Source organism: Dipodomys spectabilis, unplaced genomic scaffold, assembly GCF_019054845.1.
Source record: "Dipodomys spectabilis isolate Male_0828 unplaced genomic scaffold, ASM1905484v1 ptg000276l, whole genome shotgun sequence".
In the NCBI taxonomy this organism is placed as follows: Eukaryota; Metazoa; Chordata; class Mammalia; order Rodentia; family Heteromyidae; genus Dipodomys; species Dipodomys spectabilis.
In genome coordinates, this window is record NW_024870953.1 from 4,583,458 (window position 1) to 4,655,546 (window position 72,089).

The 72,089-nt window shown below is 38.7% G+C and overlaps 1 pseudogene; it reads right to left on the bottom strand.

Moving 5' to 3' along the window:
* Positions 1–20,225: 20,225 nt before the first annotated feature.
* LOC122126363 lies at positions 20,226–21,811 on the bottom strand (annotated as a pseudogene).
* Between the last annotated feature and the right edge of the window lie 50,278 nt (positions 21,812–72,089).

A 72,089-nucleotide genomic window follows, 5' to 3' on the forward strand; every position in this document is an offset into this window, starting at 1 on the left:
AGTTGAGTGTGGCTCAAGTGGTAGAGCACCAGGATTGAGCAAATAAGCTAAAGTGTAGTAATGTGTAGTTCCTAAAGGATAGTTCCCAAGTCCTGATTTTAAGTACCAGTACCAACACACAAGCACACACAAGCACACAAGCACACACACACACACACATACACACACACACACATACACACACACACACACACACACACACACACACACACACACACACACACACATGTTTTCTTTGTCCCCAAAGAACTATGGTTCTCTTTATGTGCCCCTGAAATCCACTTTGCTTTATTTTTCATTCGGTTGGTGATGTTTCCACAGGGAGAGCAAAGAAATGGCTGTTACCTGAGTCTTGGCTGTCTGTGCTTTTGCTGGGATGACCGAGGTCTGCCTTATTGAGCATTGAGTCCCAGAGAAAACTCCATGAAGCACATGGAGGGAAATATATGAGAAGACATTCATTCAGGTAATTCTTCAGTCTATCTTTCTCCTGCCAAGGGTTTTTCTCTCTCTGTAGGGTGAGTTCCTTTTTTTTTCCACGTAAAGCTGAACATTGTATAGCTTTCTGTGAGTGCCCACATGCAAATAAGGCTTTTGTAAAATATCAGCCATTGAAAACTTGCTCTTTTTTTTCCTCTCACCATTAGTGAGTTTCTTGGCAGCCTTCATTGTTCTGAGAAAAATGGAATGATCTAGAAATTGTCATGGGATGTTTATAGATGTAAGTCAGAATTTATAGTTCTTTTGCTCTAGTGAATTGAGCAACATCTATGTGAATTTATAGACAGCCTTTAGGGAACTTATTTATATGGTATAGATGAAGTTTTGGATATGATATCTCTATGGAAGTCCAAAGATATCTTTAAGTACTTTGTCCAAATTAAACAGAAATTGAAAACACTTTAAAGTTTTTTTGTTTTAATCAGAGTCTTCTATTAATTTGGGTTGTAGGATTTTTAAGTGCTGGAATCGATTAATTTTCATTTGTAGGAAAAGTGGCAGAAAGGAATATACCTGAAGATACAGTATAAGTTTTCCCTTTTGATGAGTTACGAAGTTTAAGTTTGATTTCAGATAAAGTATTGTGAGAAGTATCAATACACAAATCTAGTTTCTGAGATTAATTAGATTAAATTAGTAGGAAAGGTACTTTGTTTGCAGTAACAATTACAATATGCTATATTGAAAAGTGTGTGACCAACATGTTTGTGTAGTTGTGTAGTTAGATATCATTAAGGTGGTGTTATAGATTTTAATAAATTTCTTCAAGCACAAGAAAAAGTGTGAGAGATGTTAGAGTTTTACACAGAGCAGAGAAAATACCAAATGGTCTTCAATAATTGCTCTCATTTTTCCATTCTTTTTTGTGTATGTGCTGGTATTGGAGTTTCAACTTAGGGTCTTGTGTTTTACTTAGCTTTTCCCTTAAGGCTGGTGCCATACTACTTAATCCATACTACCATTTCCAGTATTTTTGCTTTTAATTGGCAATATGAATATCACAGATATTGCTGCTTGCTGCTTGAGATCTCTTCGAATCTGGATCCTCAGATCTCTGCCTCCTATGTAGCTGGGATTACAGGTGTGAGGCACCAGTACTCTGAGAAATGCATTCATTTAGTCATGATATGTGGCAAATCACCACAAATGTATTTGTTTTTCCATTAAATACCAACAATAGTAGGACATAAGTTTGTAGCTTGGGTGTAGTTTGTCTCTAGCAGCTGCTCACTTTCTACCATGGGCCACCAGGCTATAGTCTCTCATGGAATGTATGGATCTCTTCCAAGCTTAAGGGATGCCTTGTATGCTTTAGGTTCTGTGGTATTCTGAGAGATGCATTCATTTAGTCATGATATGCGGCAAATTACCACAAATGAATTTGTTTGTCCATTAAATACCAACAATAGTAGGACATAAGTTTGGTAGCTTGGGTGTAGTTTGTCTCTAGCAGCTGCTCACTTTCTACCAGGGGCCACCAGGCTATAGTCTCTCATGGAATGTAGGGATCTCTTCCAAGCTTAAGGGATGCCTGGTATGCTTTAGGTTCTGTGGTTGTGAGTCTGTGTTTCTGGTCCCCTATCATACAACCACTTTTGTCAGCTCCTAGACACCTCCATACTTTATTGACAAACATATTCTCCTTACTGTTTGATTCACTCTGTTGGCGTCACTGACTTCTAGAAAGGCCTTATTTTGCACTCACTCCTTGGAAGTAACTCACACCCAAATCCTGTGGGAACTAATTACATTTGTAGAATCTCTTTAATTTTGTTGTCTAGCAGGGCATATTGTGGGGTTAGATCCTTCCCAGACTGGAAGATAAAAGATATCCCAAGGTTCTGACTTGTTGTGTATCACCTGATACACATAAAAACCTATTTATTAGCTGGGCAGCGGTGGCTCATTCCTGTTATCCTAGCTACTCTGGAGGATGAGATCTGAGGCTCCCGGTTCAAAGCCAGCCATGGCAAGAAAGGCTGAGAGACTATTATCTCCCATAAACCACTTAGAAAACTGGAAATGGCACTGTGGCTCAAGTGGTGGAGCACTCGCCTTGAGCTGAAGAGCTGATGGACAGTGCCCAGGCCCAGAGTTGAAGCCCCACGGCTTAAAACCTACGTAGAAAAAGCTATTTAGTATTCTAAGTGTCCTCAATTTCAGACACTGCTAATGTTGAGTTATTCTTTGATTTTTAGCCAATGAATTGTGAAATTTAAGAAAAGGAAAGATAGTTCCTTTGGTGGAGTGGAAAACAATTCAGCAGTTATAGGGAATGAAAGGCAGTTAGGAGTAAAACTGAGGATAGATTCAAGAGCAGTGGCAGTGACTTTAGAGATGGGACAGAGGTAAACATGACAGATATATTTTAAAAAGAGATTATGTGGCTGAGAATGTGGTTTAGTGGTAGAGTGTTTGTCCAGCATGCATGAATCTCTGGGTTTAATTACTCAGTACCACATAAAAAGAAAAAGCCATAAGTGGCACTGTGGCTCAAGTCATAGGGTGCTAGCCTTGTGCAAAGAAGAAGCTCAGTGACAGTGCCCAGGCCCTGAGTTCCTGCCCCAGGATTGTCAAAAAATAAAAAGAGAGAATATGTTAATAATGGATGAGAGAGGGATGCAGAGAACAAATTCATCACTGAATTTTTCCTCTATTTCAAAATCAAGACATCATTGCAGAGACAATAATGGAGCATAAAGATGGTCCAGAGAGAACATATCTTATGAAGAAATACAAGAATTTTACTGCAACTGTCCTGTACAGATAATCCATTAGACATAATTGTGACTTTAAATAGCACAAGAGCTCATTGTAATAGCACAAGTGTTATCTGTAGATTTTGTATGGGTGCTGGTCCTTAACCTTGATAAGAGCCTAGGTGCTATTCCTATTTTTTCCTCGAGAATATTACTCTATTACTTAAGCCACAGCTCTTCTTCTGATATATTTCGTGATTTAGTGGACATAAACCTGCCATGGACTTTTCTTGACTCACCTGGCTTAACAGTGTTATCTCAAAATCTCAGCATTCTGAAGAGCTAGGATTACAGTTGTGAGCCACTAGCACTCAGAGAACAATTTCTTTTTCAGTGAAAGGAATTAGAATGCAGAATCATCAGGAAGATTCACCCTCAGTACAAAATAAATCATCAAGACCAGTTCACGAATACACACACACACACAAGCACACAAACAAACACACATAAGCTTCTCATGGGTCTGTATCTCTTTCCCCGAAGGAATAGTATATTCTAAGGGTTAAATTGTGGTGTCACAGGCTCTAATCCCAGATATTGAGAGTTAGAGGTATAGAAGGATGGGGTAATGAGGGTGGCTTGAGTGAAGTTGGCACAAGACTATATGAAAAGCCAACTGAAAAAGAAAAAAAAATGGTTGGGGGAATGCAGGCACAAATGGTAACGTATTTGCCTAGTAAGTGTAAGGCTTTCAGTTTATTCCTCAGTTCCATGAAAAAGACAAAAAGAATAGCATCTCAGTCCATTTTGTCATGGTTTAACAAAATCATTGAAGCTGTATACTTCATACGGAAAAAAGGTCTATTTCAATCACAATAATAGTGGATGCAATGTCTAAATAGCATGCTAGCACATGGGCTATGACCCCCTAGGTGCATCATATCACAGAGGATCTTGGCATCATGGCATGTGCTAGAATGACGATGATGTTAGTCCCTTCAGAGTTGATGAGATGACATTAATCTATTTATGACTGCAACCTCTCTTAAAGGTTCCACCTCCTGACACTGCTACATTGAGAAGTTAAGCTTCAGTGTGAGCTTTGATGGTGACAGACGATCAACAGGCTTCTGACAGAGGCAGGTGCGACCATTGGAAACCGAAGTCATTCATAAACTAGGCACCGTGGACAACTGCTTCAATCTCTTTGATTCTGATATTTTCTGTATTTGGGGCCATGTCACAGCTAGGATCCATCGAGTTCATGTCTGTTCCATGTGCCAGCTTGTTATGCTGAGTGTGATATAAGCTGTTAAACAATAGGGAGAACAAGGACGGAGATGGACACAAAAATGGAGGTTTGGCATTCTTCATGACACTTAATTAACATTAATAGATTTTATAGGTAAGTCATTAGAAAGCTCTGTCATTATACAATACTTAGATAGAGTAATGTAATACCTACTGTATGACATGGAAAGATACCTTGTAGAGCAGCCTGTTTACACATAATACAGACAATCCTATGAACACAAAGGATGGGGAAAAAATAAGTTCTGGCCTAAAAAATTAATTGTCAACTTCAGAGTCAAAGCACACACCCTAAAAACATTACTGGAAGGAATAGGAGAAACCATAGTTCTCCTTGGCACAGGCTGAAATTTTCTTAATAGAGACCCAGAAACAGAACAAATCAAAGAAAGGTTGCACAAATGGGGATTGCATAAAAGTGCAGAGCTTGTGCATGGCATAGGACATAGCTGGCAAAATCAATAGAAATCCCGTGGATTAGGAGAAAATCTTCACTAGCCATACAACAAACAAGGGTCCCATATCTAAAACATGCTTGGAACTCAAAAAATTAAATACCCCTACAACAAATCCTCAAATAAACAACTGCCTGATAAATAAGTGGGCTAAAGACTTAAAGAGAAAATTCTCTGAAGCGGAAATAACAATGGCCAATAGCCACATGAAGAAATGTTCAACTTCTCTAGCCATAAAAGAAATGCAAATCAACACAACATTGAGATTCCACCTTTCCCCTGTTAGAATAGCTATAAATAAGAAATATAATAATAGATGCTGGAAGGGATGTGGCCAAAAGGGAACTCTACTGCATTGTTGGTGGGAGTATAAATTTGTTCAACCACTTTCAAAAACAGTACGGAGGTTCCTCAAAAGATTACACATAGAGCTCCCCTATGACCCAGCCATCCCACTTTCGGTCATTTACCCAACTGATCACAAATAAGGCCATACTAAGGCTACCAGCACAGCTATGTTTATTGCAACATTATTTATCATAGCTAAGATATGGAACCAACCCAGATGCCTTTCAGTAGAGGAATGGATCAAGAAAATGTCATATATATATATATATATATATATATATATATATATATATATATATATATATATATATATATATATATATAAATTCTATGCCTCCATCAGAAAAAATGACATCGCCCAATTTGTTAGGAAATGGAAAGTCTTGAGATAAAAATATATTAAGTGAAGTAAGGCATGTCCAATGAAACATAGGTCCCATGGTTTCCCTTATTTGCAATAAGTAGTACATGTCTAGGACAAGCAGAAAAGGTCAAAATCTATGTACATATGACCAGATAAGATGAAGTTAAGTGAAATAAACCTCAAGATAGGGACGCAAATAGTTTTTCCTTTCTTGCTATGGTTTCTAACCTATTTATAAGGTACCATGGGATTTTTGGTTGCTTTGTATATTCCTCCCCTATGGTATAAACCCTGTTTTCACTATATTTGATTCTGGTAACCTGCATCTTGTACCTATACTTCTCTAATTCGGGGACGGTAAGGGAAAACACAAAATAGTTAATTACGGATACAGGTTGACCCATTGTAAAAATTTGATGTACAAGACACTACCTTGAAAATGATCTTTACAACTTTGGGGGGGGGGTAGTTGTTTAGGTGGGAGGGAAGGTATGGTAGGGGGGGAAAAAAAGGAGGAGGCAACAATGCTTGATAAGATATGTACTCATTACCTTGCTCATGTAACTGAAACACCTCTGTACAGTATTTTTACAATAAAACACATAGAAAATTAATTTTATATATGGTAATGGGTCAGTACTAGGACTTGAATTTATGGGCCTTCCACTTACTTTCACACTTCCACCTGGGATCTGTATCTGTGTTTAAGTTTTTATTAATCTTTTTGTAAACGATAAATCTAGTAACACTGTCCCCTAATGTTTGTATGAAATAAGTTTTGGGAATTTTACAAGGACTTAAGTCTTTTATGTTACATTCATCATTCTACTATCTTTCAGTTTCTAATATTCCTTGGAATTAAAGACAGGCTCTCTGTTGCATTTATTAGGAAATATTTTGCCTGGCTCCAGTCTATAATCCTAGCACCTAAGGAGGCTCAGATGAGGAGAATATTGGCTTGAAGCAAAAGCAGAGAATTCCATGAAACTACATCTCCAAAATTATGTATATTTATGCATATATAATTATATATAACATATTTAATATGTAATATATTTGTGAAATATATACATATGTACATACAATATATCTGCAGAAGATGGGCACACTGAAACAATTGAAGTCACTGATTTAATTTCACTGCTGTCATTCTACTTTAATGATTTCATTGAATGTCCTGTCCAATATAGATTTGTACATATCAAGCAGGCTGTACCCCATCACATATGAGTGCAAGAATAATAGGGTTTAGCTTATTACATAGTAGCTCATCGGGACAGAGGAAATATTCCTCAACTTGGTTGAGCCAATCTTTATTGTTTGTTCCATACTCTGCCTCTCCTTTGGGTCTGCATTTTTCAGTTTCAAGATGATATTTTGTTCTTTTGGAGACAAGTGAATGGAGAAATGTATGTGATCTCCAAGACAATTACCTCTATCTGGCTAAAATTCATATATTCAAATGGGAAATGTGCCATCCTCATAGAATACAAATGAGAACTCCCAAACACCAGATGTCTACATTGCAACCATTGTAATTTCCATGTAGGAATATTTTATAGGGACAAAATTAAGGTACCAATATGTCCTTCAGCAACTACTCTTGGGAAATCCTCATGCTCATGCTAAAGTCATTGACCTTCACATTGCCTTTGTCATCCAACACGATGTTATTGGGTTTAATGTCTCAGTGTCCATTTATATATTCATTAAAGTAATGCACAGTACTCACAATCTGAACAATCTCCTGACTTCATTCTTGAATAGGTGTTATGATTTTCACATATATGTCAGGAGGTTTCTAGATGGCCAGTTCCACTGCCAGGTATTGGTGCTCATCCTTTTCCCTCACCTGGTATGACCTAATCATGGGTGAGTGATGGAAAAACGTAATAATATCCATTTAATTTTTTTATTTTTTTGTGGGTCTTAGGGCTTGTAGTCTGGGCCTAGGCACTGTGGCTGATCTCCTCAGCTTAAGTCTAGTGCTCTACCACTTGAGCGACAACACCACTTCCAGCTTTTTCTGTTCTTGTGGAGCTAAGGAATTGAACCCAGGACCTCCTGGATGCGAGGCAAACATCTACCACTGATCCACAATCCCGGCCTGTCCATCTCATATTTGATCTGACAATTGTTGAACTCTCCTTTTAGGATTATTTTCATTACCACCTTAGTGTCCATTAGGTGGTGCTAGGCCAACTTTACATATCCATAGCTACCATAGTCAATGATCTCCTCCTTCACACTGCATTGTTCAGGGAAAATCTCCTGCCGTAGCCAATAATCTACTTCATACTGTCTTGTTCAGTGAAAATCTCCTTTTCCTAAGAGCTTGAGGATAATTCACTGTGTTCCCCCATCTTTTGCTAGGATGGCAAGAAGTAAATCTACCTAAATTTATCTAAGCAAATAACAACCCCAGAGCAATAACCAAAAGGAAATACTCAAACCCAAACAAAACATAGCCCCCCTCCAAATAAAAAAAAAAATACCACACACTCAAAATTGTCAATGAGTCCAGCAGGTCACCAGGAAATCCCAGCACTTTAATGAACTGCAGAGACCACTCACAATGGCTGCAATGGACCAATCACAGGTTGGCATGAACCCACTGGCTCTTTTAGTCTTGAGCCTGTAGGACTGTTGCCAAGGTTTCTACAGGTATGCGAGGTGCACAGAATGATGCCATTGCTACAGCCATGGCAGTGTTGCAGGAACTACAAGGGCATCAGCCAATGCCTTCTGTCCTTGGTGGCTGCCAGGTCCTAGTGTTTGATCCCAAAATTTTGTCCTTCAGTACTATCCATGTCCTCATGTGTGATCCTGTTAGAACGCTGGCCATGTGCAGGAGCCAAACATACACCAGTGACTTCCATTCAACATATGTGGAGGTCTTGGAACTTGCTCCAACAATTTAAAAACAAAGTGAATTCTTATGCATTTTTAGGTGCAGAGGGTACATGACAAAGGGTCCAATTGGAAATTTTCACTAAAGTGGATCCAAATTTTTTTTAACTTGACAATAAAGAGAAAATTCAAAGAAGTAGTTAAGGCATATGAGGTGTCCGTATTTGTTGAATTATAACCCCCTTACACAACTGCTTAAAATAACATTAAAGTCTTTATTTGTTATGGACTTTATGTATTGTTGGAAATATACAATAGATCATTTTTGGTCTTTAAAAATCGTAATATCAGGGCTGGGCACTGGTGGCTCACGTCTGCAATCCTAGCTACTCAGGAGGCTGACACCTGAAGATCACGGTTCAAAGCCAGAACATGCAGAAAAGTCCGTGAGACTCTTTTCTTCAATAACCCACCAAAAAACCGGAAGTGGCACTGTGGATCAAGTGGTAGAGTGTTCGCCTTGAGCTGTAGAGCTGAGGGATAGCTCCTAAGCCCAGAGTTCAAGCCCCATGACCAACAAAAAAATAAATAAATAAAAAGTTATAATATCAATATGCACTTTGGTGTTTTCTTAATGGAATCCAAGATTAGCCCCATAGCTCTTGAGAGGAACTAAAACAATAACACACGTTTGAATAATAACATATAACAATAACATGCGTTTGAAAGAAGGCAGGAAGGATCAGCCTACTGCAAAGTGACTATTGCCAGGATGAATCCCCTATAGAAATACTTTTTTTCCTTTTCAGTATTTACTAATAAAATCCATCCTTGTATTAATGGCAATACATTACTACTTTAATATAAATTAAGCACGTTCTCTATTCAACTCAGTAAATTTTGACAACTATTTAATTATGTAATCCTGAGTCCCTTATAAAATCAATAAGTTGGCACTTTTGTCATTTACCTTAAAATGCAACGTAACTAAGACCAAGAAATTTTATAGTTAGATGGGTCATGAAAGCAGCTGTTTTCTCATTTAAAAATTAAATCCAGTAGGATACTTCATGGAATCCAAAATCTGAACAGCTGCTCTAACTTTTGGATTTTAAAGACCTCATCAATTTACTCAAGATATTCAAGGTCTTTTTCTTTAAATCTAGAATGATTGATGTTAAAAGAATAGTGGTATCACTTCAGAATCATCTGATACTGTAGCAAAATGCCTTATGCCATACAGCTCCATGAAACGGGTTATTAACATCTATAAGGGTGAGAGAAAAGAGAGCATCATCCTTTCCAAAGACAGATTCTTAACAGATGGTTTACATCTGCATTCTTGAAATCCATAAGGCAGTGTGCTGATATGCTCAAAATGAAGAACAAAGGTTGGAGTAGGGGACTGATGTAATAGAACCCCTGCCTATAATATTGGAGGTAATCAGCTTGAACTCTCCTACGGCCAAATCCATCAGTATTCCTTTAGAGAAAGAGTTATAGCTGTGTATTTCAATTTCATTGTGATGTTATAAAAAATTCCTTAAGCCGTAAGAAAGCCCCCATTTGACCACAGGTGTGCATTGTAGGAAAAAAGATAAATCAATAAAAGCAAATTCAAATAGTCTGAAACACTTACAAAAGTTCTGGACATCATTTTCTCTTGGGCTGCTGCTGTGCAGGCCCAATATTTGATCTGAAGTGAAACTTGGAATTACAAAAGTTAAAACCCAAAGTCTAGTAACCTCTAAATGGCATGTGTAACTCCTTAGTTCTCATACCTGACACTGTGACTTAGTGGGAAAGGCAGAGAGCAGATTCCCAGCTATTGCAGACTTCTTCCATAGTGAACAATGAGCTACCAACTTCAGTCATGTGGTTCCAGCACAGACTTGGTTCAGGACTTTGAACCTGAGTGTAGAAGTTTGACTCTCCATAGTGTGAATTGGAAATTTGGCCTCTTAGTAAGATAGGTTTGGAGGACCTTGGGTAACTGTGGGCTAGTCTATTTTTAATAGCTTCTCCTTTGTGCACATTTGGTTTAGATGCAGAGATACATAACTAACTAGTAGGAGTGGTCACCCTAGGGTAGAGCAAGACAGCCACAGGAGAGGGACAGAGATCAAACTCATGCCGTCTGCCATTTTATGCTGCTTGAATTGACATGTTCTGCATGAATTTTAGTAATTCAAGAATAAAAACTATGGGTTGGGAAAGTGGCTCAGTGGTAGAGTGCTTGCCTTGCATGCATAAGGCCCTGGATTCCATTCCTCAGCACCATATAAGCAGAAAAGTGCCCGAGAGTGGATCTGTGGCTCAAGTGGTAGAGCTCTAGCCTTGAGGTGAAGAGCTGAGGGACATCGTCCAGGCACGGAGTTCAAGCCCACGACTTCCCCCTCCAAAAAAAGAATAAAAATTAACATTACATATAGATTTTTTAATTGCCTCTTTGCTTCTGACAAAAATTAAAAGTAAAAATGAATTTAAATGGAAAGGCAGTATGGTAAGAGCAGGGAAAAGTAATGGAGCAATGATCGTGGACAGCTCCTGAAGTCCAATCAGGAGGCTTTATTTACAAACAATGGGAAATAAAATGAAACTATGTAACAACAGAGGGCCTGCCTGCCTTTTCTCAGCAACAATGCAGCCCTGTCTGCTTTCCTTAGCAACAGCCCTGCCTGTCTTTCCTCATTTATGCCAGAGCCAAAGGGCTCAGTATACCATGACTAAGGGAGGATGTTAGAGCTGTCTTTGTAAGATGAAAATGAACAAGCCCTGGATCCCTGGATATGTCTGGAAACCTAGAAAGCCTCTGGAGCCTTAAACTTTTAGGCCTTTAGATACCAGTCTTCCACAGAAATTAAACATTTAGAAAGAAAGCCAAGATGTGCTCTGAAGTATGTAGATTCCCTTACTCAAAGAAAATAAAGACCTCCCAATGACACAATCCTCCCTGCAAACAACAGCCCTTCCTAGTGAGGCTCAGGGATTAGAAGGCACATTAATCTTTTCTACCTGCCAGAAACCAGCCCACACCCTGAGGGCACCATGACAGCAAGAAAGGAGGGCTCATCCCTGTCACAAACCAAGGATGAAGCTCAGAGGAACACACATAATCTCATAATGTACTCAGACTTCCTAAAATTCCAACACCTTCCAGAAGGTGTTGGATCAAAAAGATCAAGCTGTCATGCCCAGCTCTAAAGCCCAAACTCCCCACCCAGTGTGAGCCCAATTGAGTGACATACAAGCCAAGTATGGCTCTCTGATAAATTTCCTAAAACCATTAGACTCCATGCCAGCATGATGTTACATGTCTTCTGGTGACAAAGCTTCAGGATCTTTCAAGAGAGAAGCTGTCATGACCTTAACTCCACCTGCCATGGGCAGTTCAGCAAGCTTTACTCTTTTGCTCCCTCAGCGACTGTTTAATTTTGGGATAATCTCACCAACACAGTCTCCTAATACCACTGTCCCCAAGGGGAGACCCTCCATCCAACCAAACAGTCAAACAAACTGGAGGTGTTCTCTTTGGGCAGGACAGACCAGCCTTTCTATGAGCCTATTTCCAGGGGCTCCCCTTCCCCCCAGATGCCTTGGAAGGGGCATCTGCTCCCTCCAGCAGCAGGCCTGCCATTCCTCCCAGACCTGCACTGACCATAGCAGCTTCTAGACAGCTGGACACTGCATGTCCAAGTTAGGAGAGGTGCTGTCTCCAAGTTCTATGATTCAGGAGATGCTAGGCAGTTTTTTTGTGCTGGCAGGTGTGCCAGGTTGAGGACTCTGCAAAGCCAACCAGCAAGGTTTCACCTACCAGCCTGCCCAGTGTGCAGCTGGCCAAGCCTGGTGTCTGCTTGGGCTCATGTTTCCCTAGATCTGCAGAGTTAGGGAACCTTCAGATTCCCCCTGCCAGAGCCAGCATTGAATTGCCCACAAAGAGCGCCAACTGCTCATGGTCCATCTACTGCTGTCTTTAGCAGTTTCCCCCCACTAGCATGGGACTCTCTGGTGCAACCATTCGTAGTGAGATATGTCTGGGTAGCAAACACGCATCACTTTTCATTTGTAAGCCAGCAGACTACTAATACAGGCTCATCATCTGCCCCGTGCCAACCTGGACAGCCCTGTCCCTCCCAGCTTCATTGCCCACCCTGTGTTTAGGGGCCCCCGAGCTCAGGTTCTGCTCCCGAACCTGCCCATATATTCTGAAAAGAGCCCAGAGAAATACTTGGCCTTTTTTGTGCCCCAGAAGTCAGGCCACAGTGAGGCTTATTCAACCCCTGCCTTGCTCCAAGCATATCCTCCAACAGAAGAACACCCCCAGGCTCCACTGCAGACTTCTGATAGGTAAAACAAGAGGCTGTGCTTGTGCTGTCCACAGTCACTAGCCAGCAGTCCTGTCAAAGGGGCATCTGCTAAGGCCTCCCAAGTGGATACAGGGGCTCTGACATCAAGACAGAGGCAGGCAGGTGCATCCATGCAGGTTGACTTTGGAACAGCTCCTCTTCCAGGTGCAGACCTCGTGGCCTTTGAATCAGATCATGACATTGCAAAAGATCACAGCACACACTAGAAGAACCCTATAAGCAATGACCCTGTGCTCAAAAACCTGACAGAGGCAGGAAATCAGAGAGAGAGAGAGAGAGAGAGAGAAAGAGAGAGAGAGAGAGAGAGGCTAGCTGTGCTTTGATGCTGTTTCAATATCCTTGCCAAGAAAAGCATATTTTTATCTAGAAATAAAGAGGAAAACTTCGAACTCTAATATAGATTAATTAAACTTCCTACCATAAACAATCACAAAAGTGGAAGCTGTGTGATAATAAATATATGTATATAAATGTATATGTAATATAAATATGTAGGTATATATATGTATATTCAAATACACAATTTGAATATATATGTATAATGTATATATGTTTAAAGTACAGAGGGAAAAAAGTAATACATAGTATTTGAACGAATAATAACCAATACCTTCCCAATTTTGATTGAAAGCATGAACCCTTCTATGCAGGAATCTAGCAGCTCAAAAAGTCAATTAACATAATTACCCAGGTCCACACTAAGACACGTTTTAATTAAATAAAGACAGAAAACCTCCCAAAGCACAGACACAACTCATCACACCCAAGTGATCTTCAATGTTATTATGAAAACTTTCTCATGAGAAAATAGGTTAACTATTGGACAGCAAGGGAAACAATTTAAGGTGCTAAAAGGACATATTGAAAACCCACCTTTCTAACAAATATACTTCTTCCAAATGTAAGAGATGAGCTAAGTACCTACCGATGGCTAAGGCCTATAATCCTAACTACTCAGGAAGGTGAATTGTGAGGATTGTGGCTCAAATCCAGCCTGGAACTTGTCTCTCAGGAGGAAGTTGTAGGACACAGGTGTCCTTGAGAAGGAGGGAGGCCTTGTGCAGGGCCATTGCTGGAATAAGACATAGGATAAGGTGGCCATCAAGAATGGAGGCTATTAGCTAGTGTCTCCACTGAAGCAATTTATAATATGCAGTAGTCCCCTAGAAAATCAGAGGATTTTGACTACTGTCCTAGTGGTTTCAGAAATGCCATGATAAATACCAGAGCAACTTCAAACCCACCTGGAGTCCTTAGTAACAGTCTTTGAAGCCTAAGAGCTAGAGTGTCAATTTTGGCAGGCTGTGATTGGTCCACTATTTCTCGGACCTCACTGGTCCAGAGTCTGATTGGTCCATTTCCTCCATGATATCACTATGCCTGGTTGTGATTGCTCCAAGGTGTGAGGCCATGCAGGATATATAGGAAGCCACCATGTTCCAACCTATGTCAGTTAACAGGTCTGGGAGATCTTGCTTGATGACCCGCTGGACTGACTCAAAGCTGATTGTTTTGGTTGTGGGGACTGGTTGTCATTTGGATTTTGGTATTTCTTTTTACTTTTTCTGGGTTTTCCAATATTTTATTTAGTTTATTTTAGGTAGGGTTGCTACCTGCCATAATAGCAGAAGGATGGAAGAACACAAAAATCAAGCTCAAGCTCCTTGAAGGAAGAGATCAACGAACAATACCAGATGAAAGAGCTCATCCACAAAGGTACCTATGGACAAGTGAAGCTGGCACATCCCCAACTCACAGACAAGGATGTGGCATTTAAAATACTCTAGAAGTGAGAGTCCTCCTCATTGGATAAAGAATGAGGTGAACATTTTTAAGACGGTATGGCACAAACACATCATTAGGTTGTACTAAGTGATGGAGAAGGAAGAGTATGTATGTCTCATCATGGAACTGGCCATTAGGGGATACCTCTTGGGGTGGATCTGAAAATCCTGCCATCAATATGAGGATTAAACCAGGAGGCTCATCATACAAATTGTAAGTGTTGTTCACCACCTATACCAAAACAGAATCACACGCGACCTTAAGTCCAACAGCATCCTATTGGACACCAAAGGCAATATCAAGGTCAGTGGTTTGAGTCTGAGCATCTGGCTCACCCCAGGGCAATTCCTAACAAATGTATGTGATGCTGTGCTATTCTATCCCCCTGAAATATTCCTCGAAGGAAGAAATGATGCCAGGTGCAAGGGAGACTGAGATCTGAGGATCAGGGTTCAAAGCCAGCCCAGGATGGCTCTACCATCTGAGCAGATTCATACTGATACCAAAGACTAATTTGAGGAGGAGACTGCAGAGGACAGAGTTGGCTAGCAAAATAGCTACCACTCTTCTCAGAACAAGCTGCTGAATTTGGGCCTAGGAACAGAGTAGTTCCAGCCAACAGTGGAGAGCCCTAAGAGATATCAAAGATAACCTCACTTGAAAGCCAGGAGGCTGTTATTTGGATGGGAGAGATTTGTAGGGGGTCTACTAAAAAAAGATTTGTAAGTGGGACCCAAGAATGGAGATCAAAATATTGTTTGCCTAGCAACGCCCTCAGTCCATCCCAGAAGACAGGTGCACCAACTGTCTTAGGATGGATTCCAGACAAGGGGCACCTTGTACTGCACTGATAAACTGACATTGTAGTTATTAAAGCATATAATTTTTGTGCATTATATCAGTTCCTTGCACATGCAAAACGATTTGAATTATACTTAAACTACACCTTAGTCTTTAAAAATGTAGTTTGATTTATTTTATTCTATGTTATTCAAGATGAGTCTCATTATGTAGCCAAGACTGTTCTTAACTTCATAATTCTACTGCCTAGGAACAGGTGTGTACCTCCATGTCATCCATCATACTATAATATGCACCTTTTCTTAAGTGTTAATATTTTATTTATCCCTTGGCAGTACTGGGGTTTTGATTCAGAGGCTGCTTGGCAAGCAAGTGCTCTACTCCTGCCCCAGTCCTTGCTCTTCATTTTACTTTAGATGAGCTCTTATTGTGTTATTTCGCTTGGGTCTTTATCAGACTGTGATTGTAATGTATTTTTCTGCTGGGAAGCTGACATCTAACTCAGATAGTTCAAACCCTTTTTGTCTTTTTATAGTTTTAGTAAATATATTTTTTCTTATAATAAAGATGGTACACAGAGTCATTACAATTATATTTCATTTTAAAATTCAAAACCTTATTTTAAAAGAGTTAACATGCATATAATCACTAAAATTTATCTCTAGAAAAAATGACTACCAGAATAAATGTTTTTGGAGGCTGGGTCAGTGGCATTTGGTATTGTTCTCACTTCAGCTCTAGACAATGCTACATAGTTCAAGACCTGCATGACCTAAATAAAACCAAGTAAAAAGTAAAAACAAAATGATCCTTCAGTGCACAGCTGTGGAAGATTTGAAATACTTTTGTATATTTTATTGACCATTTGTACATTTCTGTGGTGATGAAAGTGATATAGCAATTATGTTAGAATTTGACACATTCTTCTAACATAGCATAGCATTACCACATGACCCAGCAATTCCGTTGCTCATTGTATACCCAAAAAAACTGAAAACAAAAACCAATAGCTCACATGCCAACGATAACATCAGCAATGTTTACAATAGTCAGGAGTTGTAAACACCTGGAGTGTCTATCAGATGAATAGGTTTATAAAACGTGAGGTATGCATAAATGATGACTCATCCACAAAAGGCTGCAATTAATATATATCTGTCATCGATGGACACAAAAATAATCTATTATGTGAAATATATTGACTAAACCATTTCATAAGAGAAAAATGGAAGATTAAAAGTTTCTGGGGCAGGTCATTGGGGGTGATTAATACTCAATGATTGTGTGGATTCCATCAGTATTGAAAAGAAAGTTCACGAACAGAGGTAATGGTTACAAAGTAGTGTGGATATAATTAATATCACTGAATTGTATTCCTTCCTAGCAATCATAAGGCCCTGTTTTCAACCCCCTGCACATCCAAAAAAAAGAAATGCTAAATCTTCCTTCTGTTACCTGCCTTGAGTGGTCGGTGCTCTTCTACTGTTATGATTGTATTCCTCAGAGGATCTCTGGTGGATCTCTGATGTTTATTCATACTTTTACATATGATCCATCATTTGAATATTGAGTTTGAGTTTTAAAGGATTTGTGAATTAACATGAGGGTAGTGGCTGTAGTTTAACTCGAGGCTAAAGAAGGAAGATCCCTATTCAGACAAGGCTGCATAGAAAGGTCATTTCCAACTCACCATACTAGTGCTGAAACTGGAGGGACAATTGCTTGTAAGCAATTACAAGTGAGAGAAAAGTAAGAGATAAGTTTCTGATAACATTAGATTTTGGTCATGTCAGTTTAGATTTAATATTTGCATGAATTTTAAAAATTTTCCTTTCCCCTTACTTTCAGTATGTTATTTTGAAATTTTGTAGTGTGTTCTTGCTTGCTGCATTTAAAAGAAACATAGTTTTCCTTTGCATCATATTAACATTTGTTGTATTACATTGTGTTACTTATTTTTGAAAGTTTTTATGTTTTTTTTTTCTCAATCTAGAGACTGGCCACTGCCTCAGAGATTTTGCTCAGTTCTGCCAACTGAGTCACAGCACAACTTCCAGCTTCTTTCTTTTTGAAAATCTCAGGCAAAGCCCAGCACAACTAAGGAAGTTGAAATCTGATGCTCTTGGTTTGAAGCCAGTCTGAGCAGCAAAGTCTGAGGTTCTTTTATTTTCCATTGGTTGTGGGGCCTGAACTCTAGGCCTAGGGGTTGTCCCTCAGCATTCCAGCTTAAGGTTAGTGCTCTATCAATTGAGCTGCAACACCATTTCCGGCTTTTTTTGTATATGTGGTTCTGAGGAAACAAATCCAGGGTCTCATGCATGCAAGGCAAGCACTCAACCACTGAGCCAACTTCCCAGCTGGAGTCTGAGATTATTATCTCCAATTAATCACCAAAAAGCTGGAATGGTAGGACTCTAGCCTTGAGTAAAACAGGGCAAGTTCAATTCCTCGTACTGGTAATTACATGCACAAGTCTCATGGACATTTGGTAGGTCTGGCTTTGAACTGCAGCCCTTGGATTTCAGCCTCCTGGGTAGCTAGGATTTACAGGCATAAGCAACCAGCCTCTGTCTAATTTTAATATTTTTAACCAGCTCTTCCCTTCAACCTCAATGCTTTTTTATTGCGGTCAGTAGACCTAATCTCTGGGCCTCATTGCTGTTTCTTACCTATTTTTACGGAGGGTAGGGTTTGAACTCTTGGCCTGAGTGCTGTCTTTGAGCTCTTCAGCTTAAGATGAATGCTCGAGTTCTTCACCCACAGTGTCACTTAAGGTTTTCTGGTGGTTAATTGGACATAAGAGTATCATGAACTTTCCTTCCCAGGAAGGCTTTGAACCGTGATCTTCATACCTCAGCCTCCTGAGTAGCTAGGTTTACAAGACAGAACCACAAGTGTCCTTGTGTTTCTTAGCTTTTTGGCTCAAGGGTGATGTTTTACAACTTCCACAGCTCAGCTTTTAGCTTTTTTTCTGGCTTATGGACATAAGATTCTAATGTACTTTTCTGTGTAGTCTGGCTACAAACTGATCCTCAGATTTCAGATTCCTGAGGTGCTCCAATTATACACATGAACCACAAAACCATTGCTCATTTTAAAATGTTAATATGTTCTTTTTTCCATTTAAATTTTTTTTTGCATTTTTAAAAATTTTTTATTGTATATGTGCTAGTCATGGGGCTACAAATCAGAGATTGGATACAATCCCAGAGCTTTTCCTTCAAGACTAGTGGCTTACCAAATGAGCCAAAGGAAAGCTTGTAGATATACTTGTTTTGTCTTGGTGCTTGAAATAAGGCCCTAGGTGCTGTCCTAAAAAGTGATTGCCCCGTTTGCCATTTAAGTCACAGCTCAACTCCATTTTTTTTTTAATTCTTGGTAGTTAATAGGAGATGAGCCTTATGCAAAGCCCCGAATGAATCAGTTGCCTGAAATCTGAGGATCATGGTTCAAAGCCACCCAGGGCAGGAAAGTCCATGAGACTTTTAGCTCCAATTAATCAATGAAAAGTTGGGAGTGGTGGAGCTCTATCCTTGAACAAAACAGTCGCAAGCCATAGGGTAGCACATAGATGCACACAGAGAGAAAGCCTCATGGACTTTCTTGTATGGGCTAACTTTGACCCAAGCTCCTCAGATTTCATCCTCTCTTCATCCTCTCTCCGTTTAAAATGTTATTGGTCCTGCGGCTTCGCCTCTGACTCTGGGATCTATATCTTAGCTTTCACAATCAATGCTGGTGTTTTTAACACCTCTGCCACAGCTCAAGGTTTTGTGCTGTGTAACTGGAGATAAGAGTCTCAAGCAGGTTCCTCCCCTGGCTGACTTGACACTGCAATCCTCAGATGTCAGCCTCTTGTGTAGTAAGGATTACACACATGACCAGCAACATTGGGTCATTTTAAAACTTTAATATGTGCTTGCTTCCACCTCCTTTTATTTTTATTATTTTTTTCATTTTTGCTTGTCCTGGGAGTAGAAATTGGATTTCAGATGCTCTCTCAGTGCATACATGGGACTTACCATAACATTTGGCTTTTGTGGGGAAGTTAATTGGAGAGAAGAGCTATGCCAGATTCAGGAGGCTGAAAATTGAAGAAAGTCCTTAATGCTCTCTTCTCTAATTAACCACTAAAGTCTAACTTGGACTTCCTATCACTGTACAATCACTCACGACTGACCTGGTCATCTACAGACACTTTCTTGTAAATGTCATCCTTTGAAAACATGTACAATTCTATTTGTTCCTCATCTTAAGATCTAAACCTACATAGCGCTGATCTCAATTAGTCATGGAATACCAAATACGATAGGAAGACAAACCTGAGAGAGACACATGCAATACAAAAGCAGAGCTTGCTCAGTTCCTCAGCACTCAAAGAGGGGAGGATGTGGAAGGGGGGAGAACTTCATGAGCCTTTCTACTCTTTATTTTAGCAGTGGGTTGTGGGAAATGTGTGGTTTCATTTCAACATGAAAATATCTCAATGCATGGCGATCTTGCCTGATGGGTTTATATTTTCTGCATAAATGTTATGGAAACTCATACATAACTCTCTTTTCATCCTGCAGTAAAGGTCAAAGTAGCAGCAAATGGAGATGAAAACAGATGATCTCCAGAGTCACAACTTAAGAAGGTTTCAGAGGATGGGGATTTTCCCTTGACTCTTTTTCCACTTTCTTCTGATAGCTCGTAACTGTAGGGGTAATGTTGACAGTTTTAGGAATTTTTGTTTTTCTCCAGATTCAAGTCTTATCTCTGCTTAGTTTGCTTCTCTATGCAGTATTTGACTTGCTCAGCTCCTGCCTGATTGCATCAACGAACTCCTCTTTCAGCTTGGTTAGTTCTTTTCTCATCTCATCTAAAATATCCTGCTTCAGTCTGTCACAGTCAAGGCTTTCTGTCTGGACCCGGTCGGCACTGGGCTGGGACAAGGGTGTGGCTCATAGGACCTGTTGTCAAAAACAATCTGATTTTTCCTTGGAGAATCTCATCTGGAGATGACGGGTGACTTGCCGCCATTCATTGTATTTGTTCTTTCCCAAGGTTTCCTGGTTGGTTCAGGTGTACTTGTTGATGAGACCTTAGAAGTTACAGGTTCTGATTCTTCATTTTTTGCTTCTATTGTTGATCCCTTTTCAGCCATTCTCCTCCTCCTGGCCATCAGGAGACTCATTTCCTCCATTAAGCTGCTACCTGCCAAGGGAACGGGTCCATTTCCACCACCCATGTCTGTTTTAGCTGACACGGAGTTCACATCTGTGAACACCGGGCAAAGAGGCATCTTCCACCCGTGACAATTTCCTAAGCTTGGCTCCAGCAATCGCAACTGCAAGTCCAATTAAAGGACGATTGTCTTCTGAAAAGGATCCTGAAAAAATATCTGGATGCAGGAAGGGAGGGGCAGGAGGTGGTACAGGAGAGGGGCTTGATTAGGAAGAGGGCGTGGGGGAGGAGGGCTAATGGATAGCAGTGGGGGTGAAGGAGGAGGTTCTGGGGGAGGAGAGAATACAGAGGCCTGGGCTGGACCTGGTGGGAGTGTTGGAGGAGATGGAGGTGCAGGTGGTCCCAAGATAACACCCTGCGGGGCTGGAGCCTCCGACAGCAGAGACTTCCTGAAAGCCTGGCTCAGAAGCAGAGGGGTCTCCCAGCTCAGAGTTTACAGGGGTCTCCACAAAGGCAGAGGTGGCAGTACTCGGCACTCTGCTCTCTTGATCCCATTCCACTTGCTCCAGCTGCTCCATCTGTTCCCGCTCCAGCTGCTCCACCTCTCTCTTTCCAACCTCTCTCCAGCCTCTCTCTCTCTACCTTTCTCTCTCTGGTCTTTCCCTCTCCATTCTTTCTCTCTCCAGCCTGTCCCTCTCCAGCTCCTTCTGACGTTTCTGTTCTTGCAGTTGTCTTCTTTGGATGTCCAACTCTTCTTGGAATGGGCCATTTTGAACTTGATCAGGCAGTTGTGAATTTTATCTAGGCAATTTTGGTCCTGCCTCCTGTGAATTCAGCACTTCTAAGGCATGCATCATTGCACTTGCGAAGACATTAGCATCCTCTTTGCTGCCATAGTTAAGACTATATACCTGCCTGGCATCTCGCCACTGGTGGAAGGTCTGTGTTGCTTGATTATACTTTAATCCTTTGGGGATGGCACAGCTGATCACCAACTGATGATCCTGGATCTTCCTGCCCAGCACTCTGAATGTGTTGTTGCATGTATGGTGATAGATATGAACTCTGCTGAACCCAGTTGAACCACAGCTGGCACCCACTTTTATTGGCATCATCACAAACCAATGCAGCAGCTCTTCCCTGACAGATACTCTGTTCACTCATTGAGCCGGCGGGACTGATGGATGCGGCACAGGATTGGGCTCCTCTGGAACGGCAGGGTTGGCTCATTCAGTGCTTCTCTGCTACACTGGCAGCCAGCTACTCCATCACCTGCTGTTGCGCCGGCCAGGCCTGGGTTGCAGGGTAGGTGGGCCGCTTTGGCTGCCTGCTGCTGCCGCTGCTGCTGCACAGGCCTCTGAGGACCGCGAGGACCAAGAGGACTGCAGCTGTCCCAGCCGTGGGAGGAGAGTGGGGCGTGCCACGAGGCGCTAGTGCGGGATGTGTGGAACACTCAGGCTCTGCCCTCGCCCCCGCCCTCCCCTACCTCTGTCGCTCTCCCCCTCTCTTCCCCCGTATAAGTAAACTTTTATATCTTACAAAAATAACCTTTAGCTGGGGACTGGTGGCTCATGCCTGTAATCCTACTCAAGAGGCTGGCATCGAGGATCACAGTTTGAAGCCAACATAGGTAGAAAAGTCTGTGAAATTCTTATCTCCACTACACTACCAAATATACTAGAAGTGTGGCTATGACTCAAGTAGTAAAGTGCTAGCCTTCATCAAATGATCTCATTGCCCAGGCCACGAGTTCAAGCCCCTGGACTGGTACAAAAAGAAAAGTTTCATTAGTTTACATTATACTAGGATTATGGTGTGAGACACCAGTGCTGGGATTAAGAAACAACTTTTGTAGTAGCTACCACTTTTGATCTTTTCCCTAGGAGTTTTTATGATTGTTTTTATCCATGCCTTATATTTACATTCCACTAATGGGATTATTTTTTTGGTTGGAGGCACATTTCAATAATTCAATAACATATCAAAAACACATTTTTCGTTATTTTAAATAGAGAAGGGAAACATATGATGAGTCTGAGCCCAGCAGAGAATGAATGATGGTTTGATTGCAGATATGTGGAATGTATTCCAGGATGTGGGAACCTACCAATTTGGGTGCTTCAGTTATCAGGTCTTCCTGAAGCTTCACAATAAACTTCTATGATGTCATAGCTACCTTTGCTATCACAACCGACAGGTGTCAGGCACTGATCTCACCCTTAGGTGGACTTAGATACACAGGGAGGAAAACATAATATTTAGAAGAAATGACGATTTACCATAAGACCACAGCTTGATGAGCTTTCCTGATTGAACTTTGAGATTTCATGAGCAGAACAGGCTCATCTCCACACAAGACTACTAAGCACTGAGGACCAGGCACTATTGTAGGCAACTAGAGAGACATATGTGAATACAGATGTGAATGGCCTGCCTCCATGTACATGTCATGCTGTTGGAGAAAACCATAAATCAAAATGATAATGTCAATAAATCAGAAGGATGGTCATGTGGGGAGACAGCTTCACTTTGAGGATTGGAGGAAAAGACATGATATAATAGTAGGAGGCATCATCCACGCAATTATTGCTTTTCCAGGTTGGCTCCAATCTCAATCACAGATCTCATCCTCCTGAGTTGCACACTATAGGTGTCAGGCACCTGCAGTGGGCTCTTTGATATAAATATAACAAATGTGTGTTAAGTTTCTTGGAAGTTTTTTGTGAGAAAGGTTAAAAATTAAACATATTATGCACCCTAAACTTTCTTTTCACTATCTTCTAATTATTTCAGTATGAGCAGTCTTACTCACTTTTTGGAAAAGTCAAGACATTTTTTTTTCATTGTTCAAATCCTGGGGAGGGAATAAAAATGACAGCTTCTTTGCCAAAGTACTAGAATGTACTAGTCATTTTAACTGACCAGTTTTGCCAAATAATATGTCTTGCCCTTCATGGATTTTTCATCTTCAATAATGTTAGATGAATAAAACTATAAATAGGAGAAAAGCAACCACATAGTAGCAAATTTATCACAATGAAAACAGTTGCCACAAGCATTAAAAATTTGAATAAAAACTTGGAGATTCTTCCTCTTCATACAGTTGTTTTTTTTTCTTTTTTTCTTCTTGTTTTGTTTGTTTGTTTTGGTTGGTTGTTGGCCTTGACCTTTTGGTCTGGGGGCAGTCCCTCAGCTATTCAGCTCAAGGAGAGTGCTCTACCACTTGAACCACAGCACCACTTCTGGTTTTCTGGTGGTTTTTTGGAAGTAGGTCTCACAGAGTTTCCTGACCAGACTGGCTTTGAACTGCAATCCTCAGATCTCAGCTTCCTCAGTAGTAGGATTGCAGATGTTAGCCACCAGCAACTGGTCAAAATAGTATTTTTTTCAATTTGGCTAGCTTGAATGATTGCCAAGGAAATAAATAGACCGTAAAATTGTTAATTTGTGCTAAAATTTGCAATAGTTTTACCTTGACGAGTAGTGAAATATTTAGAATTACATATTTTGAGAAAATGTAGCTGATTAGCTTTTATTGATTTAAAATACTAATATACATCTCTTTTTTATTTAAAATATTAAAATATATCTCTCTTTGTAGACACTGAATTCTGAGTTCAAAACTTGTACTTGTTGGCAGTCACTCTGAGAGTTAATTCTGTCAGCTCATTTTTAAATCAATCATAGATTAAATAACTTGAAGCTTACAAGGTGTCTTTTGGTAAGAATAAGTGAAATAAGCCTAAACTCCTGCCTTTCGAGTAACAGAAGAAATCCTAACGTCTAGAATGTATAGACTCAAAATATGAAACACACAAAGAACATTAAGGGAAAAGAACAAATAATCTTATCAATAAATAGGTAAGTGAATTGACTAGATAGGTCCCAAATTAAATATAGATGTCTACAGAATACACGAAAAATATTCAATGTCTTTAGCAATCAAGGAAATGCAAATCAAATATATGTTGAAGTTCCATCTCTGCCTAATGAGAATGCCTATTATCAAAGAATACAAAAATACTGGCAAAGAGGTGGGGAAAGACACGCTACACAGTGTTGGCAAGTAAGTGAATCAATGTAGCCACAACAGAAATCAGTGTGGAAATTCCACCCAGGAAATCCTACATATACACCTGAAGAAATTTAAGTCAGCGTCATAGTAGAGCTGTGTGCACACATATTTTTTTACAGCAGGATTCAAAATAGTCATGTTTTAGAATAAGCCACCAGTGGCAGGAAAGTATGTACAACTGTTATCTCCAATTAACAATAAAAACAAATCTGTGAATAGAGCTGTAGATCAAGTGGCAGAATACCAGCCTTGATGGATAAAAAGCCAAGCAAGAGATGAAGACCCTAGGGTCTAGCCTCAGGACTGCCAAATGTGCATGTACGCATGCATTGCCCCCCTCCCCCGCACAATGCTGCCTATATATTTTAGCCAAGCTTCTTATTCCCCTATGATTCATGCACCTATGACAGAGCTAAAATAATGGGAAAGTGATATTTAAAATGGAAAACTTATACTGAATACCCAGGTATATTTCTCATTTTTTTTTGTAGTCACTGGGCTTGATCTCACAACCTGAGTGCTTTCCTTGAGCTTTTTCACTGAAGGTTGGCTCTCTACAACTTGGAGCTACAGTTCAACTTCCGGTTTTGTGATGGTTCATTGTAGATAAAGAGTCTTAAGGACTCAGTCCTCCACACACTTTCTAACAGCAATTCTCAGATTTCAGCTTCCTGAATTGATAGAATTACAGGCTTGATCCACCAACACTGGGCTTGAACCTGAGGATTTTCACCATTACTCATTGGAAGAATTCAACTCTTTTTCCTCCGGAATGCTTGCCATGCATATTTCTCTCTGGATAGCAATTGAGCAAAGAGAGAGGTTCCAGTAGCTCACACCTATACATCCTATCTACAGAAAAGTCTGATATCTGAGGATAGTCGTTCAAAGCCAGCCCAGACAGCAAAATCTGGTAGACTTTTCATCCCAATTAACCACAAAAAAGCTGTATGCTGAGCTGTGCCTTAATCAGTAGAGCTCTATGTTGATCAAATACCTCAGGGATAGACCTCAGGCACTGAGTTCAAACCCCAAGATCAGTGAACACGGTTACACACATGATGTGCATACACACACATACACACACACACACACACACACACACAATTTTATAAAAGAGTTCTCAAACCTAACAAGGTGCCATTCTAATCCCTTAATGTCATGCTTTGCTTGGGCAGCAATCCATGCTGGTAAACAGCATCTACAGGGATTAAGAAGCTCAGAGCCAATCTGGACCCACCCAGACCGGAAGCAGGAGTGAAATAACACAAGCATGAGGGCCCCACTCACTCACACTGGAAGGAGGAGTGAGGTGACACAGGCATGCGGCCCCCACTCATCCAGAGGGGACATAGGAGTAAGGTGACACAGACAATGGCAACTACCCAGCCAGACCAGAAGCAGGAGTGTTGTGGTGAAAGCCCACAGCCCCCACTCACCCAGACCAGAAGCAGGAGTGAGGTGTGCAGTCAAATGGCCTTACCCACCCAGACCAGAAGTGGGAGTGAAGTGACACAGGCATATGGTCAGACTTATCCTTCCAGGAAGCAGAAGTGAGGTGACGGTAGCATGCCACACCAAAGGAGCCTCACGAACCATGGTGGCCCCCTGAGAAGGAAGGTAAGGTTCTATGTCAATCCAGCCTTCTTTCCTGGCCTTTTATGAAGGGCTGCTGGGTTCAATGGTGCACTCAGTAGGTCATAGGGCTCAAGCTATGGACACTGCTGTCCTCTCCCAACTGGTACTGCACCTGCTTCAGCTTTGGCAGCAAACTTAATAAGTTCTAATTCACAGAATGTATACCATGAACCATTAGTGTCTTCAGGTACCATGTGACACTTGCTAGTCACTTAATATTACAGTTGCCAATGTCTTAAGTGCTTTCTGAAGAGCGGGAGAAGGGGTCATATATCCAACTGTTCAAAAATGCCTTTGGATGACACTGTATTGGCCCAACAATGAGTCGACACAGCTGGTATCCAGGTATTTTGGGAAATTCTTTTTGGCCATGCTTTCTGTTTGGCCTTGGAGAGTCTTAGGCTTTTCTTTGTTGACACAGAAGATGGGAAAGTAATTGCTAAGGCTTATATAGTCAGGAGCCATTTCCTTCCTGCCCTTCTGAGATGGCATCTCACTACATAGCCAAGACAGCCTTGAACTTAATGTGTTTCTGCCTCAGCCTCCCAAGTGATGGAATTACAGGCTTACACCACCATGCCCAACTATCTGTCATGGGCCATTTGAAATAGAAAAATCATGACATGTGTTCTATATCTACTAACACTCTCGTGCAAAGATCAAATAACTTACAGCCTGGTTGTTAAGAATATAGACTCAAATTCAACTGAATTTCAAATAAAATTCTGGTTTCTTACCTGCTTTTGGTTAAAGAGGAAGACACTATATCACTGAGCTTTATTCACTTGTATAAAAATGTGAATGGAGCCAAGAACAGGTGGCTCATGCCTACAATCTTACTCAGGAGGCTGAGATGGAAGGATTGTGTTTCAAAGCCAGCCCAGGCAGAAAAGGCCATATGAGATTCTTAGTTCCAATTAATCCCTCAAAAACCATAAGTGGGCTGAGAAGGTGGCTCAGTAGAAGTGTGCTTTCCTTGCATGCATGAGGCCCTCGGTTGGAATCCTCAGAATCACATAAGAAGAAAAAGCCTGAAGTACACTATGGCTCAAATGGTAGAATGCTAGCCTTAACCTGAAGAGATGAGACACAGCACCCAGTCCCAGAGTTCAGGCCCCATGACTAGCAAGAATAACAACAACAAAAAAATAAAACAAAAATGGAGCTGTGGCTCAAGTGGTGGAGTGCTAGAAAATGGATCAGGGAGAGCCCCCAGGCCCTGAGTTCAAACTCCATGACCAACTAAACAAAAACAAAAACAGAAATGGAGCTGTGGTTCAAGAAGTAGAGTTCTAGAAAGTGAATCAGGAACAGGACCTGAGTTCAAGCACCACAATATACAATTGGATACTGGTATTTCCCATCTCCTAAGGTTGTCATGATTATTCAATGAACAGAATTTTTTGAGCATTTCCTATTGAAAAGAGGGGTTTTTAATGACCAGCAAGTGATTTATGATGCTGCAGAGCATGCAATGGATACCCTCTACTTCAGTGGAGAATTGAATGTTAATTTTGTGAGTCCAGAAGCCAAACTGATGAGCCAGATACTTTTTTGGAAAATGGTTTCATATGGTAGACACAGTTTCCCACATGTCAGTTTGCTGTTCTGCTTCTAGTCAGAAGATCTCTAAGACTCAGGAAAGGATTCAAGCTCTCTGTTAAACCATGCTGTAGCCATTTTATTTTTATTAAAGGAATAAGTAATCTAGATATTGGTGGCTCATGCCTATTATCCTCGCTGCTTAGGAACCTGAGATCTGAGGATCATGATTTCAGACCAGCCCACGCAACAAAGTCCATGAGACTTGTCTCCAATTAAGCAGTGATAAACCCAGAAGAAGAGGTATGGGTTAATAGAGTATCTTTCCTAAGAAAAAGCTCTATTTAAGCTGTCCCTTATGTTGGGACATTGCCACCTACAATACTTCCGGACCATGCCTTCCTTTAGTGTGTTGGCCTATGGCTTGGCTTTCACTCCTGTGGATATAGGCTGTTTGTCCATCCACCTTGGGGGTGGAATGATCCATTTATTGAAAATATTGCCCAGAAAAAACAACTATGATATAAACAATGTTTGACAAGTTGTTAAGTCCAAAGTTACAGTGGTAAGGATGATTATTGTTTAGCTTTTTTTATTAAATAGTTAATTACTTTTTAAAGTTTATCTGCTTATTTAATGCTATGTAGGAAACCAAAAGTTAATATTTGGGTTTTTTGGTGAAATTTGAAACTAGGCAAGTAAAAGTACTCATTGTCCCCAAATTCAACATTTAAAAATATTAAAACATTGTTCATATGTTTTAGTCACCAGAAATTTGAGACAGGCATGGTAGCTCACACTTGGATTGCTAGATGCAGAGAGGATTATTAGGATTTGAGGCTAGCCTAGGCAAACATTCACTTTATTGGATCTCAATCAATATCTGAACCAAAATCATTGTGCTTTTAATTTCATCTACTCAGAAAGGGTAAAGAGAAGGATTGTGATCCATTCTGGCCTGCTCATAAACAGAAAACCCTGCCATAAAAATGGCTAAAGCAGAGCTGGCCACAGGTGGTTCATGCCTGTATTTTTATTTACTCAGGAGGCTGAGGTCTGAAGATCACAGCTCAAAGCCAGTCTAGGCAGTAAAGTTTGTGAGACTCCTGCCTCCAATATACCAATAGAAAACCAGAAGTGGAATTGTGGCTCAAACAGTAGTGCACTCGCCTTTAGCTGAAGAGTGAAGGTACAGTGTCCTGGCCCAGAGTTCAAGCCACATGACTAACAAAACAGAAGTAACCAAAGCAAAAAGCGCAGGTGTATGGTTCACCTTGTAGAGCACCTACCTAAAATGCATGAAGCCCTGAGTTTAATTGCTAGGATAGAAAGGAGGAAAGGATGTGAAGGAATGGAATGAAGAAAAGAAAGAAGGGAGGAGTTATGATATAATCAAATACTAGACTGATCTGAAGTATTAAAGGGATTACAAGTAGTTTATATAAAAATATACTGATTGTTTACTAAAAGGCAAATTTTAATATGTGGAATTCAGGTTAAAATACATGTACAACTTTTGTTTTTCTGTAAAACGATACTTATGTGCTCCTTTAGTTTAAAAGTAGTAAATGAGTTTAAAACAATACAAGAGTGGTTAGAATGAATAATTATTTCTTATCACTTTCTCTGCTACATCCACTACTTATAAAATCAAAACAATGTTGATCATTTTAATTATTAATTCATTCGTATAATCTTTCATCTTTAGTGTATAGTATATTGCAAACATCATTTAAATGTTTGAACTCTTTTTGTTGTTTGTTTGTCTTTTGTGGGTCATGGTTCCTAAACTCTTGGGCTGGGCACTATCCCTCAGCTCTTCAGCTCAAGGCTAGCACTCTACCACTTGAGCCACAGTGCCACTTCTGGCTTTTTCTGCTCATGTGGTACTGAGGAATTAAACCCAGAGGCTCGTACATGCAAGTCAAGAACTCTACCACTGAGCCACCTTCCCAGCACTGAACTCTTTTTTTTTTCCTTCAGATATGGGGCTTGAATACAGGGCATGGGTGCTGTGCCAGAGCTCCTTTGATCAAGGTTAGGAGTATAGCATACCAGTTTAAAACACTGTGCCATTTCTTGTTTTTTAGGGATTAATTCGTAATAGGAGTCTCATGGGAACTTTTTTGCCCAGGCTGGCTTTGAACCACCATCCTCATTTCTCAGCCTCCTGAGAAGGTAGGATTACAGGCGTGAGCCACCTGCACACAGCTGCTCATTTTTTTCTTTTAACAGTTATACAAGTTTAGTTACACTCCGAATAAGTGCAAACTGAGATGCAAATTGGCTTTAAATAAACCACGAATTGAGGATGTTGAGATCACAAGTGATTGCAAATTCGTTTTTACTTATTTTTTTTATGTGGTGCTTGAACTCAGGGCCTGGTTGCAGTCCCTGCTCTTTTGTGCTCAAGGCTATCACTCTACCAGTTTGAATCTCAGTGCTCCTTCTGGTTTCTTGGTAACCAGTTAATGAGATCATAGTCTCACAGACTATCTTACACAGGTTGTCTTTAAACCTCGATTATCAGATCTCAGCCACCTGAGTTGCTAAGATTAGAGGCATGAGCCACTGGCACCAGCTTGTTAAAAAAAGAACGACAACTCATAAGCCAGGTACCTTGGCTCATGGCTGTAACCCAGAGGATGAGATCTGAAGATAATGATTTGAATCTAATGATGGTAAAACGTCTCTGTGATTCTTTTATCTCCAATAAACTGCACAAGAAAATCCAGAAGTGAAGATTTGGCTCAAGTGGTAGAGTGCACTCGAGCAAAAATAAAGCTCAGGAACAGCACTTAGATCCCGAGTTCAAGCTCCATTTCTGGCACACACACACACACACACATACACACACACACACACACACACACACACATACACACAAAACAAAAAGTAAATAGAAAATGTGAAGAAATCAAGGGAAAAAATTGAATATTGTAAGGACTTTTGGGTTTAGAGGTATGACTCAGTTGGTAGGAAAAAAGCTAATGATTGAAACTATCAGGTACCAAGGACTTACAAAAACATGATTATCTGCTCTTTATTTCCCTTTTCTCGTATGTTCTCATTTGGGAGCTCTCTTCTTTTTGAAAAAATATTGTTGTTTTAGCGGTGATATAAAGCAAGGTTATCTTTCTGCATGTCAGGTAGCTAGTATATTTCCTTCCTTTTACATAGTCTAATCTGTTCCCCCATTCTGTTCCATTCCCTCCCTCCCATGTCGATCCGCAAGTTGCATGGTTCACTTTCATCAATGTCCAGTAGAGCCAGTGAGCTCCGCGGCTGCAATTTTTCATCCACTTTCCACTGATTCTGTGCCCTTCTCCCATCTTCCATCAGATATGCATGCATATATAGTGTATATTGGGTAAAGAATACAGAGTCATCAGAAAATGAAAAGAGAAATTAAGAAAAGTTCCTTGTTTCTTTATCTTTACAATTCAATTTAGTATATATATATATATATATATATATATATATGCATATGCATATATATATATATATATTGTTTTATATACATAAGAAGAGGTGCTTGTGTATTATAACTTGGTGATTTTCTACAAAGGCTTTCCCCTACTGTACTTACTGTACATGATGCCTAGAATCCTGTACAGTTTTCATATCCCATTGTGTTTTAAATCTAACTTCCACATAATCAGGAAGAAAATGTGCCATTTGTCTCTTTGATCTTGGCTTAACTTTATTAACATGATTTATTCTAGTTCCTTCCATTTCCCTGCAAATGACATTATTTTATTCTTTCTAATGTCTCTGTCTGTAAAAATTCATTGTATATAGATAGCATAATTATTGGATACATTCATTTATTGTGGGACATCTGGGTGTGTACATATCTTGTCAGTGTGAATTGAGCAGCAAGGAACATGGTTGTGCAAGTGTCCTTGCCATATTCTGGTTCATGATGCTCAGGGTAGATGCCTACAAGTGGTATGGCTGTAGGGAGGGTATTAGGGAAGGTCTGTGTTGTGATTTTTGAGCAACTTTCAGACTGCTTTCCAGAGTTGCTGTATTAGTATACATTCCCACCAGCTGTGCAGTAGGATTCCTCTTTTCTCCACTTCCCCATCAGCATTTGTTGTCAGAATTCAGAATATTTGGGTAAGATTGTATCTCAGGATTGCTCTGATTTACATTTTCTTTATGGCGAGGGATGAGGAACCTTTCCTAATATGTTTCCTTCCCATTCTTTACTTTTTCTTCTGAGAAGTCTCTTCTTGGCTCCCTTGCCCATTTAGTAATTGGTTTATGAGGTTTTGGAGGGGTACTTTCCAGAGATCCATTTATACATGGAATATTAGCCCTATGTCTGATGTGTTGCAGGTAAATATCTTTTACCAATTCCGTGGCTGTCTTTTTAGTTTAGTGGCTATGTCCTAGCCTGTGCAGAATTTTTTTTTCCTTTAATGTAGTCCCATTTGTTGGATCTATCTCCTATCTGTTCTGCCCCAGGAACTCTATTCAGGAAGTTCCTGCCTATACATATAAGTTCTAATATCATCACTATTATGTCTTACAGTAGTTTGGCTGATTTTAAGGTAGTTAATCCATTTTTAGTTGATGCTAGTGAAAGCATAGATCCACTTCTAGTTTTCTGCATATGGCTGCCAAGTTGCCCCAACAGGAATATTTGAAGAAGCTGTGATTTGTGTATGTGTGTGTGTGTGTGTGTGTGTGTGTGCGTGCATGTGTGTGTGTGTGTGTGTGTGTGTGTGTGTGTATGTGTGTATGTGGTCGGTCGTGAGGCTTGAACTCTGGGTCTCGGCGCTGTCCCTCAGCTATCAGCTGAAGGCTAGTGCTTGAGCCACAGTTCCGGTTTCCATTTTCTTGTGGTTTATTAGAGATAAGAGTCTCATGGACTTCCCTGTCCCTGCTGGCTTTGGACAATTATCCTCAGATCACAGCAGTTACATAAGCTAGGTAATGAGTATATTTCTTATCATCATTGTTACTTCCTCCTTTGTTTTTCCCTACCATCCCTTTCCTCCCATCACCAAAACTACACTCTCACCCCACCCCCGGCCTAAATTGTAAAGGTCATTTTTCCACATAGTGTATTGTGCATCTCATTATTACAATGGGTCAACCTATATCTTTATTTAAGCATTTTGTTTTTCCCTTCCCCTCCCCAAAATAGAAAAGTGTATATAAAAGTTGCAAGGCACCAACATCAAATAGAGTGAAAACAGGGGTTTTACGATGGGGGAGGAACATACAAAGAAACAAAAAAAAAATCACATGGTATATTGTGAATATGCTAGAAACAATAGAAAGAAAAAAAAACCACTTCGGTCCCTATCTTGAGGTTCATTTCTCTTAACATCATCTTATTGGGTCATATGTACATAGCTTTTGAACTTTTCTGCTTGTCCCTCAGATCTCTGCTTGATGTATACTAGTTATTAGAAATGAGGGAAACCATGAGACCTATGTTTCTTTAGGCCTGACTTACTTCACTTAATATAATCTTTTCCATTGGTCTTCGGATCTTTTTTTTTTTTTTTTTTTGTATTTTTCTTTTTTTATTGTGAAAATACCGTAAAGAGGAGTTACAATTACATGGACAAGATAATGAATACATTTATTAACAAGCATTGTTGCCTGTTCTTTGTATCCCCTTCCTCATTCCTTCCCATTCTCCCCCCCACCCGCTACTACCCCCCCCCACCAAAGTTGTAAAGTTTGTTTTTCGACATAACTACTTGTACATCTCATTGTTGCAAAGGTTATGCATGTATCTCTAGTTACATGATTTGCTTTTGCCCTTCCCCTCCACAAATTATGCCACCATCAAATACAGTGAAAGCAGGAGTTATATCATTGGGGAAAGACATACAAAGCAACATAGAAATCATCTTATAAATACGTTAGAAATAATTTTTATACCGATAACAAGCTGTTTTTGTTATTGTGGCTCTTTAGTAGAACTTGAAGTCTTGTATAGTGGTACTGCCTGAATGGCTTATTTTGCCAAGAATTGCTTTGTCTGTTTTGGTCTGGTTTTTTTTTTCCATATGAACTTTTGGATTCTTTCATTTATCTGAGTAAAGTACATCATTGGGATTTTGATGGGGATTGCCTTGAATTTTATATCAATTTTTTGCATTATGGCGATTTTCACAATATTCTACCTACCCATGAACATGGAAGGTCTTTGCATATTCTGATATACTCTTTGATTTCTTTCTTTAGATTTTTGCAATTTTTACATCTTTGGTTAGGTTAATTACTATTTTTTGAAGCTTTTGCAAATGGTGTCATTTTCATTATTTCCCTTTCTGCTTGTATATTCTTTGCCCAAGGAATGGTTCAGTAACCATTTATTGTTGTTTTGGGTCGTGGTGCTTGAACTTTGAGCTGGGCGCTGTCCCTCATCTCTTCACCTCAAGGCGAGCAAAAGCGCCACTTCCAGTTTTCTGGTGGTTAATTGGAGACGCATGGACTTCCCTGCCTGGATTGGCTTTGATCAACAATCCTCAGATCTCAGCCTCCTGAGTAGCTAGAATTACAGGCATGAGCCACTGGTGCCTGGCCAAGGCTACTGAATTTTATGGATTGATTTTGCATTCTGATACTTTGCCAAAAGTATTAATTAGCTGTAGGAGTTTGGGAGTTGAGCTTTTGGGTCCTCAAGTATAAGAAATGGTCATCAGCAAATACCGTTAGTTTAAATTTTGCGTACTCTGTGTGGCTCCTTTAATGTCCTTTTCTTTCCTTATTGGTCTGGCTAAGAATTCCAGTATAGATTGAAGAGGAGGGGAGTGAAGGGGCAGCTTTGCCTTTTTCCTGATTTTAAGGAAAATAGTTTTAGTTTTCCCCATTTAGTATGGCCTGTTGTCTATGGCTCTTATTGTTTTAAGGAATGTTCCTTCTATTCCTTGTTTCTCCAGAGCTTTTAATGTCAATGCGTGGTCTTTTGTCGAAGGTTTGTTCTGCATCTACTGAGATGAGTATGTGGTTCTTGATATTGGCTCTACTGATGTGAATTATTGATTTGTATATATTAAATCAACCTTGCATCTGTGGGATGAAGCCTACTTGATCATATTTTTATGATTTGTATTTGTTTCTGGGTTCTGTTGGCTAATATTTTATTGAGGAGTTTTGCATCTATGTTCATCAGAGAAATTGATCATTCATTCGCTTGTTTTGTTGGATCCTTACCTAGTTTTGGGATGAGTGTAATATTGGATTCATAGAATGAGTTTGGGTTTGCTCCCTATTGCGTCTATTTCACTGAAAAGCTTGAGGAGGATTAGTATTACTTCATCTTTAAAAGCCTTATAGTGGGCTTGGAAGATGGGTTAGTGGTAGAATGCTTGCCTAGTATACATGAAGCCGTGTGTTCCATTCCTCAATGCCACATACACAGAAAAGCCAGAAATGGCATGGTTGCTCAAGTGATATAGCACTAGTACTAAAACTAGCCTTGAGCAAAAACAGCTTTGGGACAGGTTCAGACCCTGAGTTCAAGCCCTAAGACTGGACAAAATAAAATGTTTTATAGAATTGAGTAATGAATCCATCTGGGCTTGGGCTCTTTCTTGTTGGAAGACTTCTGTTTACTTTTATGTTATTCCTTTGTTTAGTTTGTTGATATTTTCTTGGTTCAGTATAGGAAGTTTGTATGGGAAACTCTATTTACGGTCATGGGTCGCTGTCCCTCAGCTCTTCAGCTCAAGGCTAGTGCTCTACCACTTGAGACATAGTGCCACTTCCAGCTTTTTCTGCTTATGTGGTGCTGAGGAATCAAACCCAGGGGCTCATGCATGCAAGGCAAACACGCTTCCACTGAGCCACCTTCCCAGCCCAGAAACTCCATTCTAGGTGGTGGCACCCAGACAAAGAGGTTTGTTGGGCTTTTTGAACTGATGATGGAAAAGTGGGATTGTATGACAACTATTTCAACAAATAAGAACTTGATAATGCTTACTTATTACTCAAATGACTGAGGAAAATATCAGCATGAATTCAATTTTGAGTTAATAAACATATATGCACATCATTATTATCTGAAAGACTTTCAAAAAATCTACCATGCTAAGATTCAAAACTCAAAAATAAATAAATTTACTTATTTATTTTGGTGCCAATCCTACGACTGGAACTGAGGGTACAGTGGTAAGCACTTACTACTTGATCAACCACTCCCACTCCAGGTTTTCATGGATAATTGGAAATAAAGATTATTAACAAATGTTCTGGCCCAGGATGGTTTTGAAAATCTACGCCCAGGTCTTAGCCTCTTAAGTAGCTAGGGTTATAGGTAATTGGCCAGATTTATTTATTTATTTATTTATTTATTCAACCAGTCTTGGGACTTGAACTCATGTTCTGGGTCATTACCTGGACTTTTGTGCTCTAATACTTGAGACAGAGCTACAATTCCTGTTTTTTTTAAAATAATTAATTGGATATAATTGCTCCCTGAGTTTTCTTCTGGGTCTGGCTTTAAACCTAGATTATGTGATCTCAGCCTTCTTGCTAGCTAGTATCACAGGCCTTAGCCACTGCTGCCTTGCTCAGAAATTTATTTTTAAAATATCTCTTCATTGGGCTTTAGGGGGAAACAGAGAAATGTATACATTTCCTGAATTGTGAACACCTTACAATACCTTAATAATAAGAATAAATTATGTTTTTTTACATTTTGTAGTAATTTGGCATTTGCAAACCACCAAAATGAACTCATTCTCTTTCAACAACTATCATGCCTTTATGAAGTTGAAAGTCACATATTAAGTTAGGTTATGGTGGCTCAAATCTGTTATCCTAGCTACTCAGGAGGCTGGGTTCAAAGCTAGCCCAAACAAGAAATTCTGTGAATTTGTAGGCAGGGGCTAGGTCTTCCTCCTTTCTGATCATAGTGAGCACAGTCCTTCACATACTTGGTTCTTAAAAATCATACTTAGGCCAGGCATTTGGTCACTCATGCTTGTAATTGTCACTGGCCAGGATACTGAGATCTGAAGATAAACGTTCAAAGCCAGACCCGGCAAGAGTTAGAGTCTTATATTGAGCTAAGCATAAAAAGTTTGAAACAGAGTTGTGTTTCAGATAATAGAGTGCTATCCTTGAGTGACAAAACCAAGCAGGAGAAAGCAGACCTGAATTCAAGACCCAGTACTGGTAAAAAAAAATATATATATATATATAAAATAAAATAAAATAAAGCCACCAAAAAAGTGCCTTGGTTCTTTTTAAAATATTTGACATTTTTTTCCTTACTTTGTTATCTGTATGTTCCTATATAAACACACAGAAGCTTATGGAACAAAGTTAAATTTTAAGAATATTCTTCCATTATAGACGATTATACCTTCATTATACTTAAGAAAATTAATGATATTTTCATAATACTGTTATTATATCAAATACAGATACATATCTCCTTGTTTGAGACAGATATTATAATTGCTATTTTTCAAATTAAATTTTCAAATTAATTTTTCATTAGGGTTCATTTCATGTTGTTATGTCTCTTTTGTTTTTAGTACTTTAAAATATCCCAGCCAGGCATTGGTGGCTCATGCTTATAATCCTAGCTACTCAGGAGCTTAGATTTGAGGATCGTGATTCAAAGCCAGCCCAGGCAGGAAAGTTCGTAAGACTTTTTTCTCCAATAAACCACCAGAAAAGCGGAAGTGGTGGTTTGGGTCAAGTGGTACAGCACTAGACTTGAGCATAATAGCTTAGGCACAGTGCCCAGCCCAGATTTCAAGCCCTATTCCACACCCAAAGTAAATAAGTAAATTAAAATAAAATAAAATAACATGCCACCCCAGACTTTCCTTTTTATGATGCTGCCCTTTAAGTCAAAATATCCTAATTTAGTTTTTTAATAAGATATTCTTTATATTTTACTCACCTAGCTATTTCTTTAAGGTGGATTCTCATTCGTTTTCCTTTTTTGTTGGTTGTGGGGTTTGTACTCAGGTCCTAGATCCTGTCCCTGAGCTTTTGTGCCCAAGGCTAGTGCTCTACCACTTTGAGTTACATTGCCACTTATGGTTTTCAGTGCTTAATTGGAAATAAGAATCTCATAGATTTTCTTCCCAGGCTGGTATTGAACCTTGATCCTCAGATCTCAGACTTCTGACAAGCTAGAATTACAGATGTGAGCCATTGGCTATGGGCGCCGATTTGTTTTTCTTTTATTTAATTTTTTGTCAGTCTTAGTGCTGTCCCTGAGCTTTTCAGCTCAAGTCAAGTGCTCTATCATTTGAACCAATGCCCACTTTTGGTTTTCTGGTGGTTAATTGGAGATAAGAATCTCATTAGCTTTCCTACCTGTGCTACCTCTGAACTGCAATCCTCAGATCTCAGCCTCACTAGTAGCTAGGATTACATGTGTGAGCCACCTGCACCCAGTTTCCTCATTTATTTTCTTATGGTGCGTTCTATCTGATTTCTCTACTTCTTGTATTTCCTACCAACTACAAAGTAGGCCTAGAGTTCCTCATCCATTACAGTAGTTCTTAGGTCCAAGTGATGGCTGAGTGCAGGAATGGAGATGAGTCCAATATAAAATACAATGCTGTCTTGGTATTTAAGAAAACTAACAATCACATGCTAGTGGTTCACATCTGTAATCCTAGCTACTCAGAATGCTGATCTGAGGATTGTGGTTTAAATACAAGATAATTTATGCTGAATTTCGATAAAAGCTCCCTTGGTGTTTTTAAATCTAGGCTTTTATTTATTTCTTATTCTAGTTTTTCTTATTGTGACTACCAAAAAGCTGAGTGACTTCAATGGCTTCTATTGATGGCTGACTTTTGAGGTGCTTTAGAGACTTCATCAGAAGCCAGACATGTTATAATCAATTGAGTAGCCAGCCACAAAGCTGTAAGTGACAATACTTCAAGTAAGCAAAATACATAAAACCAAACATTCACTCAGTTTCAATAGCCATATTTCAAATAAAAATAGAATTCAAGTTTCAGGGAATGTTAGTAAAGTTTTAATGCATTCATTCTATCTGTGTCCTCTGTCATACTGCTACAGCAGAATGGAATACTGACAGCTTACCATGTGGCTCCTAAAGTCTGGACATACTTACTCTGATCTTTACAGAAAATGTTTGCCTGACCTTTTTCCCTAGTGAACATCATTTATTATGCAGAGCTACCCTCTTTTCTATATGCAGTTATCTCTCTCCTTTCCTCCCTCCTTCTCTCTTCCCTCCCCCAATCGCTTCCACAATCCCTCCCTTTCCTTGTTTTAGGGATCAAAACTCACGCATGTTAAGCTGCTAAGCTGAATCCCAGCTCTGTGTATGATTTTGTTTTTGGTGAGGGTATAGCTTTCCAGGGGCTTAAACTTTGGTCCTGGACACTTTCTCTGACCTATTGTCCTCAAGGGTAGTGCTCTGCCTCTTCAACCATAGCTTTACTTTTGTGTTTTTGATGGTTAATTGGAGATAAGAGTCTCACTGGCTTTCCTTCTTGGGCTGCTTTGGAACCACGATATTATAAGCTTGTGATTGCAGGAATGAGAATTAGCATCCACCTTACATTTTTTTAAGTTTTCAAGTAGAACCTATATCCAAACAAATTCTATACCTTCTTTTAATTTAAAAATGGACGTGTGGGAACCATTCCAGAGAAGTAAACAACTTAAAACTCTGTAAATTTAAATAATTCTGTAAATATGTTAGAAACAATGGCAAGAAGGAAAAAAAAATTGAATACTTATCTTGGGGTTCATTTCACCTAACATCAACTTATCTGACCTTTTCTGCATATGTCTCAGACATATCTTAGTTATGGCAAATAAGGGAAACCATGGGACCTATGTTTCTTTGCACCTGGACTACTTCACTTAATATAATTTTTCAAAGTCTTTCCATTTCCTAACAAAGGGGCAATGTCATTCTTTCTGATGGAGGCATAGAACTCCATTGTGTATATATACCACATTTTCTTGATCCATTCATCAAATAATTCTGTATCATCACAAAATTGCTAAATAATTTTATTACTAAAATATTATACGGTGAATTTTCAGGACTAACACTAATAATGTAAATGGGGAAATGATATTGCTTTATTTTTAGGCATCCAATCCAGATACTTTATTCTATGTCTTAGCTGAAGAAAATCTGGGTCATTGTATACAATGATTCCTATCAATTTGTGAGGTACATAAAAATAATGACAGAGCTGGTTTAGTCATTGATTTTAGAGTTCTAAAACGATACCTACAAGATACTCTGTATTTTAAGTCATATAGTATAGCGATTTTGTCTAAGGCATGCTTTACTGACACACATCACTAGAAAAATTTTCCTTAAAAAGATAGTCAATTTGGAAAATCAGTCTATACTCAAATCTTGTCAAATTAAGAATATATTTGAATAGTGATGATGTATGGCTAAGCAATAACTTAAAATAATTATCACTGTCTTGACAGGTAGGATTTATAGCTTCTTAAATTTCTAGTTGTCATAGTATTTATACTTCAGTAATGCTAGAGCTGTATTAGAATACTTGGCAATTTTGAAATAGGCTGCCTCCAGAGACAGATAAGCCAGACACCAGTCGCTCACACCTATAATCCTAGCTACTCAGTAGGCTGAGATCTGAGGATCGCCATTCAAATCCAGCGCAGGCAGGGAAGTTTGTGAGACTGTTATCTCCAACAGACCTCTAAGAAAACAAGAAGTAAACCAGAAGTGGTGTTGTGGTTCAAGTGGTAGAGCACTAGCCTTAAGCTGAAGAGCTGAGGGACAGCACCCAGGCCTAGAGTCCAAGTCCCATTACCAATAAAACAAACCAAAACAATACAAAACAAAACTATCCCACACTGGTTGAGAACTGACTATGTTTTCTAGATAAGGTATATTTAGGGCTAGTTTTTCTATATTTTGGCTTACTTCATATATTAAATATTTTTTCCAATCAACTGAAGAAGGTTCTGAAATGATTTTTAAATGAATAACTGAGTTTGTAGTAAAATCATTTTCATAAAACATTGTTTATTTTCACTATTGCTTTTTAACTTTTAAATCTTCCTCTGTTCTGCACCACCTTCCACTCCAAAGACGTCCACAGATTTCCAGGGTGTACCATAAGAAGTCTGTGTACACTTTAGCCTGGGGTTCACCAGTGCCTCCCATTTCATTTGGTAAGGATATGCATCATTCTTTAACAAATATGTAGGGTGTTTCTTTCCCTTTAATCCAAATGCATTTAAATTAGAAGAAGTTAAAAAAGTTCTAAATCAGTGACTGCACTTGTGTTTTGCTGTGTTCCCAGAGATCAATGGAAGCAGTAGTAGCATGTGATAATGGAGCATCTAGGAGTTACTATTTACCTGTAAGCTCCTCTAACCTCTAAAGCACTGATAGGGCAGATATTTTTCATTTTACACATGGTTCATTTTAGTGTCCTGACCTTTGATTAATACATTTGGTCACTTTTTCTCTTCTAGCCAGTGTAAACATTGTTTTTGTTATTTTTTTATTGTGAAAATACTGTACAGAGGGTATACAATTGCATAGGCAAGGTAATGAGTACATATCAAGCATTGTTACCTCTTCCTTTGTTTTCCCCTTCCTATCCCTTCCCACCTCCCCATTCTGCCCTATACTCCCGCATCCACCCCTTCCCCCGCCAAAGTTGTAAAGTTCGGTTTTTGACATAACGTCTTGTACATATCAAAGAAATAAGTCAAACAGAGCATCAGTAGCTCATGCCTATAATCCTAGCAACTCAGGAAGCTAAGATCTGAGCATCATGGATCATGGTTTAAAACCAGCCTAGGTAAGAAAGTCTATGTGCTTCTTATTTCCAGTAAAATTATGGTATATCTTTATTACAATGAAACATCTTAAATATCTATAGTTCTTTTCTTAGATAGAGGAGCTAGATTATTAAGTCATTAAAACTTAATCAGTTAGTTTTTTCCAGCAATATAAGAATTGCTGTATATATGAGGGAAATACATGCTTTAGAAATGCTATAGTTGCTAGGCACTTGTGGCTCATGCCTCTAACACTAGCCACTCAGAAGGGTGAAATCTGAGGATCATGCTTCAAAGCTAACTTGGGCAGTAAAGTCCATGAGACTTTTATCTCTAGTTTACCACAAGATACCTGGAAGTGGTATTGTGGCTTACATAGTAGAGCACTAGTCTTGGGCTGAAGAGCTGAGGGACAACGCCTAGGCACAGAGGTGAAGTCCTATAACCAACAAAAAAAATCTTATTGTTTAGTCATAGCAATTTTTGCAGTTCTGTATATTAAAATACCCAAAGGGTAGAATACTTATTTGTGTGTGTGTGTGTGTGTGTGTGTGTGTGTGTGTGTGTGTGTGTGGCCTTAGCGGAACTTGACCTCAATGGGCTCCCTAATTTTTTTCCAACCAAGCCTGGTACTCTACCCCTTGAGCTACACTTCCAGTTCTGGTGTTTTTGCTGCTTAATTGGAGATGAGTCTCAGGATTGAGTTTCCTGCCCATGCTAGCTTTAAATTTCTACCCTCAGATGTCAGCCTTCTGAGTAGTAAGGATCACAGACATGGATTTCGGTTCCCAGCTTAGAATGCTGATTGGTTTTCTTGTAAATGAGAAAATTAAAGCTTGGTTTGCTAAAATTTTAGATTTTTTATGAAAATTGAAATAATTATTTTAGAAAGTCTTAAAAGTTTTAAAACATACTTTTAAATAAAGGGAATGCTCAAAGACTGGTTAATTTATGAGCAATGAAATTTTATTTGGCTTATGGTATTAGAAATTTCAAGAGCATGGTGTTCACATATGTGACTGAGATATTTTTTCTGTCTCTCCCCATGAAGGAAGGTAGAAAGGAAAAAGAGCATAAATGAGAGACTGAGAGGATAAGATGGAACTGATTTTGCAATAGGATCATTTTCATAATGAAGTCGTCTGTCTATGAGGGCAGCATTCTCTTTCATGATCATCTCTTAAAGATTCTACCCCTTTTTTTCTGTTCTTTTCTTTTTTCTGGATATAGGGCGAGAATTCAGGGCCTGGATGTTGTCCCTGAGCTCTTTTGCTCAAAGCTAGTACTCTACAACTTAGAGCCACAGTCCACTTCTGAGAATGCCTGGGCACTGATGTCTCACACCTATAATCCACGAGACTCTTATCTCCAATTAATCACAGAAAAATCTGAAAGTGGCACTGTGATTCAAGTGGTGGAGCACAAAGTTTGAAAAAAAGCAGCTCAAAACCCAAGACCAGAAAAAAAGAAGAGAATGCTAGACAGATACCTTGAAGGAAAATATAGGAATGTCTAGAAATAAAGCAATGCTTTCCAAAAGCAGTGATGATTAGGCTATGATCTAATATATTAGATATGAATTATCTGACTTAATACTGAAGCTGTCTAAAATCCTAGACTCTTTTCCCAAAATAACAAACAAAATTGAAATAAAAAAGGCTTTGATATTAAGTATGATATGATTTTAAAAGTATGAGTCTTTATATATTGGCTGATAAACCTGCATGACAAAAATAATTAATTTCAGGAGATGTGGAGTATGGGTTACAATTCTCAATTTTTGCTTTAGGAACAACGTCTTCTCAGATTCCAGCTTTGATGTCCCAGAAAAAATGTTTAAAGTAATCATTTTCTGTCATAGAAATTATCACAGAATTAAGAATATCTCTTTTAATCTCTCTCCAACTGCGCAGAGCATCGTAAGGATAGTTTATTCCAGTGTATTAGATTACTTCAGATTTTTATTTTTTGATTTTCCTAGTGTTATAGTCATACTCTAAAATCAAATCCTTAAGATGTTATAAGCATTTTTTGTGCTACAGGGGTAGGACACAGAATTTGCTTCACTTTATACAGCTGTGGAGGGGAAGGGATTGTCCTATATCATAACTTTTGAAAGCTTAGTGGTGAGGTCTTTGACATCAACATTCACATCAGGGACACCAATTCACCCAAAGTGAGTTGCTGTGATCTGAATTCTCCCCTCCCCTTCCTCTGTTGCCATTTTGCAAGCTACATTTCCCATGTGATACCCTTCATGCTAGCCAGACTACTTAAGTTTTGTTGAAAGGCTACGAGTGAATGAAGGTGTTATCTTATGGTACTTTATCATTGAGTGACATGAACAAATTAAACACAATAGAAAGCAGTCCTCAACTGCAGTGATTTATGAAGAGAATTCATATCTTAAAAATAAAGGTTTCTTTTATGCCAAGTACTTTAACTTGAACCAAAATTATGTCATGGCAAGTAGAAACTATAACAGGGTTTTAAAATCCAACCGATAAGTTTCTGCACATAACAACATACAGTGAGCTAGCCTCATTTCCAGATTTAATAATTGTTTGACCATATGAAAATTCTTCATTATGATTAAAATTTTAATCTATTTTTAAAAATAAAAAATAATTTAAATTCCCATATTTGCATCCCATTAGGAAGTTGAGGTGAGGCCCAGAAACACTCAGAACTGAATTTATGTCACTTAGATTTTTTTATGTGTGCTAGTGTTCTTTTTGTTGGTCTTGTTTTGGTTTTACTTTAGGCTAGTGCTCTACCACTTGCCATAGATCTACTTTCAAATGTCATTTTTTCTAGTGGAGGTATAGAATTCCATTGTGGATATAAACCACATTTTCGTCATCCATTCATCTACTGAGGGGCATCTAGGTTGGTTCCATATCTTAGCTATGGCAAATAATGCTGCAATAAACACAGTTGTGCTGGTAGCTATAGTATGGTCTTGTTTGTTTGAATTTGGTTAAATGCCCAAAAGTGGGATTGCTGGGTCATAGAGGAGCTCTATGTGGAGTCTCTTGAGGAACCTCCATACTACTTTCCAAAGTGATTGAACAAGTTTACACTCCCACCAACAATGCAGTAGGGTTCCCTCCTGGTCACATCCCCTCCAGCATTTGCTGCTATTAGAGTTCTTGATTATAGCCATTCTAACTTCGGTGATGTGGTATCTAAATGTTATTTTGATTTGCATATCTTTTTATGGCTAGAGAGGTTGAGCATATCTTCATGAGTCTATTGGCCATTTGTATTTCCTCTTCAGAGAAGTTTCTCTTTAAGTCTTTAGCCCACTAATTTATTGGGCAGTTGTTTCTTTGATGATTTGTTGTAAAATGAAAATTACGGTTATGAAATGGTAGCCATTCTATACAACACATTAAAAATATCATAAAATTATTATTATTATTAGGAGGAGAAGTAGTAGTAGTTTGTATGGGGCTTGAACTCTGGGCCTGGACATTGTCCCTGCACTCAAGGCAAGTGCTCTTCCATTTGAGCCACAGCGTCACTTCTAGTTTTCCAATGGTTAATTGGAGATAAGGATCTCATGTACTTATGGGAAGTTGGCACAGTGGTAATGTTTGCCTGGCATGCATGAGGCCCTGGGTTCGATTTCTCAGCACCACATAAGCAGAAAAAGCCAGAAGTGGCACTATGGCTCAAATGGTAGGTCTCTAGCCTTGAGTTGAGGAGCTGAGGGACAGAGCCCAGGCCCGGAATTCAAGCCCAGGTCTGGCAAAAAATAGTTTCATGGACTTTCTTGCCAGTGCTGGCTTTGAACTATGATCTTTAGATCTTAGCCTTCTTAGTAGCTTGGATTACAGCCATGAGCCACCAGTGCCAAGCTAAAATTATTTTTAAACCATAATTAAACTTTCTTTTATTATAATGTGGAAATTGCTATGTATAATGCTTGTTGTGGAGCCTGATGGATGGCTTCTTGTTCCAAAAATGCAGTTGTTTCTGTGCCCAATCTAAAAACTTTATTTCATCTTGGATTCAGTCACTTCTCATTCTGAGATTTGGTTTTTAGTTCTTTTAGGCATTATTATTTCAAAAATTACATTTGTTTTACTTTAAAATTCACGCATGCCAAAATGGTTAATATAGAAAGTAGTTGCTAGTCACCAGTGGCTCATGTTTTTAATCCTAGCTGCAAGGGAGTCTGAAATTTGTAGGTTCTCATTTAAAGCTTGCTGTTCAAAAAATGTGAGACACAATTATATCTGATTAACCAACCAAAATCCAAAAATAGAGATGTGACACAAGGGGTAGAGTAATAACCTTGAACAAAAACACTAAAATTACTGAAAGGACTAGTTCAAACTCCATTTCTCACTTATGGCAAAGTGCATGCATGCACACACACACACACACACACACACACACACACACACACACACACATACACACACACACACAACACATTTCTCTTATAATCTCATCCTTTAGTAGTAATCAATGGTATAAACAACACCAATTTTCTGCAACTTTTTCAGATATTAACCTAAATATATACATATGATCATATGTAGTTTTACCTTTCTGTGTACTAATGTAAGAGAACATTCTGCTTCATTTGATGTAGAAGTCAAGGAATTGTTTTGTCCTTAACCTGTCCTTAACCCTAAGGGTTCTTTCCTATACTCAAACCTAAAAACTAAGGAAACATCAAATTCTGTCTCCCTTTGGCCAGTTATGGACATGTTCTCCCTCCCTTCATGTCATCAGCTCTGAGCTCTAGAAGCCATTTTGCTTCTTCCAAACCCTTAAAGTAAGTCTGGACTTTATACTTAGAAAAAAAGAAAGGTTGTGATAACGATAGCATCCCTGTAAATCATCTTAAAAATAAAAAGAAATTAGAAAGGATGCTAGAGCTGGAATTTCAATAAAAATCTGATAACTGCTAAAGCTAAGGGGATAAACATTGTAATTTATAGCTATTCAATATGGATGCAGAGGACTTTTATTCATCTACAAGGAGATATCAATCAATTTTTCAGTATGTTGATAACATTGTATAGGTTCACACACCACTATTGGGTATGGATGCTCCAAATCACTTGGATATATAAACTTTAATTGTTTCTTTTTTCATCTTCTCATAAAAAAAGTAACGTAGTGATAAAATATTTTTACACATTTCATTCTGATTTTCTTTTTTGCCAGTGTAGGGGCTTGAAATTAAGGTCTGCACACTGTCCCTGAGCTTCTTTCACTGAAGGCTACCACTCTACGACTTGAGCCCCAGCTTGGTTTCCAGCTTTTTTAGTTTATGTGTTGCTGAGGAATCAAATCCAGGACTTCAGGGTAGAGCCCCAGTGGGAGCAAAGCAGGAATGGAAGACAAAAGCTACATCCAAGAGATGCTGGAGGTAATGACTCAAGAATTAAAGCGAGAAATAGACCAGAAATGTAAAGAACACTGGGTCAAAATATGGAAAGAGATGCAGGATATCAAAAAGGAGATGCATGCGAAAATAGAGGCAGCACACACTTCACTAAGAGGTGAGATTCGTGTAAAAATAGAGGCAGTACACACCTCATAAGAGGGGAGATTAGTAGTTTGAGAACAAACATCGAATGCATAAATGAGTCCATTTCCTCCATGCAAACCACAATGGAAGCCATAGATAACAGAGTGAACAAATTGGAATTTAGTGTCAGATACAAAAGACAGAATACACCAACTAGACCAAAAAATGACAGATATGGAAAAATCACTTAAATTATGCCAAAGGAAATCCAAGAGCAAGTGGATAGTGCCAAGAAATTTAACCTTTGTATAATTGGAGTGGACAAAGGTGGGGAATATCAAAGCAAGGGACTGCAACACCTATTCACCAAGATAATCGGTGAAAATTTCCACCATCACAAAAAAGAATATCTTACCTACATAACAGAAGCATATAGAACACCAAAGATGCAAGATCCCAGGAGAAACACTCCTAGACATATTATAGTAAAAATGATAGATCTGAATAATAAGAAAACAATTTTGCATGCAGAAATAATGTAGAAGGAGCTATACTAGAATGGGAAAAAAATTAGAATCACTGTAGATCTCTCCACAAAGACATTGAATGAAAGAAAGGCCTGGGAAAGTACCATGGGCCCTGAAAGCCAATAACTGCCAACCCAGGCTGATTTACCCAGCAAAGCTATCATTCACATTTGCTGGAGAACAGAAAAATGTTAATAGCAAAGAAAAACTAAATGAATACATAAACATTAAGCCAGCATTACAAAGAATACTAAGGAAGGGAAACACAACCTAAAGAAAGCAACCAGGAACAGGGACCCGCACCCAGACAGGCATTAATAGAAGTCTAACTGAGGAAGCACAGGAGGAAAGGTAAGAAGAAAAACTGAGGAAAACAGGAATGACAGGGACCACAGTGCATCTCTCCATACTATCTCTTAATATTAACGGTCTTAATTCACCAATCAAAAGAAAAAGAACTGCAGATTGGATAAAAAATAAAAAACAAAAAAACATGACCCATCCACCTATTGCCTTCAGGAGACCCAATTCTCAGCCAAACATACAAAGAAACTCAGAGTGAAGGGTTGGAAAAGGATCTACCAATCAAATGCCCCCAGTAAGAAAGCAGGTGTAGCAATCCTGATATCGGACAAAATAAACATTTCACTAAAATAATAGAAAAAGACAAGGAAGGACACTACATATTAAAACAGGGAACAATCCAAGAGGAGGATATTACCATTATTAACTTATATTCCCCAAACATTGGCACACCCAAATATGTTAAGCAAATACTCTCAAATTTACAGATTAAAGTAGATCCTAACACAATAATACTAGGAGACTTTAACACCCCACTCTCACCAAAGGACAAGTCTACCAACCAGAGGATTGGCATAGAAGCTACCGAATGAAATGAGGATATACTTCAAGCAGAACTGACATCTATCGAGTATTTCCCCTAAAACAAGACAGTACACATTCTTCTCAGCAGCTCTAGAAACTTTATTCAAAATAGACCATAACATAATTCGTGCAAGGAACTCAAGCAAATACAAGGGGATTGAAATGATCCCCTGTATCTTATCTGACCACAGTGGAATCAATCTAGTTCCTAAAAACAAAGCATACCACAGAAATTACTCAAATACATGGAAATTGAACAGCACACTTCTAAGTAATACCTGGGTAACAGTAGAGATTAAAGAAATAATTAAAAAATTCCTACAACACAGTGACAATGAAAACACATCACAAAGAAACTTGTGGAACACAGCAAAAGCAGTCCTGAGGGGCAAATTTATTACCCTCAGTGCCCCCATCAAGAAAATAGACAGACCAAGTATATAATCTCATGTTGCAATTAAAACAGCTAGAAAAACATGAAAAAATGGAATCTAAAGTTACTAGACGGAGCCAGAAAACCAAATTAAGAGTGGAAACTAATGAAATAGTAGGAGAATCATAGCTAAAATTAACAAAACAAAAAGCTGGTTCTTTGAAAAAATAAATCAAATTGATGGACCATTGGCAAGATTAATTAAGAAAAGAAGAGAGGAAACCCATATTAACAAGATAAGGAGTGCCACGGGGAAAATCACAACAAGTACCCAAGATATCCAAACAATTTTAATGGACTACTTTCAAAAGTTATACTCTCTAAAGAAAGAAAACCTGGCAGAAATGGATGCATTTTTAGAGAAATACAAGTTGCCCAAACTGAGCAAAGAAGAAATAAATCAATTAAATAAGCCAATATCTTACAACGAGGTGCAGGAAGCAATCAGAAGTCTTCTAACAAAGAAAATCTCAGGACCAGATGGATTCACAAGGGAATTCTATAAGACCATGAAAGAAGGACTAATATCCATACTCCTTAAGCGCTTCAGAGAAACAGAGAAGCAGGAAACTAACTCAAACTCATTCTATGATGCCAATATCACACTCATCCCCAAACCAAGCAAAGACCCAACGAAAAAAGAGAACTAAAGGCCAATTTCCTTGAACACAAATGCAAAGATCCTTAACAAAATGCTAGCTAACAGAAGCCAGAAACATATAAAAAAAATCATACACTACGACCAGGTAGGCTTCATCCCAGAGATGCAGGGATGGTTTAACATACATAAGTAAATCCAACACATCAACAGAGCCAAGGTCAAGAATAACATGATTATCTCTACAGATGCAGAAAAAGCCTTTGATAAAATTCAACATTCATTCATGCTAAAATCTCTGGAGGAGATAGGAATAGAATTTTGAATAATGAGATTCATCTACTCACTCTTATCTGCTCAGATTCCAAATAAGGAAGCGGAAGTTCTCACAAATATGGTGATAAATTATAATCAAAGTGAAGAAAGTTCCATTGGATCCTAATTGCATGCCTGTGAATTATCTTAGCTTTGTGTCTTATAGAATTCAGTCATCACTCACCGAGCTTCTCTGTCTTCTTTTTTTTTTTGTCGGTCGTGGGGCTTGAACTCTGGGCCTGAGGGCTGTCCCTCAGCTCGCTCAAGGCTAGAGCTTTTCTGTCTTATAGAATTCATTCATCACTCACCTAGACTGACAGCTGGGACGAAAGGGGTGGAGATAAACACAAGCTGCTTGGGATACAGAGAATTGCTCCCTGAAGGTGAGGGTTGAGCATGAATTTTTGTATATTTAGTGGACAGCAAAATGTGAAGAATCCTGTAGGTAGAAAAATAATGTTTGTATTTCAATATGTCAAACAGGTGCTTAGTTTATCAAAATGGAGAGAAGTCAGAGAGGTGAATTCTATAAATATACAAATAAATATAGAAAATTTGCTACATTCTATTCCATAATAGGGCCTGGAATGAACTTTGATTCTTTGCACATACTCTGTAAATATGCACACAATAAAAAACAGAAATGTAATCCTTTATTATTGTTAAAATGCATAGAATATCTTCTTAAAATATATTTGTGGATGTATTTTTCCCTTATTTCTTCCACGCCTGCATTAAGAAATGGGTCTAAGAGAAAAGTTTCTAGATGTATAAAATTTGAACTCCATCAATTTCTTTTGTTGAATTGTACTCTGGATAGGATTGAAGTCCCTATTTCAACTTAAAGCTTAGAACTAGAAAAAGAATAAGTATTCTCAATAAATTGTCATGCCTCATTTTTAAGGAGAGCTTTGTATTTAATAGGAGAAATATGTATTGGCCTTGGTAGCTAGGAACCTTAAAGAAACAAAAGAAAAAGAAAAATTCCATGGCAGTCTCAAGTACTTGCATATCTAGAAGTGAACACTAACTCCTCTATATTCTATATTACATTTTCAAAAATATTTTTACAAGCTATTCCTCAGCTATTGTCATCCTCTAATGTAAAGTTCAGGCATGCCTATTGCTCATTATAGAGATCATAGTTGCTCAAATTCACAATCCATTGTTTGTATAGGTTTCACATGGCTATCTTTACTTAGTGGCACTGAGGGGTGGGAGATTTACTTCAAATATATAAATACACACACAGACACAAATATACACACATCATAAATCGTCTAGCATCTTTAAAAATGTGACAAGTTCATTATTAACTTTCAAGTAGATTAGATCTCTAGCTTCACAAAATTCTAAATACTCATATGAAGAAAAATATATACCTAGAATTTTGGTGTGATTCTATATCATGAAGCTCTTACTTTTCATTTTATTTGCCCGGTGGAGGCAACAATGTTCCACAGGAAATGTACTCATTACCTTGCTTATGTAACTGTAACTCCTCTGTATTCTTACAATCAAAAACTTACAAAAAGGAAAAAAATGTAATTGAAAGTCACATATTTCCCATTAGAACTAACTAAATTTTAGGGCTGTAACGTTCTACAGGTTTTTAAGTACCTAATAATTTGTGGATATTCCCCAAGGCCTTTACTAAAAGCTGAAGGAGAGAGATCCAAAAGTAGAAGTAGATTGGCGACCAGAGCATAATTATGTAGCTTTAGTTCACTGTTACAATAACAGAAGTGTAAATCAATATGATGGTTAATAGTTAGAGGACCAGAAGCCATACAGGAAACTGACATCAGAGAAGGGTTATTCATTGCAGGGAAACACAAATAAGAATGCACCAAAGGATTTAATCAACAGTGTCCCAAAAAGAATTTATGTTGTGACAGATGATACATTATGGATTAATCTTGGGACACTCTGCTAAGTGAAATAAGCTAGTCATAAAAAGATCAAATATTACATGATTCTACTTATATCATTTACATAGAACAGTAAAATTGATAAAAACAGGAAGCAAAATCGAACTTGATGCATATCTTGAAGCAGAGGAGAGTGGAAAATTGTTTTAATGAATATAGAATTTGCATCATGGAAGATGAAAATAGTGTGGACCTTGAACTTGTACAATATTGTACATTTACTTACTACAACTATGCAGTATTCTTAAAATGTTTAAGATAATAAAACCTGGGAGAGGAGAATGAGAATGATGAAGGGGTTAGTATAATCAAGGTACATTGTATGTCTATGTGGATATATCAAAATGAAATCCACTTATTTATCTAGCTAATGCTAATACAGTGTTTATAAAAGATAATAAATTCTAAGTTGTTTGTGTTTGAACACAAATATGGATAAAAAGGAAAAAAAAAAAACAAACAACCACAGGCTGGGAAAACAATTAAAATTGCCAGCATTCACGAAACCTGAGTTCAAAATTATATCTTACTTAAGTGTGTAAGGCCATTTGTTTAAACATGTTTTTATTTTTATTATCTTTAAGCAGTTGCATAAACAAGTTCCCATTCTACAAAACAGCCTATGAATACAAGGGGGCTGACAATATTATCACTCATCCTTCTTAAACCAACCTTTCTCCCACTGTTTTTTTTTTTAAATTGAGATAAGTAATTACATTTTATTCATATATTTCACAGTATTGTGGAAGCATGATAGTTAGTTAAAGTCATAAAAATGTTTTAAACTACACAAGGAAAATTATCATTTTCATGCTCAATAAAGTTTGTGAATTCTATGAGCTTTGACAATACAAATTATTATTACACATCAGGTAATGTTTACGTTTCTTGCCTTATGCTTAATGTAGGCTATTCCTTCTTTCACTCTTATTTCTCCCTTCCTATCAGTGTTTTTGGATTGCTTAGTTCTTTTCCTTCTATGAGCAGTGCAGCTGATGGGCCTCTTGGTTGTATGTTGTTCTGTTTCCCACTCATCCCTCCTCCTAGCTTCTCTCCATAGAGTGCGGTGAGATTGTTTTTTAATGTAATGGGAGTTGGCTCAAGGAAAAAAAAACACCTTTTGTCAAAATACATTGTAAATTTGCTGTAATTTGGATGTTATAATACACATTTTCAATATATTATAACATATGTAACATATAAGGTACCTTCCTCTTTTTCTTATACTTGAAAGTAGTTTCTAATTGCAAATAAAATGCATCGTCTATTCCCTATGAAAAATAGTAAAATATTACATATTAGGTCTAGAGCCCTCGATATACATAGCAAAACATCTCAGGTGCCTACCATAATATCCACTCTTCTTTTCTGAATCAATAGAAAGACCTTGATCGATATCACTCCTTTTATCATTTTTCTTTCATTTGTTCATCAAAATGTCATTACCAGTTATATATTGAACATATTGTTCTGCTACTAAGAGCTTGCATCATCTGCAGTTTAGACTCCTAGGTATATGCTTTCAGATGCACAAATATGATCTTTTGCCTGAATGCAGCTCAGAACGTACCTTCTGGAGAAATTACTTCCCACATCAAAATATAGGACTATGAAGATAATACATGCACTCTGGGAATGGTGGCTCCTACTTCAACGGACTTTAGAAATACAGTCCATTTATTTCTCTGCCCTAGATTTGCTAAAGGTATCTTACTATGTTGGCTCAAACCAGAACTGAATTTGCCTTCTGCAAATAGAAATCAAATTGCATTCAAAGTAAGTGTGCAATTTTAAGTCAGAGGGCTTTGCTGCTTCAAAACAGCAATGTAGACAGCCAATCTCTTTGTCATCATAGTGTATCATGGGACACCACAAGGTACAGTGCCGTGTGAGTGACAAGTGGAGATGTGCCACTCAGAGGGAGTTAAATCACTTCAGCTAGGTAGTTATGGATAAAAGATGATGGTTAGAACAGGTTCCAACCAGGCGTGGCTGAATGACACAGCAAAAAATACACACCTTGCTCTCATCAAACTTTAAGAGCTAACACATGCACTGTTTCTGACTATGGTCTGGGGAGTGTCCCTCTACTTCCCATCCAATCAAAAGTGTTTTCCGCAATTGTGCTCTCAGAAGGGGCATCCAATAAGGAAAATTCCATCCTTATGCTTTGAGACTGGGAAACCAAATATGAAACTCCATGTAGCACAAGCCCACCCATTGACCAGTCAATCCAGGAACACGCCCTAAGGAGCAGAGACAAAGGGCTCTACATATACCTGAGGGATGTGGGCCCCTTCCAACCAGCTCTTGTTCCTCTTTTCCCTGAGGAGTCTGTTTCACTGCTCTGTTTTCACTTTGATTAGGAGTCTGTTGCACTGCTCTGTTTTCTGTTTGAAGGAGACGGGCTTTAAAAACTTTTCTGCTCTCGAAAGCTTTAAAAAAAACAAAGGCCAGACATAGACAATACTGCTATTCTGAAGATGTTGGTTGGAGGGAAGCCTTGGTCTTCAGGTTTGAGACTAGATTTAGAATTTGATAACTTAGATGGTGTGGTTTCAAATTAATTTGAAGCAAGCTAATGTCTGCATTGGCTCAAGTCTTCTTATTACAATCTCTAAAAGAATTAGCAATGAGATGTCCAAGATGTTATGTCGAAAAAAGAACTTTACAATTTTGGCACAGCAGGAGGGGCGAGGAGGGAAGGTGGGAGATGGAGGCAGATGGGAAGGGATGGGAAGGGGAAACAAAGAGGAGGCACAAAAAATAACATTAAAAACAATTAGGAAAACAAAACAAAACGAAAACAACAAGAACCCAGTACTAGGGTAGCAAAGGGTCCAGAAATTATCAGCATTTCTTTTTTTTCTTCTATAAATCTAACAATGAAAACTTAATGCAGAGGCTAGTATGTTTAAGAAGTTAAATTCTGTAGAATGTGATTTCATTTCTTCCTCTTGTTCTGACATATAATTTTATCTAGTCTAAAGCCGAAAGATATGCTTTCCTCACCAGCTAGATCAGGTTTACTGACCTTTTTCTGTCTTAGAAACTGCTTAACTCCTGTAAGAGCGAATTGAAGACTGCCAAGCAGGAGGGATTGAGTGTAAGTTGTGGGCAGTGTTCTCATCCTCTGCAACTAGAGGGCTAGAAAACATGGTGATCTGCTCGCTACCTCAAGAATTCAGAAAGTGGCTTGCATTTTCTAAAATCTAAATCCAAACTTTCACCTTCTCCTTCCCACTAAGAATTCTCCCTCAGGCCTCTTCCTACCATAGTGTCTTAGCACCTTAGAACTGCTTTGCCTCAGAAATGTGGCATCAGAATTGTGCCTTGTGGTCAGCCAAGAAGCTGGGATCTGACTGATTCATCTATGGCTCTGAAAATGCTGCAGCCCAATCTGTGCTCAGGGTTCAATATGTGTCCTCTAGCTGCGTGCCTCCAGAGAGAGCAGACTTTCCTCTTTCTATTAGCAGTAGGAGCAGAGGTACAAGACCGCTTCTTTGTGATGAAGCAGCCACACATAGCTGTTGGTTTCATAACCACTTGCGAGGTGAATTTGCCTAATGGAGTCAAGGCAATATATGAATAAGTTGTTTTTACCTGGAAGCTCGTAAGCCTCCATTCCAAAGAGGGAGCTGCTGGTAATAAATTCTGTCTGAAAATGGACTGTGTAGGAGAATCTTTTTTCCTCTGAATGTGATTGCTTGAGGGAAAGCATTAACTAAGGGTAGCCATCATCTTACAAAAAGCTATTTTAAGTAAAGTTTATCCTGTAACTAAAATCGTTCTAGGGACTTAAGGCATAGTTTAATCCACAGTGCACCTGCTGAACAAGAATTTTCTAGCAATTTCTGGTCTGGTTGTCCTGGTTTAGTGGAGTGCTCTAAAACTGTTGACCCCTTTCAAACTGGCCAGCTGAACTACAAAAGAGACAATTGAGCAAGTTTGTGAACACAACTTATGATCAATACCAGAATTAGTAACTCAATATGGGTAAAACCTGGGCAGAATTACTACTAACAGTGGTTGTTTAATTGGCTCCTGTCAATAACAAGCCCTTGGACAGAACTAAACTTTGCCGTGCTAAGTTCCTTTCAAGTTGGTGATCTTTCTTGGGATATTGGATTACACTGTGAGAGTAGTCGAACAATTTGGGGAGTTGTCATGCAAGGGGAATGCGGGGAGCCCCTCAGGAGGAAACTCATTTTGCCTTGTTGAAGTAGCTCAAGGTTGGGTTAAACACCATCCATTATGGTTAATGATGGAAAGCGTATCAGCAATGTCAGGCAAGGGCCCAAGGAAGAACACAAATAACAAGCAACCTCATGCATTGGCTATGAGAGGAAAAATTGGACTGGAGCATATTACCTTGTTGTTTGGGATTTTCATGGGCTGAGTGAGCCTTAAGCACAAATAGAACATGAGTCTTGATTTGTGTTTTCATTCTCTGACCCAAGAATAAAAATTTGGGAGCTGGAGGAAGCCATTTTTTAGAAATCTCCAGTATGGGGAGAGTTGAGTATGAGAGGGGTGCACAAGAAACGTACAATAGGGAGGATTAAGTGCGTCAGAAAATCACAAGAGACTTGCTAAAATGGGGGATAAGAAGTCTAGGCCTAAAGAACCCAAGAAAAGGGCTGAGAAGATGGCTCAGTGGTAGAGCACTTGCCTTGCATGCTCGAGGCCCTGGGTTCGATTCCTCAGCACCACATAAGAAAAAAAGCCGGAAGTGGCGCTGTGGCTCATGGTAGAGTGTTAGCCTTGAGCTGAAGAGCTGAGGGACAGTGCCCAGGCCCAGAGTTCAGGCCCCATGACCAGACCAAAAAAAAAAAAAAAGAACCCAAGAAAAAATGATCCAAGGACAGGATTCTGTTAATCCATTGGGAGAATGGTCAAAAAGGTCTGAGAATACTATTTATTATTTAATGGATAATATTCATTATTGAGCTCCATAATGTGCACTTGTCCAAACGAAAACTTGTTATGCATATGTGCTTGCATGTGTGTGTTTTTAAATCTTATATCCTGAAAGGGGAACTCAAAAAAGTTCTACTCACTAAACTCCTTTAGCTGCCCACTTTGACTCTGAAGCCTGGATTGATCCTCTAGCTGATCCAAGGATATATGACATTGCAACCTCAGTTTCAGAAGCAGACTCTCTGGGTAGACTTGCAATTCAAGTCCAAAGTCGGGAGCCAGTGGCTTGCACCTGAATTCCTAGCTACTCATGATCTGAGGATTGGGGTTCAAAGTCAGCCGGGCAGAATAGTCCTTGAGACTCTTACCTCCAATTGACCGCCAGAAAACTGTAAGTGGCGCTGTGGCTGAAGTAGTAGGGGTTTCACTTTGAGCTGAAGTGCTCAAGGACAGCTCCCAGGCCCAGAGTTCAAGTCCTAGGACTAACAAAAATTAATGCTTGTGAGAAATGGATTAAATATTCTGCCCACCATTACTGTTAAGATTGTGTGGCACAGAGACCAGAAAAACAAGTGGTCCACTTCCCAGGGAAAATATCTGATGGTATTGTGGAGCACCAGTGCTGGAGACCTTCCTGGCCAACTAGAGTAGAACCTGTGTTTTGGTTCAATTTACCATCACTTACATCCTAGCATTTCATCCACCTGTCCATTCTCAAACATTTTATACTAGTTAGGAGAGACCCCTTCCCTAGAGGTTCATTCATATTTCATATTTACATAGGTACTATTCAGGATCCTCCCCCAAATGTTTCCAAAAATTCAAGCCAGGCCCCAGATAGCAGCATATGAATCAGTATAATTAGTATAAATAAATTAGTATAATTAGTATAAATAAAATGTAGTTTGGAGGCTAGGAATATGGCTTAGTTTTAATTGTTTGCCTAGCATGCATGAAGCCCTGGGTTTTATTCCTCAGCACCACATAAACAGAAAAGGCTGGAAGTGGCACTGGGTCTCAACTGGTAGAGTGCTAGCTTTGAGCAAAAGAAGCTCAGGGAGCAACAGGACTGGCCAAAATAAAATGTAGAGTAGAACAAGATCAACAGAGATTTGTTAATTATACTAAAAGGTTTTTTAAACCCATAAATTAAATGCTCTAGTCGGATGGCATTGGAAAATTAATTCTAGAAACCTTATCTGTAAAGGGTAGAGTTTGTGTGGTGATTGGAGGCAAAGCTGCACAAAGGCCTTAGAAGAATTCCACATTGGCAAGTGAGTGAACTAAAAACTCAGATAAAGGGCTGAGAAAGTGGCTCAGCGGTAGAGTGTTTGCCTTGCATGCTTGAGCCTCTGGGTTCGATTCCTCAGCAACACATAAGCAGAAAAAGCCAGAAGCAGTGCTGTGGCTCAAGTGGTAGAGCGCTATCCTTGAGCTGAAGAGCTGAGGAACAGTGTCTAGGCCCAGAGTTCAGTCCCAAGACTGACCAAAAAAGAAAAAAAGGCAAGCTACACATAAAGTGTTTCCTACCAAGAGAAACGGAGGGTTTCCTACCAAGAAGGAAGGAGTTTGGTAGATTTCTATCTAGCAGGAATGCAAGTTCCCCTTCTAGTGGGAGAGGGATTGCCTTCTAATAAGGAGGGTGTTAGTGATCAAATTGGTCAAAATCATCATTCAGTTTCATAATGCCCAGATAAATGTCTAATGTTTGTCAGGTATTGACTTGTGATAACATCCTGCTTAGGGAACTCCAAACAGTCTTAATGCCCTTAATGTGACCTTGCTTATTTCCAGGGCCTCAATGGACCCTCTAGTTAATGCTACAATATGATTGCAAATTCAGTCATGGAGCAGACACTCTGTATGACTTCCAATTTTCAGTCTAGCCAGATTGAAATTGTTACTGGATAAGCGAGGTAAATATTGTGGTGATTCTGTCCACATACTGAGTACTGCTATGACTGTGTGGTAGGGAGGCCACACAAAAGGTCCTCTCTGTGGTGTCATGGGGCTCAAACCGATGGGCATGAAATTCATGATAGGTCAGCAAAATATGATATGAGACAACTTGGAATACACTGTTGCTCTTATCAAAAGAAAGAGTCTATTTCAAAAACCCTGAAACTGACCAGCTCCATTCTTTCAAGGTCAACTATACCTGGGGAAAATTTGACATTTCTGGGAAATTTACCTGGATGTAGTGAAGGCCAACCCTTTGAGATGAGCAATAAGTACCAATAGCCAGGGGAAATGTCTGGTGGTATTTCAGAAGACCACTATTGGAAAGGTTACTGGCCAACTGGAATGGAATCTGTGCTTTGTGTCAATTGGCTAACCTGCACCTGACCATTCTCAAACACATAAATTAAGTAAGGAGAGACTTCAGAGTTAGGTGGTCATTCAAACTTCATATTTACAACTGTGTTATTTAAGGGCCCCTGAAAATTTCCCAAAGAGCTGAAAACTAGAAACCAGAAACAGCAGCTCAAATTACTTTTATTCTGTTGATCTCCACAATCTATGATCTCCGCAATCGAATTATGCCCATTAGTGCTTTTATTTATCATCAGGGTTTGTTAGTTGGAAATGCCACCATGGAAAACTAACTAGGAATCCCTGGGAGGATTGAATAGAAAAAATTAGGTCAGATAAGATGATGGTGTGAGAAATGAACCCCAAGATATGGAAATGAGTGGTTTTTTCATTCTTGCTATTGTTTCTAACATATTTATAATGTTCCTTGTGTTTTTTGTTTCTTTGTATTCCCCATCACCACCACCACGGTATAACCCCTGTTTCCATTGTGTTTGATGTTGGTGCCCTGCATCTTGTATATACACTTCTCTAATTTGGGGAGGAAAAGAGGGGAAAAACAAAATGCTTAAATAGGGATATGGGTTGACCTATTGTAACAATGAGATGCACAAGACACTGTTGAAATACAAACTTTACAATTTAGGAGGGGGTGGTGGGGTCTGTATAGTGTAGTTGTGGAGCTGGGAGGTTAGGGATGGTAGGGGGAAAACAAAGGAGGAGGTAACAATGCTTGATAGGAAATGTACGCTTTACCTTGCTCATGTCACTAACTCCTCTGCAGTATTTTACAATAAACGTAATTCAAAAGAGAGTAAATATAATTGACAGGGAATCTGTGTCGTGGTTGGAAGCCAATGCTACAGAAAGACTTACAAGGATTGAATACTGGCAAACAAGTAACCTAAAAACTGAGATGAAGTTGAGTGTAATCCTAGATGTTCAGTTGGCTGAGTTCTGAGGATTTGTGTTTGAAGGCAACGCAAGCAGGAAAGAGGAGACTTTTATTTCCAATTAACCTGCAAAAAGATACTTCTGGAGTTGTGGCTAATGTGGTAGCCTTGAGCAAAAATGCTCTGTGACAATGCCCAGAGCATGAGATCAAACCCAAGACCAACCCAGAGTCACTTTAAAAAAAGGTTCTGTGTCTATGTGTCATGGCAGATCTCATTACTAGGTTGATGATGGAACAAGCATTTTAAAAATGAGTCATTATGTCAATATTTACATCTTTAGTAATTGTTTTCAGAGTAATGTGTGGATGGGTGCATTATCGCTTGTATAAGTTTTGTTCAGTGACTCAAAAACTTAACCAAACATTTTTTTAATGAAAATATCCTATTGGATACTGCTGGATAGGAAAGTCAGTGCTTACTAGGTTGGAAGAAAAGAAAGTAAAATCACATGGGAGAATTGTAGAAGGTAAATCATGAAGTGGTTGACTGATATGAGCACTGCCCTTGTAAAGGTATTCACAACTTTACCAATGCTATTTTGGAGAAGTGCTAGAGGCTAGAGGGCATGGTACTAGTGGTAGAACACCAGCTGGGTAAAAGTTGGTTATATTTCTTTTACTATGGCCAGGTGTTCTTGATTTGGTTGATTATTAATGCTTTTGACTAGTGTGAATGGGGTCAAAATTTTGAGCCACCATGAAAGACGATCCCAAATTTCAAATTCGTGGGAGGCAGTGGTGTGCTTATTTAACTTGGAGATGCGACAGACAGGATGCCTTCTGCAGGAGTAAATGTTGCCTGGCTGAATTGGTGTTGGTAGGATACCTTAATTTCCCTCGGTATTTCCAACACAGATCTTCCATGCCATTCATGAGGGACTCTATGAATCCCACCAGAAGAGACACACCCAGCTGCCCTGTTGAGCCAAACTCCTGGATGGGCTAAACCTGCCATACTTTGTAGCTGAAAATGGACCTGAGATGTAAAGTTAATCCACAACATCAGGAAGTAGCCCAAACAGGTACCCTCAGAAGCAAGCAATCTCATGCATTGGCCTTAGTAGAAAAAATATGAAACTATAAATACTGCTTTGGTGGTTTTGCTTGAAGGGACTGTGTATGAGAGAAGAGTCTTAGATTCAGACTCTTCAATTCTTTGTCTCTAAGAGTCTTGATGTGCTGCTTCATTTGTCCAGCTGGGAAGAATGAAAATTTGGAGACAGAGTCAGCTCTGAAAAAAGCTCTAAGGGAATTGAGAAAAGCAGTAAACAAGGAACACAGTTCTAAATTCTAAACCTAGGAAGCCCAGGAAAATTGGAGCTAAGAAGGTTCCATCAGACATACATAATATTGCTGTCTTTTTGGGAGAATGTGGGGAAAGATATGAAAATATTTGTTAAGCCTGATTTTTATTTTTGTGCTCTAATTTTTATGTGCATTTGGTATACTAAATCCTCTAGATGCCTGTCTCTGTGTAAATATATTCAGAAGGATCTGTTACAGGCATTCACTAATTAACTGAGTAGCGAAAGGCTCTTGAAGTTGTTATTTACAATGTTCCAAGTCTAAAAAGTTCTTTTTATGACTACTGTATAAAAATCTTCATATAGGATTACTTTTTCCTGGATATTTTATTGAAAAGTATGTTATTTATGTTTGAAGGTTTTAAAGACCAGCAAATAGAGGAAACAGGAATGATGAGTACATGTTTTTGGAATAGTTATATATTAAGCCAGTCAAGATTGTTTCAAAGGCTGGGAAGGTAGCTCAGTGGTAGAGTGTTAGCTGTGCATGCATGAGGCACTAGGTTCGATTTCTCAGCACCACATAAACAGAAAAAGCCGGAAATGGTGTAGTGGCTCAAGTGGTAGAGCACTAATCTTGAGCTGAAGGGCTGAGGGATAGTGCCCAGGCCCAGACTTCAGGCCCCACTACTGAAAAAAAATGTTTCAAACAGCCTTGGGTGAGGAATGTGGGTGGAGGGGGGGATGATTTACCATCTAAGCAATTGTGTAAAACCAACAAAATATTTAATGGGAGGGCGGATGTCAGACCTTATCAAGCATGACTGTCAGAACTTAAAGAGCCAGAAAAGATCATCCTGGACATGTAAGAACTTTCCTTTTTATAAAGATAAACTCCCTGGATCTTCCAGGGTAATTGAAAAGGTGGGAACCACATCTCAGTTGAGCCAGGCCCAATACTTACAGGTCAGCTCAAATCCACCAACTTTTATGAGCAAGGTTTGATCATCAAAGGACAAAATAGAATCCAAAAACAACTTTATTATTTAAGTCCTAGAAAGGTGCCTGGTATTGCAGAGGACCAGTGTTGAAGAACTTACTGGCCAACTGGGTTGGAAACTGCACTTTGTTTCAACATACACCCATTTCGCTCAAGCTGTTTGGACTGGTCAGGTTGAGAAAATGCTAACCACGTAAGAAGAAAGATCTCATCCCCAGAAGGTCTTCCAACCCTCATATTTATGTAGATGTTATTGGAGTCTTCCAAAGTGTTCCTCACCAAGACCTGCTATTTTATTTCCAGCTTTAAACTGGTAATACCTATAAAATGTAGATTGGGTTAGACTTATGTAGATTGGATTCGATTTATCAGCAGAGCCTTGATAATTATACACCATCAAGGCAATAATAAAACAACTGAATGCCACTAGTAGGATGTCATGGAAAGGCTAGCTCTAGGTATGTTAGCTGGAAAGGGAATTGTCTCCGTGGTGATTAGAAACCAATGCTGCACAAAGGCCTTACAAAGATTGAAGGCTGGCAAAAAGTAAACAATTTCCTAGCTTGTTTATCAATACTTTTGAAGACAAAGCAATGCTGCAATCCATATTTGCCTCTAGTACTCGTTTTCATAGCAATGCCTGTGTTTGTTTTGTAAACTGCTCTCATTCATACAGGAAACAACACCCATTTCTTAAATATTTTCCCTTTGTATACTGCTGAATGGGAAAGTCTATTAAAGCTGACCAGGTTTGAAGAACAGATAAAAGAAGGCAGAACTGTAGGAGTTAGAATCTTTTCTGCCAAAGTACTTGACATATGAACTGCCTTTTAAAGGATAGCTGTTATCTTACAAGAAGTTAAGATTGTTTTTCTGACAAACTTTGCCCAGATGTATTGGTTTTGTCTAGTTTGAAAGTTTGTCTGAGCAAGAAAGTTTATGATCCCTAAATTGTGATGAGTGAGAGCCAATGGTAGACTGCCTGTTCAACATGCTTGTTTGGCTTCCTGTCAGTAGCACATTCTTCTACAGAAGTAGATTATGCCTTACTGGGTTCCTTTCGAGTTGGGATATGAGGTGTTATATAGGAGAAAATACCAAGATATTGCCAACAACTGCTCTGATACACTTAACTTCTTATTTGGGATAGCTTTGGAAAAACACAAGTTAATATTGTACATTAATTATACAAAGGGATTTTAACTGATGCTTCCATGCATATAAAGTGTATTATAAAAACAGAATTTGATCACTCTTCCCTTCTCTTTTTATGGCCACTCTCACACTTTATATAATGCATTTCAATCATCTTCATCTCTATCACATTCACCTTTCCTGTTCTCCATCTAGCTGCTTCTTGCTCGAGTCCTAGAGTGTTCTTGTTTACCTTTAATATCTTTTACATAAATGATTGTAAGCAAAACTACTTACGGAATATAAACTATAGATTGTGCCAACAAGGTTAAAAAGTCTTAAAAAGCAAGAAGCTTTATGTTAACTCAGATAGTGCTTATATTCTAACTTTTCTATTTCATTCTTTTCCATGAGGGGCCTGCTTTCAATTCTCAAGTTTTTTTTGTTATTTTCTGTTTAACATTTGAATTATAAGCATCTCCCATTTTTTATTCTGAAAATGTAGGCACCCATTTGTGGTGAGCCTGCTGGGTAGTGAGCAAATGTAGGGTTTTTTGTTTTGTTTTGTTTTGTTTTGGTCGGTGTTGGGGCTTGAACTCTGGGCTTGGGCGATATCCTTCAGCTCTTCAGCTCAAGGCTAGCACTCTACCACTTGAACTGCAGCACCACTTCCGGTTTTCTGGTGGTTTTTATTGGAGATAAGAGTCTCACAGAGTTTCCTGCCTGGGCTGGTTTTGAACCACGATCCTCAAGATCTCAGACTCCTGAGTAGCTAGGAATACAGATCTGAGCCACCAGTGTCCAGTGGTAGTTTTTATTTTATTGGAGCTTTGGTTCTGGTTATCAGCTTTTTATCTGCTTCTCCCCCTGCAATCTGCTTTTCACTCTGCAAAGCTTCCTGAAATATAGCTAAGCAGTGGCTGAGAAAGTAATCAAATGCCATGTTCACTCAATGTGCTAGTCACCAATCTGCAAAGTGGGTGTGTGCTCAAGGTGCTCCATTGAGGCATAGGTAAGTTATAAATATATACACACCAGACAGTAATCTGTCTTTAGTAGAGATGTCATGAATAAAAGATTTTGAAAATATTTTGCGGACTTCTCTACAATTGTGCTTGAGTTACTTAATTATTGGTTGCTATAATAAATATTTGAGATAGACACCAGAAAAAGAAAGGCTTATTTTGGCTCCAAAATTTTGAGGTACCAATCCATAATCAGGCAGACCTATTGTGTTAAGGACTTGTATGTGGAGGTTGGGGATGACTTGATATGTGTATGGTGTAGGAAAACTATTCATGGTCAAGAAAAAACTGAGGTCCTATTTCTTACTCCAAGGATACCACCTAGATAACCAGAAGATCTCCAAGACACACCCTAAATAACCAGAAGACCTCCCACTAGGCTTTACATTCTCATTTGCACCATCTCTGAGAAACTAAGGGCTGAATCTTTCAAACATAGGTGTTATGTGGACACTTAAGATCCAGACTATAGCATTGCTTTATTTATTTACTTACTTACTTACTTTTATTGTGAAAAAACCGTATAACGGGGTTACAATTAAATGGGCAAGATAATGAGTACATTCTTTATCAAGGATTGTTTCCTCTTCCTTTGTTTCCCCTTCCCATCCCTTGCCATCTCTCAGCACCCCCAGCCCCGCCAAAGTTGTAAAGTTTGTATTTCTCCATAATGACTTGTACATCTCATTGTTGTAATGGGCCCACCTGTATCCTATTTAAACGATTTGTTTTTCCCATTCCCTTATACAAATTATACTGACATCAAATACAGTGAAAGCAGGGGTTATACCGTGGGGCAGGGACAAACAAAGTAACAAAGAAATCATCTGATAAATATGTTAGAAACAATCGCATTAAATAAAATAATCATTTGGATACTTATCTTGGGGTTAATTTCACCTAACATCAACTTATCTGACCGTTTCTGCTTGTCTCAGATGTATACTAGTTATTGCAAATACGGGAAACCATGGGACTTAGGTTTCTTTGGACCTGGCTTACTTTACTTAATATAATTTTTTCCAAGTCTTTCCATTTCCTAGGAAACGAGGCAATGTCATTCTTTCTGATGGAGGCATAAAATTCCATTGTGTAGATATACCACATTTTCTTGATCCATTCATCTACTGAGGGGAATTTGGGTTGTTTCCATATCTTAGCTATGGTAAATAAAGTGGAAAAACCTCCCATGCTAATGATCCCTAAGATATGTATTCAAACGTTTTTTCATCCATGCGACTTTTTCTAACACACTTATAAGATTATTTCTCTGTTGCTTTGTATGTCGCTCTCCCACAGTATAATCCCTGCTTTCACTGTATTTGATGTCAGTATAATTTGTGGTGAGGAAGTGGAAAAACAAATCGTTTAAATAGGGATACAGGTGGACCCATTGCAACAATGAGATGTACAAATCATTATGTTGAAAAATGAACTTTACAACTTTGGTGCGGGTGGGGGAGGTAGTGGGGAGGACTGAGTAGGGGGGCGGGAGGTGGATGGGAAGGGACGGGAAGGGGAAACAAAGGAAGAGGCTACAATGCTTGATAAGAAATGTACTCATTATCTTGGCCATGTAATTGTAACCCCTTTGTACAGTATTTTCACAATAAAAAAATAAAAATTAACAAAAAAGATTTTTGTTTCACTATAATGTACATTGTTCTACACATGAACTTAGATATATGTACATATTTCCTATGACAATCTCTAAAATGGTATGTCTTTCCACACGTAACATATATTATATGTATGTATATATATATATTTTTTTCTGAAGACAGACTTCCTCTAACCTCTAAAATTTTTTGCTTTTATTTTTAACCTTTTTCATTTGAATGATACAGTCTATTTTTCTTAAAGTTTCCTAGAATAAAATAAATAATATTTCAATAGAAAGTATAATTATTATTTTCAAGGGAATTTTAGATATACACATGATATTATAGTAACATTTATAGTATATTACTTGAAAAAATTGTGTTCCAACTCTTAAATATTTGTGTGTAGTTACAGAGAGAGAGTAATTTAATTCATAATGCTTAAGAATTTGGAATGCTTAAAAAAGCTATTCAATAATTAGTTATAAGCACATAGTCAAACTACCTGATATGTTTTGTTGTTGTTGTTTATTTGTTCAAAATTTTGGTATGGCTGCATGCACAATGGTAACATTAAAAATATTAATCACCCAGAACCTAGCCTCATCACAACATCTTCAAACTAGAAGAAACAGCCATCTCCCTCTTTTGTGATACTCAAATCAGATCTCCTTCCCATTGAACTAGCCTGGGAGGACAATCACAAAATCCTGGGTAAAGTAGAGCATTTTTCTGCCTGCTCAAACAAACTGACTTAAGAAACCAACCAAGGCACAGAAAAATCAAACAACACAAAGACCAACAAGAGACTGGTTTATGGACACAAGAGAGATATAGGATCTTCCCATCCCCCCAAAAAATCAAAGAAATCTTTTTTTGTACCTTTTTTCTTTTTAATTTAATTTTATTTTATTTGTCAACATACTGTATAGAGGGGTTCCAATTACATGGGCAGGATAATGCGTACATTTCTTACCAAGCATTGCAGCCTCCTCCTTTGGTTTACCCTTCACATCCCTTCCCAGCCTCCCCCCTCCTCCCCACCCAATCCTTCTCCTTCCCCCCCTTACCCCCCCTCCCCCCCCCGCACCGACGTTGTAAAGCTCGTGTTGGACATGACAACTTGTACTTCTCATTGTTGCAACAGGTCCACCTGTATCCTTAAACAACTGGTTTTTCCCCTCCTCCTCCACAAGTTATACTGACATCAAATATAGTGAAAGCAGGGGTTATACTGTGGGGGAGGGACATGCAAAGCAGTACCTTTTATAAATTTTTTTTCTAAAACTTTTTTTAATATTTAATTTCTAACTTTTCAAAAACATTGATTACTATTAACTTTTTTTTCTTCCTCTTATAACTTTTATTTTAGGAGTATATGTGTGTGAGCTTTTTTCTTTTTTAAATTTTTTTTTGTTTATCTCTACTGACATTTTGAACCTTTTATTTCACTCCTCATTCTTTTCACCTTTTCTTCTCTTTTGTAACTAAATTGCATAACTAAATTGCTGTTTTGCTCATCCTCAGATATACCTGGAGTCGATTATTAGACCTTATCCCCCATTGTGTACACACTTAATCCAGAAATTTATTAGTCAATTCAAAACCCCTTAGACTTTAATTCTTTAATAGCAGTACAACCTCTTTATTCCTATGTAATATTTTAAGCATTTTTATATTTAAGTTTTTCACATCTCCTTTATATACTTACCCTTCTCTTATTCTATCCACATTCTTCTCTGAATATTACAGTTTTAAATTTGCATATATTTAAGTGCTCAACTTTTTATTTTTTAATATTTGCTTTTCTATTTTTTCTTGTCTCTCTTTTTTGTCTTTCTTCTTTTTCTCTCTCTCTCTACTATCATTCTATCCAACCACTTTCCCGCTTTGAGTTTAGGACTTAGTTAACTCTCCCTCTGCCTTTCCACATCCCTCTATTCCTATTTTAACCAACATCTCTCCCTAAACCTAATAATTTCTGGTTTGCTAAATTCTTATTTGCAGTTCGAAGCCCATTAATACATAGTTCTTTGATGTTGAATAGGTATATCTGTTGAACTAATATGTATCTGCGGATTTTGACTGTGCAACTATAGACTTTGGTTGATGCTTTCCTTAAGATAGTGTTCTAGCACAAAACAGGTCTTACTTTCATCCCTCATGGGCAGAGCAAGTAGGAAAAATACAAGAAAAATGGCAAGTCCAGGTATCTGATCTCCCACTCATGATAATCTGGGAACAGGACAGATAATGAATAATCCAGTAGAGACTTCCCAAAATGCTCTACAAACACTCCTGGTAAACATAGCAAATGAAAAGATTGAAAACCTGTAAAGGACTTTGTATGAGCATGATAGGGAGAGAGAGGAGGCAAACCAAAGGTCAATACAGGAATATCATGAGCCAGAGGAATCTACTCAAAGAATCATATAGGAATTGCGTGAGCTGCTTGAGAACTCTCAAAGATAAATGAAGGAATGGCATGAGCAGGCTGATATCAGTCAAAGCGAAAGTCAGGAATGGCGTGAGCAGGCAGAGAACACTTAAAGAAAACTACAGGAATGGCCTGAACATGAGGAAGCTAATCAAAGAGTAATACAGGAATTGAGAGAGCAGGATGAGAATACAGAAAGATCACTAAAGGGATTCATGGAATCCATAAACAGAGAGCTGAAAAAAGTTAGGGAGACCACAAAGGGAATACTGAATGGAACCCAACAGAAGGAATGGGAGTCCAAGGAAACCACAACCCATCACCTGTATTGGATAGATCAACATCGTGGAAATGGCAGTACTTCCCAAGGCTATGTACAAATTCAAGTTGATACCTATCAAAATTCCAACGTCATTCTTCAAGGAAATAGAAGAGGCAATCCAAAAATTCATATGGGACAATAAAAGAAACCTAATAGCAAAAACGCTCCTCAACAGAAAGAACACTGCTGGAGGAATATCAATACCAAATTTCAAACTCTACTATAAAGCCATAGTAATCAAAAGAGCTTGGTACTGGCACAAGAACAGACCTCAGAACCAATGAAATAGAATTGAAAACACAAAAATGAACCTACAGACCTATAGCCATCTAATCTTCCATAAGGGAGCTACAAAATAGAATGGAAGAAAGACAGCCTCTTCAGGAAACGGTGCTGGCAAACTTGGTTAACTACTTGTAGATAACTAAAGCTAGATCCTTATATATCACCCTGTACCAGAATCAACTCCAAATGGAACAAAGACCTCGGAGTCAAAGCAGACACTCTGAAAACATTACAGGATGGAATAGGAGAAACCCTAGGTCTTCTTGGCCCAGGCCAAAATTTTCTTAATAGAGACCCAGAAACACAACAAATCAAAGAAAGGTTGGACAAATGGGATTGCATGAAGTTGCAGAGCTTCTGCATGGCAAAGGACATAGCTAGCAAGATCAATAGAAAGCCCACAGATTGGGAGAAGATCTTCATTAGCCATACAACGGACAAAGGTCTCATATCTAAAATATACGTGGAAATCTAAAAATTAAGTCCCCCAACAACAAATCCTCAAAGAAACAACTGCCCAATAAATAAGTGGGCTAAAGACTTTAAGAGAAACTTCTCTGAAGAAGAAAGAAGGATGGCCAAGAGACACATGAAGAAATGCTCAACATCCCTAGCCATAAAAGAAATGCAAATCAAAACAACATTGAGATACCACCTCACTCCAGTTAGAATGGCAAAAATCAAGAACTCTAACAACAACACATGCTGGAGGGAATGTGGACAGAAGGGAACCTTACTTCACTGTTGGTGGGAATGTAAACTTGTTCAACCACTTTGGAAAGCAGTATGGAGGTTCTTCAAAAGACTTCACATAGAGCTCCCCTATGACCCAGCAATCCCACTTTTGGGCATTTACCCAAATGTTTACAAACAAGACCACACTAAAGTTCCCAGCACAACTATGTTTATTGCAGCATTATTTACCATAGCTAAGATATGGAACCAGCCCAGATGCCCCTCAGTAGATGAATGGATCAAGAAAATGTGGTATATATACACAATGGAATTCTATGCCTCCATCAGAAAGAATGACACTGCCCCATTTGTTAGGAAATGGAAAAACTTTTATTAAGTTTAATAAAAATTAATAAAAATTTTATTAAGTGAAGTAAGCCAGGCCCAAAGAAACATAGGTCCCATGGTTTCCCTTATTTGCAATATCTAGTATATGTATGAGTCAAGTGGAAAAGGTGAGATATTGTGATGTTAGGAAAATGAATCCTTAGATATGTATTTTAATGTTTTTTTCTTTCATGCATTTGTTTCTAACGCATTTATAAGATTATCTCTTTGTTGCTTTGTATGTCCCTCCCCCACAGCATAACCCCTGCTTTCACTATATTTGATGTCATTATAACTTGTAGAGGAGATGGGGAAAAACAAGTAGTTTAAGGATACAGGTGGACCGGTTGCAACAATGAGAATTACAAGTTGTCATGTAGAAAACTAGCTTTACAATGTTGGTGCGTGGGGAGTGGGGGGGAGTGGGGGGGGGGGGCTTGGGGGGGGAGGCGGGGAGGATTGGGTGGTGGGAGGGGAGACTGGGAAGGGATGTGAAGGGTATACAAAGGAGGAGGCTGCAATGCTTGATAAGAAATGTATGCATTATCCTACCCATGTAATTGTAACCCCTCTGTACAGTGTGTTCAAAAATAAATAAATAAAATAATAAAAAAAGAAAGAAGCAGCCAAACTTTTTTTTTACATTAAGTATAATTGGTTTCCATTTTAGTAATGATGTACATATATTTTGGTCATCTTTAAAAAATCTTATTGCTGTGGCTGGGAAGTTGGCTCAGTGGTAGAGCGTTTGCCTTGCATGCCTGAGGTCCTGGGTTTCGTTCCTCAGCACCACATAAACAAAAAGAAATAAGTCAGAAGTGGCGCTGTGGCTCAAGTGGTAGATTGCTAGCCTTGAGCTGAAGAGCTGAGGGGCAGTGCCCAGTCCCAGAGTTCAGGCCCCACGACCGGACCCCCCAAAAAAAAAATCTTATTGCTAAATAAAATAATTAGAATTGAAATATTTCTTTCTAATTATTTTTGGCTTTTAATTGAATCCTACATGTAAATAAGTTACTGGAATTTCCCAGATAATGTATGTAATAAATTTGAATCATTCAAAAGCAAAAAAAAAAAAAAAAAGGAAACCATAAAGAGAGAGCTGAAAAAAGTTAGGGAGACCACAAAGGGAATACTGAATGGATCCCAACAGAATGAATGGGAGTCCAAGGAAACCACAACACATCAACTAAGTAATTTGAGAATAAACACTAAGAACTAAATTAAGGAAGTAAAGAAGTTCATACAAGATCTAAAACAAAACCCCAAAAAGGAATTTGAAGCCATCGAAGCTGATTAACTAGAAGGAAAAGAAATTTTAAAAAAAATAGAAAGTCTTGATAGTAGGTTAGGCCATGCAGAAGATCGAATCTCCGGGATTGAAGACAGCCTAGATATTACAGAGAAAGAACATACAACAATTCAACACAAATCCAAGAAATATGATAGAGCTATTCAACATTTGAAAGACACCATCAGCAGGCCTAATCTGAGGATAATGGGTATAGAGGAGCATCTAGAGACAGAACATAATGGTCTAGGAATTTTGTTTAACAGGATCTTAGCAGAGAACTTCCTAAACATGCAAAGAGATAGGCCTATTCAGATACAAGATTCTTTTAGAACTCCAAATAGAACAGACCAGAATAGGACATCCCACCGTCACATTATAATCCACACAGGATCAATTCAAACCAAGGAAAAGATCCTTAAAACTGTCAAGGAGAAAAGAGCAATCACCTATAAAAGGAAACCACATAGAATCACCTCAGATTTCTCAGCAGAACTAATCAAAGCAACAAGAGCCTGGAATGATGTATGCCATGCCCTAAAGACAAACAATTATGAACCAAGAATACTGTACCAAACTCTCCTTCAAAACCGAAGTTCAAATAAAAATGAAGGATTTTTTTTTCAGGTAAGGGCTAGGTTTATTCAG